General features: G+C 49.6%; 1 protein-coding gene and 1 long non-coding RNA gene across 8 annotated transcripts; both read right to left on the reverse strand.

Annotated features, from left to right (window-relative positions):
* Window positions 1–5,106: 5,106 nt before the first annotated feature.
* LOC142905913 (U3 small nucleolar ribonucleoprotein IMP4-like) lies at window positions 5,107–15,055 on the reverse strand. 6 transcript variants are annotated; one of them, XR_012929926.1, is made up of 8 exons: window positions 14,831–15,055; window positions 13,522–13,708; window positions 11,957–12,058; window positions 11,573–11,653; window positions 10,554–10,663; window positions 8,542–9,296; window positions 7,635–7,705; window positions 5,107–7,201 (listed from the first exon to the last, which is right to left on the reverse strand). XR_012929926.1 is itself a non-coding variant. In XM_076053153.1 (7 exons), exons 4-5 carry the CDS (start codon window positions 10,602–10,604, stop codon window positions 9,123–9,125), a joined length of 225 nt encoding a protein of 74 aa, XP_075909268.1. In that variant the 5' UTR covers window positions 10,605–10,663; window positions 11,388–11,510; window positions 11,957–12,058; window positions 13,522–14,822; the 3' UTR covers window positions 5,107–7,201; window positions 7,635–7,705; window positions 8,542–9,122. The 6 variants fall into 6 exon arrangements, 4 of the variants coding, with proteins under 4 accessions (XP_075909268.1, XP_075909267.1, XP_075909266.1 ...); XR_012929925.1 differs by lacking the exon at window positions 14,831–15,055 and having other exon boundaries at window positions 9,173–9,296; window positions 13,522–14,788; XM_076053153.1 differs by lacking the exons at window positions 11,573–11,653; window positions 14,831–15,055 and adding an exon at window positions 11,388–11,510 and having other exon boundaries at window positions 13,522–14,822.
* Window positions 15,056–36,815: 21,760 nt separating this feature from the next.
* LOC142905914 (uncharacterized) lies at window positions 36,816–46,596 on the reverse strand. 2 transcript variants are annotated; one of them, XR_012929928.1, is made up of 7 exons: window positions 45,245–46,596; window positions 43,672–43,773; window positions 43,097–43,369; window positions 42,261–42,370; window positions 40,882–41,005; window positions 39,344–39,414; window positions 36,816–38,910 (listed from the first exon to the last, which is right to left on the reverse strand). It is a non-coding gene; the product is annotated as an uncharacterized LOC142905914 (long non-coding RNA). The 2 variants fall into 2 exon arrangements; XR_012929927.1 differs by having other exon boundaries at window positions 40,250–41,005.
* Window positions 46,597–71,522: the final 24,926 nt, after the last annotated feature.

Consider the following 71,522-nt stretch of genomic DNA (forward strand, 5'->3'; position numbering starts at 1 on the left):
TTCTCGGTTGAAGTTTTGTCTATACCCTGGAGTCTACAAACTGAGTTGTAACTTCGGCCGCAGTTTCGTTGGAGAAAGAAAACGACACGTCTCGGACCGTGTTCGCGAACACAAGGCGGATCTGAAACATAGCAAACCAATACCTCTGCCGTAGTGGCCATTGTTATAACGCTGTGGGCTCGCATGATATTGTTATTTTCGGAGGCCAAGGACAAAACTTCAATCGAGAAGATGGATACAAATTAAACAATCACTGGAAGGATGTTATCAACCAGGTAATGCCTTAACTTGTGTTGTTGTTTCCATCATTACCTGCCGATTACTGCTAGCCCCGCCCACGTCCCCCCACCCCAGCCTCACGTCATCTTCTCCTAGCGCTCACGCGGCCCCCCTTCCTCTCCCTACCCCACACCCTCCCCTCTCTCTCTCCCCCCTTGCCTCCTCCCCCATCTCATACCTGTATAACCTCTTGCCACGGCAGCTCTCCCGCCGACTTCAGCATTTTCTTGCTGTGGTTGTCCCACCTGAAAATATCACTTATGTTGCGATCGAAACGTCGTGATTTGTTTAATTTTATTTAATTTATACCTACGTGACTTTACTGAAAGAACCAAAGAGTATGGATTCCTGCAGTCACGAAAGCTTCAAATAAAGATTAAAATAGTTTAGTTTAATTTGTTTATTTTTGAACAGTTTGTCTTTCCTGTCATTTTTTGTATTTTTTAGTTATGTTCTGACCTGCCCGATTGGACAGCTGTGAAAACAGATTTTTGTAGCTCATCGATTTCATCCAGTGTAAATAAATATTCAGATTTTAATTTTATTGACCTCTGTGCGATTCTATGGATTTCTGAGTTTGTGGGCCTCTGTGAGTGTATGGGTCTCTGTCTGAGTCTATGGATCCCTGTGTCAGTATATAGGGTCGCCGTATGAGTCTGAGTGTCTGAAGGAATGTATGGGTCTCTGTTGGAGTCTATGGGTTTCTGGTTCTGGGTCTGAGTGGGAATCTATGGTTCTCTGAGTATGGTTGTTTGTGCGAGTCTTAAGTGCACAAACTGAACTTAAAAAGGGCATTGAGGGGTGCGGAATCCAAGTTGACTATTAAGCTCCCCGCAGTGCAAGCCAGCTCTCTAGTCGTGTCATCATACAGCTCCTGTAATTCTTTATAATAATAATTAGACTTACTCCAGGAAAGCCACGCTGAGTCATAGTAAGGTCCTGAATTTGGTTTTTATTGTAAGATCTTTTCAATCAATGAATAACGAATGCTTACACAAGTGGGGGGAAACCGGAGCACCCGGAGAAAACAAACGTATGTGAAGGGGCAGCAGGCAGCATTTTAAACCGTACAGGTGACGATGGCGATGATCCCACTTGCTATAATGCCTTCTCCTGGCCAGTCAGATGCTTTCTCCTGGCCAGCCAGGAGAAGGCACCTCAATGTCCACGGGAAGGGGGTTTCACAATATTTACTGTGTGATCCACCAACCCTTGCTGCCTTCTACAGTGCTGGATCGCAGGCTTGCGTCACCACCTTCTGGCGAGTATTTGTAGTTATTATTTAAAGCTATATAGCACTCACAAGAACGACTCAAGAGGCGCGAGGAGCCACAGACATGCAGGAAGGAAGCCACGTGGTGAGCCAGCACCAACGATTGTCCAGGCTCTACGGTACTCTATGTATGGAGGCATTATTGGCTAATTAATAACGAGTGTTTGTACAAGTGGGGGAAATCGGAGCACCCAGAGAAAAGCCACGTGTGTGAAGGGGCAGCATTTTAAACCGTACAGGTGACGATGACGATGAGTCCACTTGCTGTACTGCCTTCTCCTGGCGAGGCAGGTTATGCACCTCGACTTCCACGGGAAGAGGATTTCACAACATCATTGTGCGGTGATTTACGAACCCTCGCTGCCTTCCCCAGTGCTGGATTTCAGACGTGCACCACTAACATCAGGCGAATGATAACAACAACAATAACTATACTTATTACTTGGTAGCAACAGGCGAAAGAAAACAACAGGCAAATTATAACAGGCCAATTAAAACAGGCGAATGATAACAGGCAAATGAAAACAGGCGAATGATAATAGGCGAATGATAACAACAGGCGTATGTTTAGAACAGGCGAGTAATAACAACAACAATTATTATTTACACTTAGAACTTGATAACAACAATATTTATACTTATAACGTGATCAAGCAGGCCTCAGAGGTGCGAGGAACCACAGACAATCAGGAAGGAAGCCACTTGGTAAGCTGGCACCAACGATTGCCCAAGCTCTGTGACCCTATTGATACGTTTTTATCGACCAGATAGGGAGCGTTACGTGTGGGGGGGAAACCGCCCCCTTCGGTGCCTCCATGGTCCAATAGCTGGTCTTCTTGGCGCCACGGTCCCGAGCCCCCTAAAAGTTCCTCATGGAGCAAATCAACGGGTGGGCCATTGCCTTGTCAGGGCTCATTCATTGCTCCGGATCCCACCTGAAAATGCCAGGCGCAGATCCCCACATCATTAAAGCCACGGGTGCATTTATCCCAGATATAAACAATTGCAAACTATTTGACTATTTTTTTTTACTTTAACCAGGCAAGGCCCACTGAGCTATACAGCTCTCTTTCAGAAGCGGCCACACAATTACAGCTCAACAAATTGGCTTATTACGTGGACATTAGTAGCCAAATACTCTAAACATGTGCTAATAAATGTGGAGGGAAAACCCGGAGGATCCGGAGAAAAATACACGCGACCACGGGGAGATAGCATACAAACTCCAAATACAAAGGTGTCAGGGTAAGGATTTAATACACGACCTCCTGTATACCCTACAAAATAGTTAACATCTCGCCACCGTGGCGCCCAATTCTGATCACATGACATAGCAAAACGAACGTCGCGGTGCATAGCAATAATTCAATTGGGCAATTACTGAGCGTTCATAAACGTGAGGGGATACAGGAGTACCCAGAGAAAACCCACTCGTGCAAGGGGGCAACCCTCTATCCCATGCAGACAGAGATGGTGCTTATCCCACTTGCTGTACTGCCTTCTCCTGGCCAGCCAGGATATGCCACCTCAACACCCACTACACCATGAACTTTGTGAACCGAGTTTAAATTTCTGGCCACGGCGAACATCAGTGGCTATCTCCCTCTTCCTCTCTCGTCCCTGCTATTATCTCCCTCTTCTTCCCGCGTCCCTCCCACTATCTACCTCTCCAATCCGTCCCACCATCTCCCTCTTCCTCCCTCGTCCCTCCCACCATCTCCCACTTCCTCCCCAGTACCTTCCACTATCTCCCTCTTCCTCCCACTTGGCTCTACTAGTAATCTCCCTCTTCTCCCGTCCCTCGCACTATCTCCCTTTTCTTCCCCCATCCTTCCCACTATCTCCCTCTGCATCTCCAATCCCTCGCACTCTCTCCCTCTTCCTTCCTCTTCCTTCCCACTATCACCTTCTTACTCTAACCGATCTGCCTAATCCTCCCAAATAACTCCCAGTATCTCCCTCTACTTCCCCAGTCGCTCCAACTATCTCCCTCTTCATTCCCCTTTCCTGCCACTATCTCCCTCTTCCGCCCCCTTCCCTCCCACCATCTCCCTCTTCCTCTCCCGTCCCCCCCGCTATCTCCTTCTTTCTCTCACATCCCTCCCACCTCCTTACTCCCCCGTCCCTCCCACTATCTTCTCATCCTCCCCCATCCATCCCACGATCTTCCTCATCCTCTCCCGTACCTTCCGCACCTTCCTTATTTAACACCATCAGGTTCACAGACTCGCCCTCGCTTCTCCCAGTCAAATAGCCTAGCTTAGACACAACCCCCACCATGTTACACTGACGGCATCGACCGAGACAGCCAACAACTATCCGGCCGCCCAATTATCTAGTGAAGACGGCAGCGACCAAGTCGGCAAAGACGACAGTGCCGACGAGACGACTCCACTTCCCAGAACGTGCAACCACGAGCTCTCGCTCTCCGCTGCTTTTATCCGACTCGGCCGCGCCTCCCTTCTCCAACCCACGAGCGGGTTCCAGTGTCTTCCAGGGAGGGTCTCTGTGATCCTTGCCCCAGTGCCTCCGCCCTGCTGACAAACCCGCATGAGGCTCACTGGCGTGTGTACTCCCCGTCCACCGCAGTTGCCGCTGCTGGACAACAACTATTACTCTACAGTTGTACTGCCCCTCTGTACCGTGCCCCCGAGCCATCAACACGGACTCACAGCATCAACACAGACGCACATGATCAACACAGACTCACAGCATCAACAGACTCACACGATCAACAGACTGACAGCATCAATACGGACTCACCATCAACACGGAAACAGGGTCAGTGAGCAAGATGGCGGATGAGTGCATACATGATGTGAGTGGTGGTGAGTTCAAGTTAAGCACCCAGTTTTAAATCTCATTTACTCCCACCATCACCACCACCACCACCCTACATACAACAGTCGGAAGTAAATGCCTACACACCCTACATACAATCGTCAGTAGTAGTGGGGAGAAGAGGGCATCAGTGGGGGCGAGGCATGAAGCGTTGAGAAGCCCTCAGATACTCCATAAAACCCCGAGTTTCATGGAGTATAATTTTCAGCATTACAGTTCCATTTTTTTTACGTTAACATATGTCTCGCCATATATTACACCGTATAGGTAACTAGATTGGGCGAGGGATGGTCTTTTTTGTTGAACAATCAATAAAGCTACGGTGTTGTACTGTGCCCGTATCCGTGTACGGTACTGTGCACTAAAGGAAGAAAAATGGAGCGGCTGAACCTCACTGCCTCCTTACCGGAGGCTGTAAACATCAAGTGACCTGAAAACTGCGATGGGACGTGAAAGACAACATGGAGAGACAAGAGGGCGCCACGTGTGTTCTTCCATGGCAGCAGCAGCATCATCGCAGGCAATGAGGTTCAAATGGGCACAGGAACTTTGAGGTGGACCCACGAGTGTTTGAGCCACAGCGGCGTGCAATCGGCGACCTCTATACGCTTGGCGCAATCCGCACCGTCATTTCACGGAGCCCTTGTCCACTCGACGAGTGCGACGACGCCGTCCCACCGTCATTCGGCGCCTCGTGGTGACATCACAACAGCAAAGCGACAGGTGTTGTTTATTCATTTCTTGAGGCAATTCGAGGGCCCGGTTACATCGCGTTGTGATACACGCACACACCGTCAACATATACTACACCGGTTATAAAAAAAAAGCAGGGGATAGAAAGGTGGGGGAGCGGACCCGACCACAGGTATTGTTTAAAAGACGTCAAGCGGACCGGGGGTTTTAAATGCAAGTCCATGCGGACACCAACATCCGAACGATTGTACCAATAAATCCTGAACCTTCTGGAAGATTTCAGCTCCCGCTGGTTTGGATCAGGGTGATGTTGGGGCAAATTCCATTAATTGGGAAAGGTGGCAATCTTGTGGGAATGTCCTCGCCAGAGAAGAAACTTGTCGCTTCCATGTTTTATTTTCATCCGACGTCCCATTAGCGAGATCCAGAGCGTGACGGACTCATATGGAGTCGGCCTCCTGTAATTTTTCTGGTCTTTCTCACCACAGGTGAAGGCAGAGCCACACATCAACGTGCCAATGGGGCCACGGTTGAAGTGGTGGGGCCACGGTTGAAGTGGCGGTGGCCACGGGTCATGTGGCCTCTATGTATTTTCCATGTTGAAGGCCGATTGCCCCAAACATTGCCCGTCATATGCAGTGTCACTGAATAATGTGTGAAACATACTGTAGCATATACAAAATTGTATTTTCTTCATACATTAAATACAAAAAACACAATAAACATGAAATGCGTATAGGACATTTATAACTCTCTCAATGACCAAACTTGTATTTTATGAACACACTTATACGAGCAAAATATGACAAAAGTGTTCCAGATTTCAGTTTCAATTGAGACTGAAATCCGGAATCATTACCCCCTACTGACAGACTAATAATACCCGCTCGCAGGCCAAGTGCTGATTCACCTTGGGGCCTCGCCTGGTATAGAGGTCGTGGGTTAAATCCCGACGCCTGTATATCTGGAGTTTGCATGTTCTCCCCGTGACCGCGTGGATTTTTCTCTGGGTCCTTCGGTTTTTCCCTCCACATTTAGAAACATGCGTTTAAAAGTATTTGGCTGCTATATATTTCTGCGTGACAAGCCACTTTATAGCGCTTTCATTTGTGGCCCGGTCGTTCCTGAAAGAGAGCTATACAGCTGAGTGGGCCTTACCTGGTAAAATAAAAAGAGATTAGTTTTGTTAGTTTATTTTGTGCCACAGGGGGACAGCTACAGGGGGGGGGTGCCCATTAAAATGGTCGAGATGAGATGCAACTTAAGGCGCTTGTGACTTCCCAAAAATATTATTTATGGCAGGTTTTCACATCTAAACATCCCGGGTGGCATTGAAGCCAAGAGCTCCCACCCTAGGTGAGTAGCTACGAGAGCGGTGCTGTGCACGGCGACACGCCACTTTCTCCATCTGCCTGACTTGGTATTTTCTTTTTTGTTACTTAAATAAATGTTAATGTTTCGTTTTGTGTACGCGTGTATGTACACCGTTTGGGGAGCGGTGGTGCAGCAGTTAGCGCACTACGAACTCAGCCATCTGAGTACGTGGTGTGGGGTGTGTATAACATCGCAAAACTGGGGAGGACAAAGGCAGCCAGACGTGGGGCTGGCCACACAACCACTTCTGTGCCATGCCGGCCATCATAGGTGCTACCCGTTAACAGCACTTGCCCCAGCAATCTGTTAACGGCAATACGGAGTACCTTTGTCTTTTTGTGCAATTGTGTGCTTCTGTGTGCGACGCATGCGACGATGTGCATGTTTGTGTTTGATAAATGTACATCCGCAATGTGTGTGTGACGCGTATGATGCACGTGTGTGACGACGGTTGGAACAGCGATTCACGCACTGCCCTATCCACGCGGCGACCTCTCCTCAACGTCTCGAGCCTCGGCGGAGAGCGCCGCGAGGTTCGACTCCAACTCCGGCTTTCCAGGGACAAACCCCCCCCCCCAATGCCCCTCCCCCCAGGCCCATGGGGGGGGGGGGAAGTCGCTCCCCTCCCTCACTCCACGCTCAGGAACTTCCTCTTCTTCGCCGTGTTCATGTACGGTCGCCAAGGCCACTCCACCTCGGCGGTGGCCGCGTTGTCCAGCGTGCCCAGTTTAATCTCATAGACTGCGCGACACACAAAAGCAAAGATCCCCCCCATGCAGCCTTTAACAGACGGCGTGGGAAAAGCGCTGTTCGTGTGTTAGCATGTAGGAAAGCCAGCACGGCACACCAAGGGGTGGGTGTGGGTGGCCAGCATTACGTCCGATCATCTTTGAATTTACACATCGCATCCGGGGTGGGGGAATGCGAGTCGGGTCACGGTACAGCGAATGCGACCAGAGCAGCGACCCCACCGACTCAAGTTCCGATCCGCTCTACAAGTCACCCGCGGGCCACCTAGCCCGAGGCTAGACTCTTACATTCAGCCCATCATCCTCTCAGGGGTCGATAAAATTTACAACTACTTCGTAGGGAAGTCCACAAGGAATGTGGAATTTCCACCGCCTCTGCAGGGGTGTAAAGTGGAGACGAGTAACAATGTGTCAGGCAGACTTACGCTCCATCTCGAATCACGGTCCCACCTCCTTCAACTCGATGTCCTTGCCGTCGCGCTTGTAGACGTTGTGCCTGTTGGGAGGGGGGAAGGGGGGCACAGAAGTCACGGGAGGGGTCGCGGCAAGTCACACGGACGGCGCTGGACTCTCATTACGTGTCCTCGCAGACGTTTGCCAGTTAGAGGCCAGCGGCCACCCTGTTTAAAACTGCGGATGCATTAGCAAATGAACAACATTACGCGCCTTCAGCTTCAGAGATGGCGTTAAATAAAAACTCTGTGCTGTTGCTCGAAAACTAAAGTAAAACGAAACTATTTTTATTTTACCACTGAGCTATGTAGCTCTTTTTCACATGAAAATGTATAGCAGCAAAATACTCGAAATTCAAGTTTCTAAATGTGTAGGGAAAAACCCGGAGGACCCGGAGAAAAATCAAAGTGACCAGGAGGAGAACATGCAAACTCCGAATATACAGGCGGACACACAGCACCTGGCCCAAAAGTCTGCTCACTCTTTCCCATTCCGAGACATCTGCAAGTTGCTGGGTGGTAGGTGTCACGTTCACCGCTGAATCTCGGTACGCGCGAGCGGCTCGGCGTTAATTTTATTTATAGAGGCGTAGCGCTGCTGTTTTTAAAAGGCGTTGCCCTCACCGCAGAGAACCGTAGTGACACGACCAGCACTCTATGGAACATAACTGTGCCACACGCCCTCCCGCATAGTCTTATGGGAGCAAAAGGTATGTCTTCAGGTCAGAAGACGTACTTGAGTTTTTCTTACGGTTCCGTTTCGACGACGTATATGTACATCATGGAAATGAGAAAGGGTTATAGCCTATACGAGGGATCTTTGTGCTTTGGGGATGGGGGAGGAAGATGTGGGTGAGACTGGCACGGTGCCCGCACGCACCCTCTTTCCGAGTCGCGACGTGAAGTTGTGCATCACGAGGTGTTGGAATGCCTCGGACATCATGTCCACGTCCGGATGTCGTGCCGCATCACCACGCTCGAGAGTGTCAAGTACACCGTGGCATCGTACCACGTGTCACATGAACAGCATGCCGGAAAGTTAGACACACCACAGGTGTCACACAGACTGTACTGGAGAGTTAAACAGACTGCCCTTCCATCTGCGGCATCATACCACATCACACCACATACACAGTTAAAACACCACAATTCCATGTCTGCAGCGTCATACTACACACCGCACATCGTACGCACAGCTAAATACACCTCCATCCCCGTCTGTTGCACCGCATCACACACGTCACACCATGCATCACACCGGGGAGCGGGAGCGGAGTGGCTATCTCATTACACTACAAATCCGGTGACCTGACTTCGATTTCCGGTGTGTCCAAGCATCGACAGTGGGGAGACAAAAGGGGCCAGATGCGGTAATGACCACACCACCCACCCCGCCGTGTGCCCTGCCGGCCTTCGTAGGTCGCTCGACAAACAGCATTTGCCCTGACAGCCTGTTAAAGGCTACACGGGGGAGCTTTGTCGACTGCGGTGCGTGCGCGTGCCTGGCATACCGCGGTGCTCATGCAGGACGATGAAGTCGTTGACGGCGTTGGCGCAGCACGCCCACACCAGCGCCTGCAGCTTGTGGCCTCCGTGGTTCATCGGCTGAGCGTTCGGCAGGATCAGCTTCATCTCCTGCGGTGGTGGTGGGAGGGTGGTGGTGGTGTGGTAACATGACAGCAAGCGGTCACACGCCGAATCCGCTCTTCCCACCGGCGTCTGTCCCGGCCACGCTGCTTTCGCCCCCCCCACTTCCCCGCCCCCCCACTGTATCCGACTCGGGTTGTGTTGTTTGTTTTTTCCATTGCGGAAGCCGAGCCGAGCCGTGCCGGTATACGGGGTCGCCAAACCCCGTGTTGGCACAACTGGGATGCACCATTGGAAAAACTTTACTATTTTTATTTTACCAGGTAAGGCCCACTGAGCTATGCAGCTCTTTTCCAGAAGCGACCTGGCCACAAATCATAGCTCAACTAAGTGGCTTATCGCCATGTGGAAATTTATAGCAGCCAAATACTCTTAAACGGACGTTGATTCTAAATGCGGAGGGAAAAACCGGAGGACCTGGAGAGAAATCCACGCGACTCCTCGGAAAGAGGCACGCAACTCCAAATATACAGCAGGCATCAGGGTCAGGATTGAACCTGCGACCTCCTGGATACCAGGTGAGGGAGTTAACATCTCGCCACAGTGGCGCCCCCAATGGTACATCTTTCCGTGACCACCGACCGTGCGTAGTGCTACAGTAGATACATTTTCGATGAATGGAAGGGATCGGTCATCGCGAAAAGGCGGACTGAATCGCGAGGAATGAAGTTGACAAAAGCTGCATGCACCAAACCAAAGTGTCCAACGCTCCACCACTTACGACCCCCCCCCCCCCCACACAGCCTCCACCTTTCATCAACAACCAGATTTCTTCTGGTTAACTCAACGGATGCGAGTTGTCTCACACTGCACAAGCCCGATGATTGGTCGACACGACTCGTGTGAGGTGCAAGGAACTGATTCTAAAGCCGATAGAGAACACGTGTGTGTGTGCGGTAATTTAGCAGTTAGCATGCTGCCCCACAAACCTAGTGACCCGAGGTTTATTTCCGTTCATGGCCAACACCAGTGGCGATTATCTGAACTGGTCCTGGGCCTCCCCTAGATCAACTCAGCCTCAAACGAGTACCTAGTGCGGTGTTTAAACATCATTACCAGAGAGATAAAGGTGGCCAGTTGTGGTGCTAGCCACCTACACCCTCGCAAACAGCACCTGTCCCAAAAACCTGTTAAGGCTATATGGGGGACCTCTGTCTTTGCGCGCTTGTACACATGCAATACACGAGGACCCACATTCCTCGTGTGACCCCAAACCCTGTAGCCCCTGTGACCCCGTGCCCGCACCTTGATGAACTGCTTGAGGAGGGAGCTGGGGTCGCGTGAGGTCGTCGCCATGATGTGTGGGTCCTTCACGCCGGCTCAGCGGTACTCGTCATCCATGTGGCTGCTCACTCCTACTGACACGGGGAGCGGGGTGGATAGAAAGAGGTGGTAGATGGGGCAGGGGGGACGGAGAGGGTAGGTTATCATTTGCCATACTTCACCGTGCAGGTGAGTGAAGGTGTGTGTGTGGGTGGATGGATGGAAGGAGCGACCAGGAATGGTTGAGAATATCACTCTGCAGTGATCGCGTTGATTTTGTGTAGCGAGCTGAGCAATAATGAGACCTGGATGAGTCCCAATTGCAAGAGTGGGTGGGTGATATGGCAGGTGAGTGGGTAAATTGAGTAAAATGATAAGTGAGTGAATGAGTGCGTCAGTGCATGTTAAACCTCTTTGTTACAGCACGTAGCCAACCGTGGTAATCGGAAGTGTGACAAACTAACCACAAAAAGTAGTTCTCAAGAAATGAGTTTGTCAATCTAGACGATGATTTAAAAGTGCAAAGCTCCAGTGGCTTCCTAATATTGTAAGGAAGACCGCTCCAGAAGGAAGACTGCTCCAGAAGCACACGTTATGTGGTGACCACGGCCTTCATTTGACATTCCACAAAAATTTACGCCAGCCATCACACACACACGGCCGACTCTTTTTCCACGTTCACGCCACGGGATTTTTCAAAGTCCACTTGGGAAGCAATCGCCGTGCAGTATTTACGGTCAACGCAACTGCGGCATTAAACCCATTAAACCGGTGGGGGGGGGGGGGTTGAGGGCCCGCCGTTCTCGAACCGCGAACCTCCGCGGCAAAACACGGTGCCACCGCTTGGCAGGAAGGACCGACGGCGAGCCGGGGATGCGCGCCGACTCGGCGTGTCTAGCGGGCGGAGACGCGCGACGCTTATCCCTCTGCCTCGGGAGTCTCGCGGGAAGGAAGAGAGAGAGAGATGCGAGGAGACGTGATGGTGAGGGATGTGAGATCACCCTCCCCTCCCTGGTCGAACTCCACGGCCTTCTGGAGTTCAAGCGCCTCCCACCGCAGGTCCGTAGGCAGCACCAGGTTTTCTTCGGTGACGACGTCAGGGGGACAGGGGGCAGTGGGTGGGGGGCGGGCAGGGGAGAATTAACAAGGAAGAAAAATCATGCGCACGCATGGATTCATTCGGAAACGCTTTCCAACGCGCGGTTGTCTTCTCGCCTGTATTGTCAGACCGTCTTGTCCCATCTTAGTCCGTCTTGCGTGTCTCATTGTCTCTAGATCCGTCTCTAGTCTGTCTTGCGTGTCTCAACGTCTCTAGTCTGTCTCGCTGTCTCTCGTCTGTCTTGTCGTCGCGAGCCCATCTCTAGATCCGTCTCGCCGCCCGTTACCATCGAGCGCCCTCTTGAGCTGCGCCTTCTCCTCTACGAGGACCTTCTTGGCCTCCTGCGCCTTGCGGTAGAGGTACTCGCCGTGCAGTTGCGCCTCCTCAGCTGCACCACCAAACAAAGACAAAGATCCCCCATGTAGCCTTCGACAGGACTGTCGGGTGCAAGTGCTGTTAACGAGCAGCACCTTTGATACACGAAGGGGGGTAGGTGGCCAGCACCACATCCGGCCGCCTTAATTTCCCCAGTGGCGATGTTTACACAACGCACCAGGTACTCATTTGAGGCTGAGTTGACCAAGGGGAGGCCCAGGAACGGAATCGTCAACAGTGTTGGCCGTGAGCGGGAATTGAACTCGGGTCGCTGGGTTAGTAGTGCAGCGTAGTGCTAATCGCGAGACGACCATAAACAACAACCGCCATTCGCCACGAAGTGGTGGAGATGTCACCACGGCGCTTGTGCCAGGCTACGTGCAGGTTAAGGCCACATGAAGCGTCGAACGCCCGCTGGCAGCAGGAGGTCACAGACAGACAGACCCAGGTTGCCATTGGTTGCTTGACTGAGATGACTGGCCGATGCACCACCTGTGCCCCCTACTGTGCTACACTACCGCTCCAACCTACACAAACTCTCTTGGGCTATACTCTTTGGTTCTTTCGGTAAAGTCACATAGGCATAAAATATAAAATAAATTAAATCACGACGTTTCGGGCACAACACAAGCGTCCATCATCAGGTGGGACAAACCACAGCAAGAAACAATTGCCGACGTGGGCAAAAGAGCTGCTGTAAACAAGAGACTATATAGGTAAGAGAAGGGGGGAGGATCAGGGAGGAGAGATAGAGAGGGGGGGTATGAGGGGAGTGCTGAAGAGAGCGGGGCTGGGAGTGGGAAGCTTAAGAAATTAGAGATGCAGAAAGTTAAGGCAACACCATAAAGCAGTTAAGGTTTTACCTGGTTAATAACATTCTTCCAATGATTACTCAATTTGTATCCATCTTCTCGGTTGAAGTTATGTCTGTGTTTATATATCTGGATGGCTTGATGAACAAACCTTTGATAGTAGCCCGAAGGTTTGCAGAGCGGCACCACGATACTCCTAGCGACGTCGTTGATTAATGTCTGTAATTAATATCGATGGTGAATCTCTGTAATTAATATCGATGATTCGATTTCACGAGAACAGATTCCACAAGAATCGATTCCACAACTATTTTAGTAAAGCGAAGTACGCGATTCGATTCAAACGTGTTCGTTCCGGTCTCATCAGAATCGGTATTGATTCTGTGCTGGAGGAATCCAATGAGCTATAAAGCTCTTTGATCAAAGATGTGCCAGTAGGGGGCACGGGGTCATAACGTCACAACAAACAATACAAAAACGATAGGAGTGCAAAGGGAATGGTAGCAAACCACTAAAAATAGATGAAATAAACCATATAAGTTCATACTCTTTGGTTCTTTCGGTAAGAAGTCTCGCTCTCCGTTCCACCCACTACAACTGGCGTCAGAAGTAGCCAAATAGTAAGATGAATCGCTATAATGGAGACGCGAAGAAAAACTCGTACCAGGGCTCCAGTGGAAGAGGAGGACGACTCAACACCACTGGGGTTGGCAGCCCCGGAAGGGGGAGGAGAAGCGACGACGGCCGAGCTGCTCACTGCCCGGCCGCCCGGCGGCTCACCACCGTCGGAGAGGGCGCTTCAGGTGGCTCACTCCCGCCTCGCCCAACTCCTGCACGCGGCGGCATCCATCCTCGACGAAATACATCGCGGGTTATAACCACAACAAATATAATCACAATCACTGCGACCATAATCGCCGTAACCACAAATATAATCATAACCACCAGCTACATAACCACAAGTATAAACACTACTGCCACAAATATAACCATAACCACCACAACCATAACAACCAACATAACCACCACAACAACCACAATGATGCTGATACACTCTCACACCATGTGGGTCCCCTTGTCTCCTTGTGTCTCCCTGTGGGTGAGTGGATGGGTTGGCGAGAGAGTCGGTGGTTTGGCAAGAGAGTCGGTGGGTTGGTGAGAGAGTGGGTGGGTGGCAGAGTGAGTGACCGGTGGCAGAGTGAGTGACCGGTGGCAGTGGGTGACCGGTGACTAAGTGGGTGGATGGCAGTGGGTGACCGGTGACCAAGTGGGTGGGTGGCAGTGGGTGACCGGTGACGAAGTGGGTGAGAGAGTGGGTGGCTGAGTGGGTGGCCGAGTGGGTGGCTGAGTGAATTGGTGAGTGGATGAGTGCCAGAGTGGGTGGGTGAATGGCTGAGTGGGTGGGTGAGAATCAGTATGTTTTTGCTGGAGGAATCCGATGAGCTATGAAGCTCTTTTTAATAGATGCCCAGAGAGTGGCTGAGTGGGTGGCTGAGTGAGTGTCGGTGGGTGTGAGTGGGAATGAAATCTAACCTGCACCTCTGCATTGCAAATCCAGCGAGCTAACGCCCTGCGTGTGGTGGGGTAAAGTGTGGGCATGGCCACTTTGCTCCAACACGTCCGGACCAGCGTGGAAGAGTAGACCAAATACCTCTATATAGCGGCCTCTAGTGGATGCCTTTTCCAGCAGCAGGCGATTCGCATCCACAACAAACCCGTCCCTCCAGGGATAAAAACACACGGCAGTCTGGGAGTGCCTCTCATCAGCTATGGCTCAACACGAGGGCCACTCTGGAGCCGGTTTCCACCGTCAGCGCCTCATCAGCAGCAGCAGGGCCGGGCTCTGCTTGAAGCAGCGCCGTGAACTCAGCAGGCGTCTAGGACGTGACGGCTGTGGGCCAGGCGCCTCCTCCTCTGTCTCCCCCCACCACCGCCGCCACTGCTGATGTGTGCACACCGCGCGAGGTTCTCACCTTCAGGCTGAGTCGACGTAGAGGAGGCCCAGCGAGCCGCCGCTTCAGAAGCTTTCGCGAGCCACTGACGGTGGCCGTGAGCGGGAAACCAAATCAGCCGCTCGCCACCCACAATCCACAGCGCGCGCCGCCTCCACTCGCCCCCTGCCTGACTGTAAGTAGCAGCGGGGGGAGGGGGGTGGGCAATGGGGGCGTGAGGGGGGGGGGTTTGAGGGGGAGCATGGGCGGGGGTTGCCAGGGGGGGCAAGGGGGGTCGCGAGGGGGGGGATGCTTGGGGGGGGGGTTGTGAAGGGGGAGGGGCAGGGGGGGAAAGAGGGAGCATGGGGGAGGAGCTTAGGTGAGGGGGAGGAGCTAATGGCTATTACACCACGCCGCGTCTCGCGCCACGTGCTTCCCCTGGCAGTTTGGCCGTTAGGCGTGGAACCGAGCTGTGGGTGAGTGGTGGCGGTGGTGGTGTGAGTCTTTCTATGTGAGTCTGTGTGTGAGTCTCTCTAAGTGAGTCTGTGTGTGAGTCTCTCTGTGTGAGTCTGTGTACGTGTGTCTGGGTCAGTGTGAGTCTGTGTGTAGCAGTGACCCGGTCTCAAATGAGTACCTGGTGCGATGCGTAAACATCGCCACTGGGGAGACAAAGGCGGTCGGGCGTGGTGCTAACCACCCACCCCTTCGTTTACCGTGCCGGCCTTCATACGTACTGCTTGCTAACAGCACTTGCCCCTACAGCCTGTTAAGGCTCTATGAGGATCGTTGTCTTTGGTGTCCTGTATTAGCAGGAGGAGGAGTGGTGGTGTTAATGTTGGTGGTATTAGTGGTGGTGGTGTTAGTGATGGTGGTGTTAGTGGTGGTGTTTGTGGTCTTAATAATGGTGGTGTTGGTGTTAGTGATGGTGGTGTTAGTGGTGGTGGTTGTTCGAGGTATTGTTGCTGGTGTTAGTGATGGTGGTGTTGGTGGTATTAGTGGTGGTCGTGTTAGTGATGGTGGTATTATTGGTGTTATTATTGGTGGTAGTGTTAGTGGTGGTGGTGGTAGTGGTGTTGGTGGTGGTGGAGTTGATGTTGGTGGTGGTGTTTTTAGGGTTCGTAGTGTTAGTGGTGGTGTTAGGAGTGGTGTTAGTGCTGGTGTTAGTTGTGGTGTTAGTTGAGGGGAGCGGTAGTGTAGCGGTTAACGTGCTGCGCTACAAACCTGGCGACCCGGGTTCAATTTCCGCTCACGGCCAACACCAGCAACGATTATCTGAACCGGTCCTGGGCCTCCCCTAGGTAGACTCAGCCTCAAATGAATACCTGGTACGATGTGTAAACATCGCCGCTAGGGAGACAAAGGCGGCCAGGCGTGGTGTTAGCCACCCACCCCCTCGTGTGCCATGCCGACCTTTATAGGTGCTCGCTAGCAGAAATTGCCCCTACAGTATATTCAGGCTATACGGGGGATCTGTCTTTGTTAGTGGTGGTGGTGTTAGTAGTGGTGTTAGTGGTGGTGCTAGTGGTGGTGTTTGTCGCGGTGTTGCTGGTGTCCGAACAAAGGAGCGACGCTCACAACAACGACCTTTGACCTGGGCGGCTGAAATGTAGCACGTTGGCACAGTCATCTCAGTCAGTCAACTCTTGGCACCTGGGTCTGACCTGTGACCTGTCAGTGAGCCTTCAGCATTTCACGTGGTCTCAAAGTGCACCTGGCCTGGCATTTGCTGCTGCTTAGTGGCAAATGGTGGTCTTTGTTGTTTTTGTTGTGTTTCGTGTTGTGGGTGAGTGGTGAGGTTGTGAGTCTGTGATGATGATGTGAGTCCGTGTTGATGATGAGAGTCCGCATTGTGACATGACGCGTGTTTAGACATGAGTATTGTCGCACACCATCGGTTTTTTGTGACCCTCACCTGCGTCTCCTGCTCTCCACGCAGAGACCCGGACCGTGCGAGAAACGCAGTGAGCTCTGAGCATCCTACTCTGCAAGTTGCTGCCATGGAGGTACGTGTGGCTCTTCAACTCGTGTGGTAAAATATGGGTGGACGTGTGTTTTCCCCTCGACTTGTGCCTACCTGTCACCTACCTGTATACCTGGATGTGCTTCTCCTTGTCCGCCTGAGTATGTGTATGTCTATCAGAGTGTGTCTCCGAGATCCTGTTGGTGTGCCTGCCTGTCTACGCGTGAGCATTTACAGCACTATTATCTATCCACTGATGAATGAGAATGCCTTCCTCCCTGAGACCTTGCTACCCCTCAAATGCTGTGATGGAATAATCCGCCAAGCGCCGATTTTGTCGCACCATCTCTCTGGTGGCTCTCCTCTCCGATGTGTTTCCTTCCTTGGCTGCCGCTCCGTTATTATTCTTCACTATCAGCCATTGTTGTCCCTCCTTGCCATGGCTCGTCATGCCCGATCCCCAATCACTCTTTAACAATTTGAACAATCCCTGCGTGTGACCTCAAAATCCACGCATCTTTCATTGTTAATCCAAGCATGGCATCTGATATTGGCCAAATATTCCAATGCTGAGAAACGACAACATCTCGGCAGGACCCTCCTGATTGTGGAGCCCAGGATCTCAGAGATGCTGGCTCAGTGCTCGCCTTCTGCACTTGCTCCAACATCTTAATCAAGCCTATGTGGTGGACCTTTGTCTTTGTGTGTGTGTAGATGAGCCGAGCTGGAGAGGCTCGGAGTAACGACACGTCTTGCACCACGTGGAGTGCGCTGTCCTCAGACGGCACCGGCTCCATCTGTAGCAAATCGCCGAAAGGTAAGAACAGTAATGAGGGACGTCACAGTGGCCACGGTAAATAGTGGGACATCATGATGGCCATGTTGCATGGGGGACGTCACAGTGCCTTTGGTGTATGAGAGATTTTATGGTGATTGTATGGGTGATATCAAGATAGCAATGCTACATGGGGGACTTAATGGTAATCATGTTTTGATTTAAAGCTTTCGTGGCTGCAGGGATTCATATTCTTGGTTCTTTCGGTAAAATCACGTAGAAGGGCAACAATAAAATTATAAAAATATAAAACAATAAAAATCTCACGACGTTTCGACTGCAACACAAGTAATCATCATCAGGTGTGAAAACCACAGCAAGAACCACAGCAAGAAAAATTGAAATTTTCTTGCTGTGGTTTTCACACCTGATGATGATTGCTTGTGTTGCAGTCGAAACGTCGTGAGAATTGTATTATTTTATTATTTTATTGTTTCCCTTCTACGTGACTTTACCGAAAGAACCAAGAATATGGTAATCATGTTGCATTAGAGACTGCATCATGGTTGCCATGTTATATGGGGGACTTCATGGTGGCCATGTTGCATGGGGATAATTATCTGTGCTCTGGCCTCAGTACTGAAACAACATCAAACGCTTTCAGAATTGCTTCTGCGGCCATCTTGAATGCTCTTCCAATATTAGGAAACCACTGAAGCTATCCGCGTTTAAATCATCAAGTTTGACAACTAATATCTATACTCATTCGCTCTTTCGGTAATGTCAACTAGGTAGAAATAAAATAAAACAAATCACGACGTTTCTATCGCAACACAATCAATCTTCATCAGGTGGAACAACCACAGCAATAATAAAATGCTGAAGTAGGTGAGAGAGCTGCTGTGGCAAGAGGTTATCGGTAAGAAAGGGGGGAGGAGCAAGCGGGGGAGAGAGAGGGGAGCTGCGTGAGCGCTAGGGGGAGAAGAAGTGAGGCTGGGGGGGGATGTAGGCGGAGGTAGAAGTGGTAAGCTGAGTATGGGACATGGTGGGAAAGTAAATCTGAAAAATCTACTAGTACCTGGCGCGTGTGATGGAAACAACCACAACCAGTTAAGGCTTTACCTAGTTAAAAACATCCATCGAATGATTGCTCAATTTGTATCCATCTTCTCGGTTGAAGTTATGTCTATGTTTGTATATCTGGATGGCTTCATGAAAAAACCTTTGATAGTTACCTGAAGGTTTGCAGAGTACCTTGGTCTCGGAAAAAAACAATATCACGCGAGCCCACAGCGTTATAACAATGGTCAGACACGGCAGAGGTATTGGTTCTGCGATGTTTCAGATCTGCCTTGTGTTCGCTAACACGGTCCGCGACATGTCAATTCGTTTTCCCAATGTAACTGCTACCGCAGGTACAACTCAGTTTGTCGACTCCAGGATATTGCATGTCAGGATGGGATTAGATCACGGATTTTGTGTACTGTATTGAATCGGACTTGGATCTTGTGTTTGTTTAAGATTTTGGAAATATTTTTGGTAACACCTGCTATGTATGGTAAAGTGATGGTCTTGATAGGCGTCTCAGTGGATTGTTTCTACATGGTTGGAGAAACAGCTTTGCGAATAATGCTGTCCCAGTACCCATTCATCTTAAGAGTCTGGTGTACGTGTTCCAGTTCACTGGCTTGGTGGTGTTGGTTGCAAATGCAGTGGCCCTATGGTGTAGTGGTTTGATGAGGGAATTCTTCTGCGCTGGATGGTGGTGGGAATTAGGTTTTAGATAGGTCTCTTCTCAAACAAAACATCCAGGAATTAGTAGCTTACCATCATTCTCCACTTCCATGGTGAATTTGATGGATGGGTGTATGGAATTTATGTTGTTGAGAAATTGATTCAATGTTGGCAGGCCATGTGGCCAAATGACGAAAGTGTGATCTACGTATCTCTTCCACAAGGAAGGACGTTGGGTGCATGTCTGGATGACATCAGTTTCAAATTTCTCCATGAAAACATTCGCTATCACTGGTGATAAGGGGGGACCCATGTGGGTACCTTCATTTTGTTTGTAGAAAGTACCATTCCTGGTGAAGTAAGTGCTGGTTCAGCGTTTCTACTGCTGCATGCATTTTTTTTCCGCCTGAGGACGACCGCTTGTGTTGCGATCGAAACGTCGTCATTTATTTTATTTTATCCATATGTGACTTTACCGAAAAAAACAAAGAGGAAGTGTTAGTAAGGCAGTTCCTAACCAAAGTTGGTACATCAGCATTCAGTCCATGTTGGACCAAGTCTTCAATTATTGCTAAGGTGTCAGGTACAGGAACCTTGGTGAACAGAAAGACTACATCAAAGCTGACGAGCAAATCATCTGGGGACAGTGAAATGCCTTTGATTAGAGAGATAAAGTGAGCTGAGTTTCATACTGCTGAGGTAGTCTTGCCCGTGAATGGAAGCAAGGTCTCAGACAGAAATTGGGCCAGTTTGTAGGGAGGTGAGTTGATAGTGGAAACGATGGGTCGAAGTGGAGTATCTTCTTTATGGATTTTTGGAAGACCATATAATCTGGGTGGTCTATTAGCAGAAGGTTTTAGGGAGAACTGCTTGAATGGTTCGATTAGAGAAGTCGAATTGGTAATGATATTGTTTGTTTTTAAAGCCAGGCAGTTGGTCGGATCTTTGTTGATTTTGGTGTAATTGCTATCATTAAGAAGGTCCTGGATTATGTTGCTGAATGTGGTTTTATCCATGACGACAGTAGCATTGCCCTTGTTGGCTGAGAGGATGACTTTGTCCTCTCTATTTTTTAATTTGGTGAGTTCAGAGCGCTCGTCCTTGCTGATGTTATTAATAGGATTCTTAGCATTTTTAAAGATGGTGGCAATTTTAAATCTTGCCACGTCTGTCGGGATGTGTCCCAAGCCTTTGAGGGCTACATCTACCTGGGTTTTTATATCATCCACTGGGATGTGTTTGAGGGTGACAGCAAAATTCAGCCCTCTAGCTAGTACCGATTTTAGGCTATCGGAGATTGTGCTGTTACTCTGATTAATAGCAGTCTTTTTTATGTGTGGATCTGGTTTCTTTTTTGACAAGTTATTGAATTTAGCAATAAGGTTAACCTTGCATTTGGAAGACATTGTTGTGGCAGAAGAAGCAGTCATGTTATCTACAAGGTTCCAATCAGATGCGGACATTTTATCTGTTAATGTTAAGTGTGATTGTAGGAGACATTTGTCTAAATTATCAAGTTCAAGCCGGAGTAGTCTTATCCTCTCTGAGATTAGAGAAAGGCTAGCTCTGAATAAGATCCGTTTAGAGTTGGGTTAAGTGACAGAAGCAGATGTGAGTTTAAATGTGGTCGGTATTATCTTGTTGTTGCGGCATCTCTTCAGAAAGGTGAGTGACTCGATCATGTGAGCCTTCTTGTCTCGCAGTCTGTTAATGGTTCTAACAGATGTGTGGAACCTATTTGCGTGGTTAGTTTATTAACCTTCCCCCACACTGTTGATTAGCACCATTGGCTACATGCGGTGCAAAAGAATTTCAACATACATAGCTGGGATTGGCAAAAACATCCCAATCCTGAAATATTTACTCTATAAATTGCTCAAAAGTTTGGTTCACACACCTGTTGTTGTTATTCTCCTCGTGCCTACAGAAATCCTGGCTCACTTTGGCCCTCACTTGACCGACCGCGAAAAGCTGGAGCTCGCAGCCATGCAAGAAGTGTGGTACTTTGCCCTCGACAACAAACCCAAGGGATGCAACAGGCATGGATATGATGACGACGAACGTAATTACATTCTGGTGAGGCTCACCACAAAACTACAGCCTTGGGGGCGGTCACAGGGCCCAGAGGTAGCGGGGTTTGTGGCTTCTTATTATTGCACCTGAATTACCAACCAGGGCACACACCAACGCGCTTCAAAATCAGAATGTTTAATCCCGAGTAAAGCCCTTTTAGATAAGAAGCAATTTTTCAAGGGAATCTTCGCCAGCAGACAGTATCAAAGCATTCGACAATTACACCCACTCACACACTTACTCACCCACCCCCAGACGCACTCACTTGCTGACTCACTCACTCATTCACCCACTCAATCACTCACCGACCCACTCGCCCACTCACCAATGCACTCACCCGCACACATCTGAATCAGAAGTTTATTTCCCGAGTAAAGCCCATTGAGCTCAGAAGCTCTTTTTAAGGGTGACTCAGCCAGCAGACATCTGAGCATTCCAAATTATGGTTAAAAATAACTTCATAATTCCAAGCAATTTTTTTTGTTAAAATTACATTCGCACTTCTTAAATGTTGTGATTTTAACAATAGTCAGTTTAAATGATTGTACCTTTTGTTCAGTTCCGACATGATCACCTCCACTACCGCTATGAGGTGCTCAAGATGATTGGGGAAGGAGGTCAAGGCCAGGTGGTCCAGTGCCTTGACCACAAGAGGAACACCCTGGTAGCTGTAAAGATCCTGGTGTCACCGTCGAGGTAAGACTTCAGAGACGTGCCATCACGAGGCCGACGTTGTTAAGTCCATTGCCGTGCAATGCGGTGGTGACACTCATGCTTCACAGCGAGAAGGGGGGCCTTGGTTCGGCTCCTGACTCGGGCACCATCGTGTGTGGAGTGTGTACCTTCTACCCCTGTTCTGCATCGGTTCCTTCTAGGTACTCTGGTTTTTCGTCTCTAAAGCTTAAAATACATACACACACAGTGTGAACTGGTATCGGCCAAAACATCCCATTGCTACAAGATTACCTCCACATTACAGTAAGTCATCATTTAATGCTGTAGATACATTCATGAAAAGTTCCGCGTTAAGCGAAAAAGCATTGAGCGAAAAGAATCTCTCCATAAATAATGTAACAATAAAGTTTGGCGAGATGCAATGTATGCATACACTGTGAGATGATGAGACCAATAACTGAGGCTATGCTATAGTAATAGGTTTTACCCTTTTAACTGGCACAAAAACTGACACCTTCTTTGGTTCTTTCGGTAATGTCACGTAGAATGAGAATAAAATAATAAAATAATACACTAAAATTCTCATGACGTTTCGGCCACAATGCAAGCGGCCGTCTTCAGGTGAAAGTTACAGACCTGTCGGGACAACAGAGCTCAACACACTCGAGACGGCTTTTCTTAGAGCTTAGTCTCCACTGGTGTTGGACCAGAAGAGTGGAGACTAGGCTCTAAGAAAAGCCGTCTCGGGTGTGGACCAATCAAATTCAAGGACAGTGCATATTATTATCAGAGTTGTCTCTTTTGTTTGCATTTTGACTGCTTGTGTTGTGGTTATTGCAAACATGATGCCTTGAATAAAGGTGTCAGTTTTTGTGCCAGTTAAAAGGGTAAAACCTATTACTATATCTTGTTACTGGCAAAGGAGGTCTCATAATGAGGCTATGCTGTCACGTTACTTTTATCATTCCGAGTACTGTATCATACCGCTCAACAGTGCAGCTCAAAAAAGTATTTTGTTGTCGACTACTCACAAACCACGTTATGATGGGCGTATTCCGTGTTATAATGGGTGCGTATCTTGTTAGAATGTGCGTGTTCCATGTTGTAATGGTCGCGTTTCTTGTTACAACGGACACATTCTGCATTGTGTAAAAAGTGTTGAAGAACCACGTTATAACGAAAATGCGTTGTTTTAACGGGCGTTTGCATTTAGTTTTCCCGAATGACCAATCCGATTTGAATGGCTCTTCACCTTCAAATCCTATTGGGTACCCTACGCCAGCTCCTGCGCCCCGTATGGTACCAATGAGAGTCGAGAACGCTACTCTAGCTCACAATGCCGTTAGACCTGGTGAAAGTATAATTAATTATTAATTCTGAATAGCATTTGCCTCTGGGTGTCCCTTAAGCAAGTGTAAGTTATTAATTTGTGGACTTCCTCTGCGCAGCTCCAAGGAAGAAACATTGCAGAGGATGGAGCTCCAGATAGCTCTGGAACTTCAGAGTGAGGACAGCAATGAAGATTACAACGTCATCAAAGTCCTAAACAGCTTTGATTTCAGGGGACACCACTGCCTTGTCCTGGAGCTGTTGAAGTATGTACCGCGTGTTCCATCTCCCCCTCCCTCCGCTAATAGCGTGGTTAACTGATTAACTAAACAAACTTTTTTGTTTTCGTGGGAAAGTCCACTGACCTATTAGTTATTTTTTTGTAAGCGACCTGCCCACAAATGATAGCTTAACAAAGTAACTTATCACGTGGAAATGTATAGCAGCCAAATACTATGAATGCATGTCGATTCGAAATGTGGAGGGGAAAACCAGAGGACCTACAGAATAATCCACATGATCACAGGGAGAACATGCAAACTCCAAATGTACATGCGTCAGGTTCGGGATCAAACCCCACGACCTTACCAGGCGGAGTTGTTATCTTCTCCCCATGGATAACCCTCTACCACCTGGCAAAAATGCCAATGAAATCAAGTTGTCAAGTGGGCAAATGAGCCAACTAATTTGGTTCATCGACAAACCAACGACCTGAACCTACACTGAACTATGACTCTGAATATTGGTCGTGAACATGCACGAACAATATTAAGATTGTTGTTAGCAGAATCAGCACAGCATTTAAGGAGATGACACTGACACTGTGTTGGTGTTGTTTCTGCTTTTGTCTCTCTCACAGGGAGAGCCTTTATGATGTGATGAGAGAATCGGGGTTCCGGTTGGACATGGAAATGGTGAAAAGTTATACCAGGGGAATCCTCATGTTCCTGTCCCACATCTCTTCCAGGAACATAGTTCACGCGGACATCAAGCCAGTGAGTGAACACAGCATTCAGTATGATTTTGTTGCAGAGGCGTATTGTTAGTAGGGAATCGTTCCAAGGAGAAAACCGGCCACATTAGTCACAAGGTCTATGCGTTCGCTGTTTCCATCTAACTGGAAGGAGGCAGGGTCATTGTACCCCTGGTGAAGATAATGCGGTATGAATTAAACTGTAGTGTAGAGTCGTGTCGGTATTGGGGACTCACCATAGACAAAACCGGCAACGTTGATCACAGCGTTGCCCCAGTCCTTCGGAGACAGAAACTGGAGCAGATAAAGACTATTTCCTAAGTGTGCCAAACGTGTATTTTGACCTGACAGCTGCCCGCTGTCGGCTTCCACACTGCGAATGGAAAACTTCCGAAGACAAACGCGCGGTGGATAGCATCATGGAATACGCGAGCTCTCATGTGTAGCTTTTGGTCCGTAACCCGTTAAAGGGCACTATTGCAGCTGTGAGCTCAATGCACTCTCCTGTCAGAGGAACCATGATCAGTTGTCAATAGAGCTGCCCTCCTTTACTTCGATGGTCCCTTAGAGTGCTTTGAACATGAGCCTCAAATCAAATCTCTTTTCTAGATGCAATTGAAAGGGGCAACCCCCAGTAATAGCTGTCAACAAACATCAAATGTTGCACTTGACTGACGCTCGTTGACGGCACTACGCCTCGTCTAGTTCCCCTGTTTAGCGTAGGTGGTGGTACGTGATCGTTCCACTGCTGGCTGAATGTTATCGGCATAACCTCTGCATTTGAATTCATTCTGCCCCTTCTCCTGCAGGAAAATGTTCTCATCAAGGACACCGTGACCGGCACTGTGAGGGTCACGGACTTTGGCACGAGCTTTTTTGTGGAAAGTCAACGTGAGTGACCTCTCCTGGGTGTGTGAGCGTCTGCGTGTGGGTGTTTGTCTGATTGTGTATATGTGTGAGTATCTGCGTGTCTGTACATGTGACTGTTCATGTGTGTGATGAAGATGCTGTTTAAGAAACAGTGAGTACACAAACACATATATGTGTTGTTCTTGTGATTGGTGTGCAGCTATGAATGTTGGTGGGACTCTGGAATACTCGGCTCCGGAGCTGCACTTGGGCTACAGCTTGACCTGTGGCGTAGACATGTGGGCGCTGGGTTGCACGGTGGCGGAGTTGGCGACGGGCGGGCAATTATTTCAGTCCGACAGTGACAAAGATTACCTCCCGCGCTGCATTGAGGTATTTCCCACTGGGCGTCCATCCGCTCGTGATGCCCCTCTCTTTCCTTGGAGTCGTGGGTTTTGGGGGTGGCAGGAGGGGAGGTGGCCACTTAGTGATCTGGCGAATAGCGGCCGTCGTATGTTGTGTATGAGTGTACACGTGTCCATCTTGTACGTGTGAGGGGAGCAGTAGTGTAGCGGTTAGCATGCGGCGCTCATGGCCCACACTAGTGATGATTATCTGAACCGGTCCTGGGCCTCCCTTAGGTAGACTCAGCCTTAAATGAGTACCTAGTGCAGTGTGTAAAATACCTGGGTCAATGTGGCCCACCACCCCCTGTCTCTGTGTGCCATAATGCTTGCCCTCAACAAGCGCTGCTGCTGTTGTTACGCTATACTAACATCACTTGCCCCTACAGTCAGCCGAGGATACACGGGTGACCTTTCTCTTTGTCTCAACCATGTGCAGATTCTGGGAATGCCTCCACGATACATGGTGAATTCAGCTCCCGGCAGAAGGCAGTTTTTTGGTGAGTTAAAGGGTGGTGCGAGTGACGGACCGGATTCAGTTTTAAGAAGAGGCCTGCGGCTGTTGTTATTTTTTTGGTGGGAGGAGGGGGGGAATGGCCTCTTTTTATTTTAAATTCCTTTGGTGAGTGGGTGGGTAAGTCGGTGTGTGGGCAAATAGGTTGTAGGGTAAGTGGGCGAATTGGTCAGTGGGTAAGCGGGTGGGCGGGTGAGTGGGGGGGGTGGTTCGGTGATTGGGTAGGTGGGTAGGTGAGTGAGTGATTGTGTAGGTGGAAGAGTGGGTGGGTGGGTGAGTAGGTTGATGGATGGGTCGGTAAGTGGGTAAGTAGGTGACGTGGTGGTTGGTGACTGCATCTGTCCCGCTGTGCATGGCTCCCGCAGACCGTCAAGGGAAGATGTTGTGCCCAGGCAAGAAAAGGGTACCGGGGAGCTTCCCACTTGAAAGTGTGCTCAAAAGCCACGACCCGGCGTTTGTGGAATTCGTCAGCTTCTGTCTGCGGTAAGACACACCCACCACCCCCTCCCAATGAGGATCCCCCCCCCTCCAATTGATCGGCGATCACTCTCCACCGATCGCCAGGAAAATGTGGAGCTGAGTGGGACTGCCGATGTGCAGTACCACCGGTGTCAAGATCGCCCTCTGTGGAGGATGGGGAGGTCCGTGCAAGATGCTGCTGGCCAATGCGATGCTCGGGGCATTTTTAGTCTACTGGGCATCAGAGGATTGCCACTGTTCCTGCTGCTTCCGCTGCTGCCGTGCATTCCTGACCTTGTAGGAGAAGGGAAGCAACTTCAATGCTCTCACCACGCTTCTCTCAATACGTGTGGCGCGTGTGTCTCCCACGCGTCTCTCAACAGATGGGTTCCGGATTCTCGTATGACGCCAGCGCAGGCGCTGGATCACAGCTGGCTCCGGACCGCGGCCACCAGCACCACTAGCAATGCCACCACCACTGCTACTCCTGGCCGTGTCCAGCGCTTTGGAGCTGCTGAACGACGGTAACCCACATTCTGCTGACCAATTTTCAAGGCAGTCCATAGAGAGGTGTGGGGCCCAGGGCAAGTCACAACTCCCACATGGAGAAAGTGGCCCAAGTATGGGCATCAAACCCAGGTCCCTCTTTGGCTGTGAGTTCCAGCCCTGCCGCCCACAAACTAACACACGGAGAGTTCAAATCTCACCTGTACATTCGGTTATATACGGATGTATTTTTATAATTGCTTTCTGGGTGAGGACAAATAATGAAGTGGCCATATCTTTGCCATGTAGGTAACCCTTCATCCACTGTGACATCGCCAGCTCCCCCCCTCCCCCCCGATGGTGGGGGAGGGGATGGCTGCGATCCCTGCTGTAGCAGTAAGTTGGAACAATGTCGTGCGCATATCTTCACAGAGCGGAGCCGGCGCTGCCCCCATTCTCTTTGCTCGCCTGGGCCTCTGATTGGAGGCTGAAGGTTGTGGAGGAAGAGGAAACCCAGGTGGAGGAGCTGGTGTTGCAGGAGGAAGAGACCCTGGTGGAGGAGCTGGTGGTGCAAGAGGAGGAGACTCTGGTGGAAGAGCTGGTGGTGCAGGAGGAGGAGACCTTGGTTGAGGAGCTGGTTTTGCAGGAGGAGGAGGCCTTGGTGGAGGAGCTGGTGGTGCAGGAGGAGGAGACTCTGGTGGAGGAGCTGGTGGTGCAGGAGGAGGAGACCTTGGTGGAGGAGCTGGTGGTGCAGGAGGAGGACACCCTGGTGGAGGAGATCGTTGTGGAAGAGATGGTGGTGGAGGAGAAGGAGAAAACAAGGAAAGAGGATCAAGTGATGGTGATGCAGGAGAAGAGGAAGCCAGGGGGCCTGGCCCGCATGGGGAGAGTCATCCGCTCACTCCTCCGACGCGTGCTGCTGTGTGGTGGCCGGTCCACCGCACAGTAGAGATGGTGGTGGTCGTTGATCGGTCTGATCCATGACCACTATCACCACACCTACCACACACACCCTGTACCCACCCACCCCGTGACACCCACCACACTCCACACACACCCTGCACCCACCCACCCCGTGACACCCACCATCCACCACACTCCACACACACACCCTGCACCCACCCACCCCGTGACACCCGCCACCCACCACACTCCACACACACACCCTTCACCCACCCACCCCGTGGCACCAACCACCCATCACACACCACACACACCCTGCACCCATCCACCCCGTGACACCCACCATCCACCACATTCCACACACACCCTGCACCCACCCACCCCGTGACACCCATCACCCACCACACACCCTGCACCCACCCACCCCGTGACACCCTCCACACACCCTGCACCCACCCACGCCGTGACACCCACCACACACCACACTCCACACACCCTGCACCCACCCACCCCGTGACACCCACCACACTCCACACACCACACACACTGCACCCACCCACCCCGTGACACCCGCCACCCACCACACTCCACACACACACCCTGCACCCACCCACCCCGTGGCACCAACCACCCATCACACACCACTCACACCCTGCACCCATCCACCCCGTGACACCCACCATCCACCACATTCCACACACACCCTGCACCCACCCACCCCGTGACACCCATCACCCACCACACACCCTGCACCCACCCACGCCGTGACACCCACCACACACCACACTCCAAACACCCTGCACCCACCCACCCCGTGACACCCACCACACTCCACACACCACACACCCTGCAACCACCCACCCCGTGACACCCACCACACACCACACACCCTGCACCCACCCACCCCCTTGACACCCACCACCCACCACAATCCACTCACACCCTGCACCCACCCACCCTGTGACACCCAACACACTCCACACACCCTGCACTCACCCACCCCATGACACCCACCACTCACCACACACCCTGCAACCACCCACCCCGTGGCACCCATCACCCACCACACACCCTGTACCCACCCACCCCATGACACCCACCACCCACCACACTCCACACACACCCTGCACCCACCCACCCCGTGACACCCATCACCCACCACATACCCTGCACCCACCCACCCCGTGACACGCACCACCCACCACACTCCACACACCCTGCTCCCACTCACCCTGTGACACCAACCACACTCCACACACACCCTGCACCCACCCCGTGACACCCACCAGCCACCACACTCCACACACCCCCTGCACCCACCCACTCCGTGACACCCACCACCCACCACACTCCACACACACCCTGCACCCACCTACCCCGTGACAACCACCACACACCACACTCCACACAAAGGGTTAAGGGTTTTGAGGGTTACGTGTTTAAAGGATTAGGGGTGGAGAGATCTAGGGGTTTATAGAATTATGGTTTTAACAGTAAAGGGGTATAGAGTGTTAGGGGGTTTGGGATTTTTTGTTGTATTTGGGTTATGGTTTCAAAAGGTTAGGAGTTTAGATGGATAGGGTTTTATGGGTAAATCGGTTTAAAGGGTTAGGGATTTAGAGGATTATAAGTTAAGGGTTTAGAGGTTTACAGGGTGATGGGTTTAGGGGTTTAGAGGGTTAGGTATTTAGAGGGTGTGTGGTTTAGAGGTTTAGGGGTTTAGAGGCTGAGGGTTTTAAGGGTAAAATGTTTTAGAGGTTTAGCGGTTTAGAGGGTGATTATCTTAGAGGGTTAGGGTTTTAGAGGGGTACAGTTTAGAAGGTTATGGGTTTATAGGGTTATAATTGTAAGGAGTTTGGTGTCCTGAGGTTTAGACGGTTTATGGGTTTCGATTGTTAAAGGGTTAGTGGTTTAGAGGGCTTGGAGTTTATAAGGTTACGTGATAAGGGTTTAGAGGTTTTGGGGTTTTTTAGGGGATAAGCGTCTTCGATGTTTTGGGGGTTTCTAGGGTTATGGTGTTTAGGGGTTGAGCGTTTTAGGGGTTGAGGATTTTAAGGGTTAGGGGTTTAGAGGGTTGGTGTTTAGAGGGTTAGGGGTGCAGAGATCTAGGGCTTTTGAGAATTCGGATTTTAACGGTAAAGGGGTTTAGAGTGTTAGGGGGTTTGGGGTTTCAGGGTGTTTGGGTTCTGGTTTCAAAGGGTGAGGAGTTTAGAAAGGATTTGATTTAATGGGTAAAGGCGTTTAGAGGGTTTGGGATTTAGAGGATTATAAGTTGAGCCGTTTAGAGGTTTACAGGGTTATGGGTTTAGGGGTTTAGAGGTTTAGGGGGTTAGAGGGTGAAGGTTTTAAGGATAAAGGGGTTTAGAGTGTTATGGGTTTCGAGAAGTAGCTGTTTAATGGTTTTATGGGTTTCGATTGTTATAGGTTAAGTGGTTTAGAGGGTTAGGAGCTTAGAAGTTTCGGGGTGTTTCGGGGATAAGGGGTTTCGTGGTTTATAGACTTCGAGGGTTTAGGGGTTGAGAGTGTTAGCGCTTGAGGGGATTCAAGGGTTAGGGGTTTAGAGGGTTAGGGTTTTAAGGTTAAAGGGCTTTATAGTGTTAGGTGTTTAGAGGATTGGGCTATTAGTGGTGTAGGAGTTTAGAGGGTGAGGGGTTTAGCAGGTTAGGTGCCGAGAGGGTTACGGTTTTAGGGGTTGCGGAGTTTAGAGGGTTTGGTGTTTAGACAGTTAGAGTTTTGGGGGTTTATGGGTGGGGTTTTCGAGGGAGAGGTTTTTAGACAGTTAGGGTTTTAAGGGTAAGGTCGTTGAGAGGATTAGGTGTTTAGAATGTTAGAGTTTAGAAGATTTTGGGGTTAGAGGGTTGGGGGTTTAGAGAGTTAGGTGTTTAGAGATGTATGGGTTTCGATTGTTAGAGGTTGAATGGTTTAGATGGTTAGGAGATTAGGAGGTTATAATTGTATGTGTTTAGGGGTTTAGAGGTATGGGGGTTTTGAGGGTTAGGGGTTTATAGGGTAATGGGGTTTAGCGGTTTAGAGGGTTATGGGTTTTGGGATTTGGGAGTTTAGAGGGTTTAACACCAAGACTTTGACAACTAATATTATCCATACTAAAGGTGTTTTTGATTTCTCTCCAACATTTAATGGCACTTTTTTATTGTCATGACAAACTTTACTAATTGGCTGTGTCGGGTGGTGTCTGGTTTAACGACACATTTATATTTACACGATCTAACCCGAAAATATATTTATTATGGGTTTAGAGGGTTAGGGGCTTAGAGTGTTATGTGTTTAGAGGGTTAGCGTTTTAGGGGTATAGGTGTTTTAAGGGTTAGGTGTCTTGAGGGTTAGTTCTTTAGAGGGTATGGGTGTTAAATGTAGATTTGAAGTTTTCGTGACTGCAGGGATCCATACTCTTTGGTTCTTTCGGTAAAGTCACATAGGTAGAAATAAAATAAAACAAATCGCGACGTTTTGATCGCAACACAAGCGATCTTCATCAGGTGGGACAACCACAGCAAGAAATGCTAAAGTCGGCGGGAGAGCTGCCATGGCAAGAGGTTATATAGTTAAGAGTGGGGGGAAGAGGCAAGGGGACAGAGAGAAAAGGGGGGGGGGTGTGGGGTAGGAAAAGGGGGGGGGCACGTAAGCGCTAGGGGAAGAGGACGTTAGGCTGGTGGGGGGACATGGGCGGGGCAGCAGTAAAACCGGCAGGTAATGATGGAAACAACAACACAAGTTAAGGCATTACCTGGTTGATAACATCCTTCCAGTGATTGTTTAATTTGTATCCATCTTCTCGGTTGAAGTTTTGTCTATACCCTGGAGTCTACAAACTGAGTTGTAACTTCGGCCGCAGTTACGTTGGAGAAATAAAACGACACGTCTCGGACCGTGTTCGCGAACACAAGGCTGATCTGAAACATGGCAGAACCAATACCTCTGCCGTAGTGGCCATTGTTATAACGCTGTGGGCTCGCATGATATTGTTATTTTCGGAGGCCAAGGACAAAACTTCAATCGAGAAGATGGATACAAATTAAACAATCACTGGAAGGATGTTATCAACCAGGTAATGCCTTAACTTGTGTTGTTGTTTCCATCATTACCTGCCGATTACTGCTAGTCCCGCCCACGTCCCCCCACCCCAGCCTCACGTCCTCTTCTCCTAGCGCTCACGCGGCCCCCCTTCCTCTCCCTACCCCACACCCTCCCCTCTCTCTCTCCCCCCTTGCCTCCTCCCCCATCTCATACCTGTATAACCTCTTGCCATGGCAGCTCTCCCGCCGACTTCAGCATTTTCTTGCTGTGGTTGTCCCACCTGAAAATATCACTTATGTTGCGATCGAAACGTCGTGATTTGTTTAATTTTATTTAATTTATACCTACGTGACTTTACTGAAAGAACCAAAGAGTATGGATTCCTGCAGTCACGAAAGCTTCAAATAAAGATTAAAATAGTTTAGTTTAATTTGTTTATTTTTGAACAGTTTGTCTTTCCTGTCATTTTTTGTATTTTTTTAGTTATGTTCTGACCTGCCCGATTGGACAGCTGTGAAAACAGATCTTTGTAGCTCATCGATTTCATCCAGTGTAAATAAATATTCAGATTTAAATTTTATTGACCTCTGTGCGAGTCTATGGATTTCTGAGTTTGTGGGCCTCTGTGAGTGTATGGGTCTCTGTCTGAGTCTATGGATCCCTGTGTCAGTATATAGGGTCGCCGTATGAGTCTGAGTGTCTGAAGGAATGTATGGGTCTCTGTTGGAGTCTATGGGTTTCTGGTTCTGGGTCTGAGTGGGAATTTATGGTTCTCTGAGTATGGTTGTTTGTGCGAGTCTTAAGTGCACAAACTGAACTTAAAAATGGCATTGAGGGGTGCGGAATCCAAGTTGACTATTAAGCTCCCCGCAGTGCAAGCCAGCTCTCTAGTCGTGTCATCATACAGCCCCTGTAATTCTTTATAATAATAATTAGACTTACTCCAGGAAAGCCACGCTGAGTCATAGTAAGGTCCTGAATTTGGTTTTTATTGTAAGATCTTTTCAATCAATGAATAACGAATGCTTACACAAGTGGGGGGAAACCGGAGCACCCGGAGAAAACAAACGTATGTGAAGGGGCAGCAGGCAGCATTTTAAACCGTACAGGTGACGATGGCGATGATCCCACTTGCTATAATGCCTTCTCCTGGCCAGTCAGATGCTTTCTCCTGGCCAGCCAGGAGAAGGCACCTCAATGTCCACGGGAAGGGGGTTTCACAATATTTACTGTGTGATCCACCAACCCTTGCTGCCTTCTACAGTGCTGGATCGCAGGCTTGCGTCACCACCTTCTGGCGAGTATTTGTAGTTATTATTTAAAGCTATATAGCACTCACAAGAACGACTCAAGAGGCGCGAGGAGCCACAGACATGCAGGAAGGAAGCCACGTGGTGAGCCAGCACCAACGATTGTCCAGGCTCTACGGTACTCTATGTATGGAGGCATTATTGGCTAATTAATAACGAGTGTTTGTACAAGTGGGGGAAATCGGAGCACCCAGAGAAAAGCCACGTGTGTGAAGGGGCAGCATTTTAAACCGTACAGGTGACGATGGCGATGAGTCCACTTGCTGTACTGCCTTCTCCTGGCGAGGCAGGTTATGCACCTCGACTTCCACGGGAAGAGGATTTCACAACATCATTGTGCGGTGATTTACGAACCCTCGCTGCCTTCCCCAGTGCTGGATTTGAGACGTGCACCACTAACATCAGGCGAATGATAACAACAACAACAATAACTATACTTATTACTTGGTAGCAACAGGCGAAAGAAAACAACAGGCAAATTATAACAGGCCAATTAAAACAGGCGAATGATAACAGGCAAATGAAAACAGGCGAATGATAACAGGCGAATGATAACAACAGGCGTATGTTTAGAACAGGCGAGTAATAACAACAACAATTATTATTTACACTTAGAACTTGATAACAACAATATTTATACTTATAACGTGATCAAGCAGGCCTCAGAGGTGCGAGGAACCACAGACAATCAGGAAGGAAGCCACTTGGTAAGCTGGCACCAACGATTGCCCAAGCTCTGTGACCCTATTGATACGTTTTTATCGACCAGATAGGGAGCGTTACGTGTGGGGGGGAAACCGCCCCCTTCGGTGCCTCCATGGTCCAATAGCTGGTCTTCTTGGCGCCACGGTCCCGAGCCCCCTAAAAGTTCCTCATGGAGCAAATCAACGGGTGGGCCATTGCCTTGTCAGGGCTCATTCATTGCTCCGGATCCCACCTGAAAATGCCAGGCGCAGATCCCCACATCATTAAAGCCACGGGTGCATTTATCCCAGATATAAACAATTGCAAACTATTTGACTTTTTTTTTTTACTTTAACCAGGCAAGGCCCACTGAGCTATACAGCTCTCTTTCAGAAGCGGCCACACAATTACAGCTCAACAAATTGGCTTATTACGTGGACATTAGTAGCCAAATACTCTAAACATGTGCTAATAAATGTGGAGGGAAAACCCGGAGGATCCGGAGAAAAATACACGCGACCACGGGGAGATAGCATACAAACTCCAAATACAAAGGTGTCAGGGTAAGGATTTAATACACGACCTCCTGTATACCCTACAAAATAGTTAACATCTCGCCACCGTGGCGCCCAATTCTGATCACATGACATAGCAAAACGAACGTCGCGGTGCATAGCAATAATTCAATTGGGCAATTACTGAGCGTTCATAAACGTGAGGGGATACAGGAGTACCCAGAGAAAACCCACTCGTGCAAGGGGGCAACCCTCTATCCCATGCAGACAGAGATGGTGCTTATCCCACTTGCTGTACTGCCTTCTCCTGGCCAGCCAGGATATGCCACCTCAACACCCACTACACCATGAACTTTGTGAACCGAGTTTAAATTTCTGGCCACGGCGAACATCAGTGGCTATCTCCCTCTTCCTCTCTCGTCCCTGCTATTATCTCCCTCTTCTTCCCGCGTCCCTCCCACTATCTACCTCTCCAATCCGTCCCACCATCTCCCTCTTCCTCCCTCGTCCCTCCCACCATCTCCCACTTCCTCCCCAGTACCTTCCACTATCTCCCTCTTCCTCCCACTTGGCTCTACTAGTAATCTCCCTCTTCTCCCGTCCCTCGCACTATCTCCCTTTTCTTCCCCCATCCTTCCCACTATCTCCCTCTGCATCTCCAATCCCTCGCACTCTCTCCCTCTTCCTTCCCACTATCACCTTCTTACTCTAACCGATCTGCCTAATCCTCCCAAATAACTCCCACTATCTCCCTCTACTTCCCCAGTCGCTCCAACTATCTCCCTCTTCATTCCCCTTTCCTGCCACTATCTCCCTCTTCCGCCCCCTTCCCTCCCACCATCTCCCTGTTCCTCTCCCGTCCCCCCCGCTATCTCCTTCTTTCTCTCACATCCCTCCCACCTCCTTCCTCCCCCGTCCCTCCCACTATCTTCTCATCCTCCCCCATCCATCCCACGATCTTCCTCATCCTCTCCCGTACCTTCCGCACCTTCCTTATTTAACACCATCAGGTTCACAGACTCGCCCTCGCTTCTCCCAGTCAAATAGCCTAGCTTAGACACAACCCCCACCATGTTACACTGACGGCATCGACCGAGACAGCCAACAACTATCCGGCCGCCCAATTATCTAGTGAAGACGGCAGCGACCAAGTCGGCAAAGACGACAGTGCCGACGAGACGACTCCACTTCCCAGAACGTGCAACCACGAGCTCTCGCTCTCCGCTGCTTTTATCCGACTCGGCCGCGCCTCCCTTCTCCAACCCACGAGCGGGTTCCAGTGTCTTCCAGGGAGGGTCTCTGTGATCCTTGCCCCAGTGCCTCCGCCCTGCTGACAAACCCGCATGAGGCTCACTGGCGTGTGTACTCCCCGTCCACCGCAGTTGCCGCTGCTGGACAACAACTATTACTCTACAGTTGTACTGCCCCTCTGTACCGTGCCCCCGAGCCATCAACACGGACTCACAGCATCAACACAGACGCACATGATCAACACAGACTCACAGCATCAACAGACTCACACGATCAACAGACTCACAGCATCAATACGGACTCACACCATCAACACGGAAACAGGGTCAGTGAGCAAGATGGCGGATGAGTGCATACATGATGTGAGTGGTGGTGAGTTCAAGTTAAGCACCCAGTTTTAAATCTCATTTACTCCCACCATCACCACCACCACCACCCTACATACAACAGTCGGAAGTAAATGCCTACACACCCTACATACAATCGTCAGTAGTAGTGGGGAGAAGAGGGCATCAGTGGGGGCGAGGCATGAAGCGTTGAGAAGCCCTCAGATACTCCATAAAACCCCGAGTTTCATGGAGTATAATTTTCAGCATTATAGTTCCATTTTTTTTACGTTAACAAATGTCTCGCCATATATTACACCGTATAGGTAACTAGATTGGGCGAGGGATGGTCTTTTTTGTTGAACAATCAATAAAGCTACGGTGTTGTACTGTGCCCGTATCCGTGTACGGTACTGTGCACTAAAGGAAGAAAAATGGAGCGGCTGAACCTCACTGCCTCCTTACCGGAGGCTGTAAACATCAAGTGACCTGAAAACTGCGATGGGACGTGAAAGACAACATGGAGAGACAAGAGGGCGCCACGTGTGTTCTTCCATGGCAGCAGCAGCATCATCGCAGGCAATGAGGTTCAAATGGGCACAGGAACTTTGAGGTGGACCCACGAGTGTTTGAGCCACAGCGGCGTGCAATCGGCGACCTCTATACGCTTGGCGCAATCCGCACCGTCATTTCACGGAGCCCTTGTCCACTCGACGAGTGCGACGACGCCGTCCCACCGTCATTCGGCGCCTCGTGGTGACATCACAACAGCAAAGCGACAGGTGTTGTTTATTCATTTCTTGAGGCAATTCGAGGGCCCGGTTACATCGCGTTGTGATACACGCACACACCGTCAACATATACTACACCGGTTATAAAAAAAAAAAGCAGGGGATAGAAAGGTGGGGGAGCGGACCCGACCACAGGTATTGTTTAAAAGACGTCAAGCGGACCGGGGGTTTTAAATGCAAGTCCATGCGGACACCAACATCCGAACGATTGTACCAATAAATCCTGAACCTTCTGGAAGATTTCAGCTCCCGCTGGTTTGGATCAGGGTGATGTTGGGGCAAATTCCATTAATTGGGAAAGGTGGCAATCTTGTGGGAATGTCCTCGCCAGAGAAGAAACTTGTCGCTTCCATGTTTTATTTTCATCCGACGTCCCATTAGCGAGATCCAGAGCGTGACGGAATCATATGGAGTCGGCCTCCTGTAATTTTTCTGGTCTCATTCTCACCACAGGTGAAGGCAGAGCCACACATCAACGTGCCAATGGGGCCACGGTTGAAGTGGTGGGGCCACGGTTGAAGTGGCGGTGGCCACGGGTCATGTGGCCTCTATGTATTTTCCATGTTGAAGGCCGATTGCCCCAAACATTGCCCGTCATATGCAGTGTCACTGAATAACGTGTGAAACATACTGTAGCATATACAAAATTGTATTTTCTTCATACATTAAATACAATAAACACAATAAACATGAAATGCGTATAGGACATTTATAACTCTCTCAATGACCAAACTTGTATTTTATGAACACACTTATACGAGCAAAATATGACAAAAGTGTTCCAGATTTCAGTTTCAATTGAGACTGAAATCCGGAATCATTACCCCCTACTGACAGACTAATAATACCCGCTCGCAGGCCAAGTGCTGATTCACCTTGGGGCCTCGCCTGGTATAGAGGTCGTGGGTTAAATCCCGACGCCTGTATATCTGGAGTTTGCATGTTCTCCCCGTGACCGCGTGGATTTTTCTCTGGGTCCTTCGGTTTTTCCCTCCACATTTAGAAACATGCGTTTAAAAGTATTTGGCTGCTATATATTTCTGCGTGACAAGCCACTTTATAGCGCTTTCATTTGTGGCCCGGTCGTTCCTGAAAGAGAGCTATACAGCTGAGTGGGCCTTACCTGGTAAAATAAAAATAGATTAGTTTTGTTAGTTTATTTTGTGCCACAGGGGGACAGCTACAGGGGGGGGGTGCCCATTAAAATGGTCGAGATGAGATGCAACTTAAGGCGCTTGTGACTTCCCAAAAATATTATTTATGGCAGGTTTTCACATCTAAACATCCCGGGTGGCATTGAAGCCAAGAGCTCCCACCCTAGGTGAGTAGCTACGAGAGCGGTGCTGTGCACGGCGACACGCGACTTTCTCCATCTGCCTGACTTGGTATTTTCTTTTTTGTTACTTAAATAAATGTTAATGTTTCGTTTTGTGTACGCGTGTATGTACACCGTTTGGGGAGCGGTGGTGCAGCAGTTAGCGCACTACGAACTCAGACATCTGAGTACATCGTGTGGTGTGTATAACATCGCAAAACTGGGGAGGACAAAGGCAGCCAGACGTGGGGCTGGCCACACAACCACTTCTGTGCCATGCCGGCCATCATAGGTGCTACCCGTTAACAGCACTTGCCCCAGCAATCTGTTAACGGCGATACGGAGTACCTTTGTCTTTTTGTGCAATTGTGTGCTTCTGTGTGCGACGCATGCGACGATGTGCATGTTTGTGTTTGATAAATGTACATCCGCAATGTGTGTGTGACGCGTATGATGCACGTGTGTGACGACGGTTGGAACAGCGATTCACGCACTGCCCTATCCACGCGGCGACCTCTCCTCAACGTCTCGAGCCTCGGCGGAGAGCGCCGCGAGGTTCGACTCCAACTCCGGCTTTCCAGGGACAAACCCCCCCCCCAATGCCCCACCCCCCTGGCCCATGGGGGGGGGGGAAGTCGCTCCCCTCCCTCACTCCACGCTCAGGAACTTCCTCTTCTTCGCCGTGTTCATGTACGGTCGCCAAGGCCACTCCACCTCGGCGGTGGCCACGTTGTCCAGCGTGCCCAGTTTAATCTCATAGACTGCGCGACACACAAAAGCAAAGATCCCCCCCATGCAGCCTTTAACAGACGGCGTGGGAAAAGCGCTGTTCGTGTGTTAGCATGTAGGAAAGCCAGCACGGCACACCAAGGGGTGGGTGTGGGTGGCCAGCATTACGTCCGATCATCTTTGAATTTACACATCGCATCTGGGGTGGGGGAATGCGAGTCAGGTCACGGTACAGCGAATGCGACCAGAGCAGCGACCCCACCGACTCAAGTTCCGATCCGCTCTACAAGTCACCCGCGGGCCACCTAGCCCGAGGCTAGACTCTTACATTCAGCCCATCATCCTCTCAGGGGTCGATAAAATTTACAACCACTTCGTAGGGAAGTCCACAAGGAATGTGGAATTTCCACCGCCTCTGCTGGGGTGTAAAGTGGAGACGAGTAACAATGTGTCAGGCAGACTTACGCTCCATCTCGAATCACGGTCCCACCTCCTTCAACTCGATGTCCTTGCCGTCGCGCTTGTAGACGTTGTGCCTGTTGGGAGGGGGGAAGGGGGGCACAGAAGTCACGGGAGGGGTCGCGGCAAGTCACACGGACGGCGCTGGACTCTCATTACGCGTCCTCGCAGACGTTTGCCAGTTAGAGGCCAGCGGCCACCCTGTTTAAAACTGCGGATGCATTAACAAATGAACAACATTACGCGCCTTCAGCTTCAGAGATGGCGTTAAATAAAAACTCTGTACTGTTGCTCGAAAACTAAAGTAAAACGAAACTATTTTTATTTTACCACTGAGCTATGTAGCTCTTTTTCACATAAAAATGTATAGCAGCAAAATACTCGAAATTCAAGTTTCTAAATGTGTAGGGAAAAACCCGGAGGACCCGGAGAAAAATCAAAGTGACCAGGAGGAGAACATGCAAACTCCAAATATACAGGCGGACACACAGCACCTGGCCCAAAAGTCTGCTCACTCTTTCCCATTCCGAGACATCTGCAAGTTGCCGGGTGGTAGGTGTCACGTCCACCGCTGAAGCTCGGTACACGCGAGCGGCTCGGCGTTAATTTTATTTATAGAGGCGTAGCGCTGCTGTTTTTAAAAGGCGTTGCCCTCACCGCAGAGAACCGTAGTGACACGACCGGCACTCTATGGAACAAAACTGTGCCACACGCCCTCCCGCATGGTCTTATGGGAGCCTCGGTATGTCTTCAGGTCAGAAGACGTACTTGAGTTTTTCTTACGGTTCCGTTTCGACGACGTATATGTACATCATGAAAATGAGAAAGGGTTATAGCCTATACGAGGGATCTTTGTGCTTTGGGGATGGGGGAGGAAGATGTGGGTGAGACTGGCACGGTGCCCGCACGCACCCTCTTTCCGAGTCGCGACGTGAAGTTGTGCATCACGAGGTGTGGGAATGCCTCGGACATCATGTCCACGTCCGGATGTCGTGCCGCATCACCACGCTCGAGAGTGTCAAGTACACCGTGGCATCGTACCACGTGTCACATGAACAGCATGCCGGAAAGTTAGACACACCACAGGTGTCACACAGACTGTACTGGAGAGTTAAACACACTGCCCTTCCATCAGCGGCATCATACCATATCACACCACATACACAGTTAAGACACCACAATTCCCCGTCTGCAGCGTCATACTACACACCGCACATCGTACGCACAGCTAAATACACCTCCATCCCCCGTCTGTTGCACCGCATCACACACGTCACATCATGCATCACACCGGGGAGCGGGAGCGGAGTGGCTATCTCATTACACTACAAATCCGGTGACCTGACTTCGACTTCCGGTGTGTCCAAGCATCGACAGTGGGGAGACAAAAGGGGCCAGATGCGGTAATGACCACACCACCCACCCCGCCGTGTGCCCTGCCGGCCTTCGTAGGTCGCTCGACAAACAGCACTTGCCCTGACAGCCTGTTAAAGGCTACACGGGGGAGCTTTGTCGACTGCGGTGCGTGCGCGTGCCTGGCATACCGCAGTGCTCATGCAGGACGATGAAGTCGTTGACGGCGTTGGCGCAGCACGCCCACACCAGCGCCTGCAGCTTGTGGCCTCCGTGGTTCATCGGCTGAGCGTTCGGCAGGATCAGCTTCATCTCCTGCGGTGGTGGTGGGATGGTGGTGGTGGTGTGGTAACATGACAGCAACCGGTCACACGCCAAGTCCGCTCTTCCCACCGGCGTCCGTCCCGGCCACGCTGCGTTCGCCCCCCCACCTCCCCGCCCCCCCACTGTATCCGACTCGGGTTGTGTTGTTTGTTTTTTCCATTGCGGAAGCCGAGCCGAGCCGTACCGGTATACGGGGTCGCCAAACCCCGTGTTGGCACAACTGGGATGCACCATTGGAAAAACTTTACTATTTTTATTTTACCAGGTAAGGCCCACTGAGCTATGCAGCTCTTTTCCAGAAGCAACCTGGCCACAAATCATAGCTCAACTAAGTGGCTTATCGTCATGTGGAAATTTATAGCAGCCAAATACTCTTAAACGGACGTCGATTCTAAATGCGGAGGCAAAAACCGGAGGACCTGGAGAGAAATCCACGCGACTCCTCGGAAAGAGGCACGCAACTCCAAATATACAGCAGGCATCAGGGTCAGGATTGAACCTGCGACCTCCTGGATACCAGGTGAGGGAGTTAACATCTCGCCACAGTGGCGCCCCCAATGGTACATCTTTCCGTGACCACCGACCGTGCGTAGTGCTACAGTAGATACATTTTCGATGAATGGAAGGGATCGGTCATCGGGAAAAGGCGGACTGAATCGCGAGGAATGAAGTTGGCAAAAGCTGCATGCACCAAACCAAAGTGTCCAACGCTCCACCACTTACGACCCCCCCCCCCCCACACAGCCTCCACCTTTCATCAACAACCAGATTTCTTCTGGTTAACTCAACGGATGCGAGTTGTCTCACACCGCACAAGCCCGATGATTGGTCGACACGGCTCGTGTGAGGTGCAAGGAACTGATTCTAAAGCCGATAGAGAACACGTGTGTGTGTGCGGTAATTTAGCAGTTAGCATGCTGCCCCACAAACCTAGTGACCCGAGGTTGATTTCCGTTCATGGCCAACACCAGTGGCGATTATCTGAACTGGTCCTGGGCCTCCCCTAGATCAACTCAGCCTCAAATGAGTACCTAGTGCGGTGTGTAAACATCATTACCAGAGAGATAAAGGTGGCCAGTTGTGGTGCTAGCCACCTACACCCTCGCAAACAGCACCTGTCCCAAAAGCCTGTTAAGGCTATATGGGGGACCTCTGTCTTTGCGCGCTTGTACACATGCAATACACGAGGACCCACATTCCTCGTGTGACCCCAAACCCTGTAGCCCCTGTGACCCCGTGCCCGCACCTTGATGAACTGCTTGAGGAGGGAGCTGGGGTCGCGTGAGGTCGTCGCCATGATGTGTGGGTCCTTCACGCCGGCTCAGCGGTACTCGTCATCCATGTGGCTGCTCACTCCTACTGACACGGGGGGGGGGGGGGGTGGATAGAAAGAGGTGGTAGATGGGGCAGGGGGGACGGAGAGGGTAGGTTATCATTTGCCATACTTCCCCGTGCAGGTGAGTGAAGGTGTGTGTGTGGGTGGATGGAAGGAGCGACCAGGAATGGTTTAGAATATCACTCTGCAGTGATCGCGTTGATTTTGTGTAGCGAGCTGAGCACTAATGAGACCTGGATGAGTCCCAATTGCAAGAGTGGGTGGGTGATATGGCAGGTGAGTGGGTAAATTGAGTAAAATGATGAGTGAGTGAATGAGTGGGTCAGTGCATGTTAAACCTCTTTGTTACAGCACGTAGCCAACCGTGGTAATCGGAAGTGTGACAAACTAACCACAAAAAGTAGTTCTCAAGAAATGAGTTTGTCAATCTAGACGATGATTTAAAAGTGCAAAGCTCCAGTGGCTTCCTAATATTGTAAGGAAGACCGCTCCAGAAGGAAGACTGCTCCAGAAGCACACGTTATGTGGTGACCACGGCCTTCATTTGACATTCCACCAAAATTTACGCCAGCCATCACACACACACGGCCGACTCTTTTTCCACGTTCACGCCACAAGATTTTTCAAAGTCCACTTGGGAAGCAATCGCCGTGCAGTATTTACGGTCAACGCAACTGCGGCATTAAACCCATTAAACCGGTGGGGGGGGGGGGGGGGGGGGGGTTGAGGGCCCGCCGTTCTCGAACCGCGAACCTCCGCGGCAAAACACGGTGCCACCGCTTGGCAGGAAGGACCGACGGCGAGCCGGGGATGCGCGCCGACTCGGCGTGTCTAGCGGGCGGAGACGCGCGACGCTTATCCCCCTGCCTCGAGAGTCTCGCGGGAAGGAAGAGAGAGAGAGATGCGAGGAGACGTGATGGTGAGGGATGTGAGATCACCCTCCCCTCCCTGGTCGAACTCCATGGCCTTCTGGAGTTCAAGCGCCTCCCACCGCAGGTCCGTAGGCAGCACCAGGTTTTCTTCGGTGACGACGTCAGGGGGACAGGGGGCAGTGGGTGGGGGGCGGGCAGGGGAGAATTAACAAGGAAGAAAAATCATGCGCACGCATGGATTCATTCGGAAACGCTTTCCACGCGCGGTTGTCTTCTCGCCTGTATTGTCAGACCGTCTTGTCCCATCTTAGTCCGTCTTGCGTGTCTCATTGTCTCTAGATCCGTCTCTAGTCTGTCTTGCGTGTCTCAACGTCTCTAGTCTGTCTCGCTGTCTCTCGTCCGTCTTGTCGTCGCTACCCCATCTCTAGATCCGTCTCACCGCCCGTTACCATCGAGCGCCCTCTTGAGCCGCGCCTTCTTCTCTACGAGGACCTTCTTGGCCTCCTGCGCCTTGCGGTAGAGGTACTCGCCGTGCAGTTGCGCCTCCTCAGCTGCACCACCAAAGACAAAGATCCCCAATGTAGCCTTCGACAGGACTGTCGGGTGCAAGTGCTGTTAACGAGCAGCACCTTTGATACACGAAGGGGGGTAGGTGGCCAGCACTACATCCGGCCGCCTTAATTTCCCCAGTGGCGATGTTTACACAACGCATCAGGTACTCATTTGAGGCTGAGTTGACCAAGGGGAGGCCCAGGAACGGAATCGTCACCAGTGTTGGCCGTGAGCGGGAATTGAACTCGGGTCGCTGGGTTAGTAGTGCAGCGTAGTGCTAATCGCGAGACGACCATAAACAACAACCGCCATTCGCCACGAAGTGGTGGAGATGTCACCACGGCGCTCGTGCCAGGCTACGTGCAGGTTAAGGCCACATGAAGCGTCGAACGCCCGCTGGCAGCAGGAGGTCACAGACAGACAGACCCAGGTTGCCATTGGTTGCTTGACTGAGATGACTGGCCGATGCACCACCTGTGCCCCCTACTGTGCTACACTACCGCTCCAACCTACACAAACTCTCTTGGGCTATACTCTTTGGTTCTTTCGGTAAAGTCACATAGGCATAAAATATAAAATAAATTAAATCACGACGTTTCGGGCACAACACAAGCGTCCATCATCAGGTGGGACAAACCACAGCAAGAAACAATTGCCGACGTGGGCAAAAGAGCTGCTGTAAACAAGAGATTATATAGGTAAGAGAAGGGGGGAGGATCAGGGAGGAGAGCTAGAGGGGGGGGGGGGGGGGTATGAGGAGGGGAGTGCTGAAGAGAGCGGGGCTGGGAGTGGGAAGCTTAAGAAATTAGAGATGCGGAAAGTTAAGGCAACACCATAAAGCAGTTAAGGTTTTACCTGGTTAATAACATTCTTCCAATGATTACTCAATTTGTATCCATCTTCTCGGTTGAAGTTATGTCTGTGTTTATATATCTGGATGGCTTGATGAACAAACCTTTGATAGTAGCCCGAAGGTTTGCAGAGCGGCACCACGATACTCCTAGCGACGTCGTTGATTAATGTCTGTAGTTAATATCGATGGTGAATCTCTGCAATTAATATCGATGATTCGATTCCACGAGAACAGATTCCACAAGAATCGATTCCACAACTATTTTAGTAAAGCGAAGTACGCGATTCGATTCAAACGTGTTCGTTCCGGTCTCATCAGAATCGGTATTGATTCTGTGCTGGAGGAATCCAATGAGCTATAAAGCTCTTTGATCACAGATGTGCCAGTAGGGGGCACGGGGTCAAACGTCACAACAACAAACAATACAAAAACGATAGGAGTGCAAAGGGAATGGTAGCAAACCACTAAAAATAGGTTAAATAAACCATAGAAGTTCATACTCTTTGGTTCTTTCGGTAAGAAGTCTCGCTCTCCGTTCCACCCACTACAACTGGCGTCAGAAGTAGCCAAATAGTAAGATGAATCGCTATAATGGAGACGCGAAGAAAAACTCGTACCAGGGCTCCAGTGGAAGAGGAGGACGACTCAACACCACCGGGGTTGGCAGCCCCGGAAGGGGGAGAAGCGACGCCGGCCGAGCTGCTCACTGCCCGGCCGCCCGGCGGCTCACCACCGTCGGAGAGGGCGCTTCCGGTGGCTCACTCCCGCCTCGCCCAACTCCTGCACGCGGCGGCATCCATCCTCGACGAAATACATCGCGGGTTATAACCACAACAAATATAATCACAATCACTGCGACCATAATCGCCATAACCACAAATATAACCATAACCACCAGCTACATAACCACAAGTATAAACACTACTGCCACAAATATAACCATAACCACCACAACAACCACAATGATGCTGATACACTCTCACACCATGTGGGTCCCCTTCTCTCCTTGTGTCTCCCTGTGGGTGAGTGGATGGGTTGGCGAGAGAGTCGGTGGGTTGGCAAGAGAATCAGTGGGTTGGTGAGAGAGTGGGTGGGTGGCAGAGTGAGTGACCGGTGACAGAGTGAGTGACCGGTGGCAGTGGGTGACCGATGACTAAGTGGGTGGGTGGCAGTGGGCGACCGGTGACGAAGTGGGTGCGAGAGTGGGTGGCTGAGTGGGTGGCCGAGTGGGTGGCTGAGTGAATTGGTGAGTGGATGAGTGCCAGAGTGGGTGGGTGAATGGCTGAGTGGGTGGGTGAGAATCAGTATGTTTTTGCTGGAGGAATCCGATGAGCTATGAAGCTCTTTTTCATAGATGCCCAGAGAGTGGCTGAGTAGGTGGCTGAGTGAGTGTCGGTGGGTGTGTGAGTGGGAATGAAATCTAACCTGCACCTCTGCATTGCAAGTCCAGCGAGCTAACGCCCTGCGTGTGGTGGGGTAAAGTGTGGGCATGGCCACTTTGCTCCAACACGTCCGGACCAGCGTGGAAGAGTAGACCAAATACCTCTATATAGCGGCCTCTAGTGGATGCCTTTTCCAGCAGCAGGCGATTCGCCTCCACAACAAACCCGTCCCTCCAGGGATAAAAACACACGGCAGTCTGGGAGTGCCTCTCATCAGCTATGGCTCAACACGAGGGCCACTCTGGGGCCGGTTTCCACCGTCAGCGCCTCATCAGCAGCAGCAGCAGGGCCGGGCTCTGCTTGAAGCAGCGCCGTGAACTCAGCAGGCGTCTAGGACGTGACGGCTGTGGCCCAGGCGCCTCCTCCTCTGTCTCCCCCCACCACCGCCGCCACTGCTGATGTGTGCACACCGCGCGAGGTTCTCACCTTCAGGCTGAGTCGACGTAGAGGAGGCCCAGCGAGCCGCAGCTTCAGAAGATTTCGCGACCCACTGACGGTGGCCGTGAGCGGGAATCCAAATCAGCCGCTCGCCACCCACAATCCACAGCGCGCGCCGCCTCCACTCGCCCCCTGCCTGACCGGAAGTAGCAGCGGGGGAGGGGGGCGGGGCATGGGGGGTGAGGGGGCGGGTCACGAGGGGGAGGGCAGGGAGGGCAAGGGGGGGGGGTGAGGGGGAGCATAGAGGGGGTTCGTTAGGTGGAGAAAAAGGGGGGGCATGGGGGGTTGTGAGGGGGCATGGGGGTTGTGAGGGGGCATGGGGGGTTGTGAGGGGGCATGGGGGGTTGCGAATGTGGAGGGGCGGGGGGGGAAGGGGGGTCACGAGGAGGGGCAGGGGGGGCAGGGGGGTAGCGAGGGGGAGAGAAATGGCGGACCATGGGGCGTGGTCGCGAGGGGGGGCAGGGGGGGAGGAGCTCAGGTGTGAGGGGGAGGAGCTCATGGCTCTGACGTCACGGGGGGCGTGGTTACCTTGGACCACCCCTGCCTCTCGCGCCACGTGCTTCCGACTGGCAGTTTGGCCGTTAGAGAGACGCGCAACGACCCCAGAGCAGGAGTGGAACCGAGCTGTGGGTGAGTGGTGGCGGTGGTGGTGTGAGTCTCTCTGTGCAAGTCTGTGTGTGTGTGAGGCTTTCTATATGAGTCTGTGTGTGTGTGACTCTCTGTGTGTGTGTGAGTCTCTCTGTGTGAGTCTGTGTGTGTGTGAGTCTCTCTGTGTGAGTCTGTGTGTGAGGCTCTGTGTGTGTGACTCTCTGTATGTGTGTGAGTCTCTGTGTGAGTCTGTGTGTGTGTGTGAGACTCTCTGTGTGTGACTCTCTGTGTGAGTCTCTGTGTGTGTGACTCTCTGTGTGACTCTCTGTATGTGTGAGTCTGTGTGTGTGACTCTTTGTATGTGTGAGTCTCTCTGTGTGTGTGTGTGAGTCTCTGTGTCTGTGTGTGTGTGAGTCTCTGTGTGTGTGTGTGAGTCTCTGTGTGAGTCTCTGTGTGTGTGAGTCTCTGTGTGAGTCTGTGTGTGTGTGTGAGTCTGTGTGAGTCTCTGTGTGTGTGAGTCTGTATGTGTGCGAGTCTCTGTGTGAGTCTGTGTGTGTGTGGAACGGTCGTGGAGCTGACAGCGCGCCGCGCTATGAACCCGGCGACCCCGAGTTGGATTCCCTCTAAAGGCCAACAGCAGTAACGATTATCTGAACCGGTGCTGGGCCTCCCCTAGGTTGACTCAACCTCGAATGAGTACCTGGTGTGGTGTGTAAAGATCGCCACTGGGGAGACAAAGGCGGCCGGGCGTGGTGCTGGCAATCCAACCCCCTCGTGTGTCGTGCCGGCCTTCATACGTACTGCTGGCTAACAGCACTTGCCCCTACAGCCTGTTAAGTCTCTACGGGGATCTTTGTCTTTGGTGTCCCATACTGGCAGGGGGAGGAGTGGTGGTGTTAATGTTGGTGGTATTAGTGGTGGGGGTGCTCGTGATGGTGGTGGTGTTAGTTGTGTTAGTGATGGTGGTGTTAGTGATTGTGGTTGTTAGTAGTGGTGATAGTGGTGGTCTTACTGGTGTTAGTGATGGTGGTGTTGGTGGTATTAGTGATGGTGGTGTAAGTGAGGTGATTGGATGCCATGGTGGTCCCCATCTTTAAGAAGGGAGACCGCACAGACTGTAACAACTACAGGGGCATCTCACTCCTCAGTGTGCCGGGAAAGGTCCTGGCAAGGATTATTCAACACTGCCTTACCAGGCATGCTGAGGAGAGGCTTGCGGAGCCCCACTGTGGTTTCAGGAAAGGGTGGTCCTGCACAGATGCCATATTTTCTGTCCGTTTGCTAAAGCAGAGGTGTAGGGAATTCCAACAAGACCTACATCTCTGCTTTATTGACCTGGTAAAGGCCTATGACACCATCAGTAGGCCTGGGCTCTGGGTTCTTCGTGCTTTCGGAGTCCCTGACCCGCTGCTCACGATCTTTATGGACCTTCATTATGGTGAGCGGACCCGGGTAAAACTACATTGCCGGGAGTCGGAGCCATTCCCTGTTCACCTTGGGGTGCGACAGGGATGTCCTCTGGCTCCAACATTATTTAACATCTATTTCGACCACGTAGTTCGTGAGGCCTTCAGTAGCTGTACCGGAGGAATTTCCATCTGGTACAGATACAGTGGGAGGCTGATTAATGCCCGGATGCCGTCAAGGGATGGCTCCCTATTGGTCAACCACGTTATGTATGCCGATGATGTGATAATTGCGGCTCACTCAGAGGAGGAGTTGGAGGCGCTGCTGCTAAAACTGGAGTGTGCCACTAAGAGGTGGGGCCTTACCATCAGCCCCACCAAAACGAAGCACCTGCCTGGGTATATTGTACCATCGGGCACTCCACCTCCACAACTCCCAATCGGTGATGGGGCAGTTGTGGAGAGAGTGGAAAGTTTCCCATACCTGGGCAGTGTGCTCATGACCGTCTCCGGTTTAACAGCAGAGGTCTCACTCCGAATCAGTCGAGCGGCATTATCTTTTCACCAGTTGCGTAACGCTGTGTGGAAGCTACCTGGTCTGTCGCTCCACACGAAGCTTCGGGTCTTCTCAGCCACAGTCATTCCCTCCCTTCCCTACGCTTGTGAAACGTGGACCCCCCTAATGGAACATCTTTGCCGGTTAGAAACGTTGAGGCTGGCCTGCCTCTGATCAATCCTGGGTTTAACCAGGCTGGATTGTGTGAGGAACTCACAAATCCTCGAAAGATCTGGACAAAGCCTCATCAGTGAGCTCCTCCGGCAGGCAAGGCTGCGTTGGCTGGGCCATGTAGCCCGCATGCCCAATCACCGCATGCCCAAGCAGCTTTTATTTGGCCGGATCGAGGGGGCTGAAGGGACGCAGCACGGGCTAGAGAAGAGATAGAATGATGTGGTACAGCAGGATGTGGAGCTGAGTGGACTTGCCGATAACTGGTACCAGCTGTGTCAAGATCGGCCTCTGTGGAAGAGGCTCGTGAAGGACGCTACTGGGCAGTTGGAGGCAGTCGCCCTCCAACAACAACAGAGAGCGCAGGAACGACGCTCACAACAACGAGCAGAGCGCCGGATGGCTAAAGCACAGCAAGTTGGCACAGTAAGGGGCACAGGTGGTGCATCAGCCAGTCATCTCAGTCAGTCGACCTGTGGCACCTGGGTCTGCCCCGTGACCTCCTGCCAGCGGGCGGGCGTTCGACACTTCACGTGGCCTCAAGGTGCACATGGCCTGGCACAAGCGTCGTGGTGACATCACCGCCACTTAGTGGCGAATGGCGATTGTTGTTGTTGGTGTTAGTGATGGTGGAATTTTTGTTGCTGGTGTTAGTCGTGGTGGTGTTAGTGATGGTGGTATTATTGGTGCTGGTAGTGGTGTTCGTGGTGGTCTTAGTGGTGGTGTTAGTGTTGGTGGTATTATTGGTGGTGGTGTTAGTAGTGGTGTTAGTGATGGTGTTAGTGGGGTAGTGTAGCAGTTAGCGCGCTGCGCTAAGAACCTGGCGACCTGGGTTTGATTCCCGCTCACAGTCAACATTGGTGACGATTATCTGAACTGGTCCTGGGCCTCACCCTAGATTGACTCAGCCTTAAATGAGTATCTGGTGCGAGGTGCAAACATTGCCACTGGGGAGACAAAGGCGGCCGGGCGTGGTGTTGGCTACCCACCCCCTCGTGTGCCGTGGCGGCCTTCATAGGTGCTCGCGGACAGCACTTGCCCCAACAGTCTGTTAAGGCTATACGGGGGATCTTTGTCTTTGTTCGTGGTGTTAATTGTGGTGTTAGTAGTGGTGTTCGTAGTAGTGGTGTTCGTAGTGGTGGTGTTCGTAGTGGTGGTGTTCGTAGTGGTGGTGTTGGTGGTGTTAGGAGTAGTGTTAGTAGTGGTGTCCGAACAGAGGAGCAACGCTCACGACAACAACCTTTGAGCCGGGCATCTAAAATGCAGCAAGTTGGCACAGTCATCTCAGTCAGACAACTCATGGCACCTGGGTCTGACCTGTGACCGCCTGTCAGTGAGCCTTCGGCACTTCACGTGGTCTCAAAGTGCACCTGGCCTGGCACAGGCGCCGTGGTCACATCACCGCTACTTAGTGGCGAATGGCAGTTGTTGTTTTTTGTATTTTTCGTATTGTGTGACTGGTGAGGATGTGAGTCCGTGTTGATGAGAGTCCGCATTGTGACGTGACGTGGGTTTAGACATGGGTGTGTCATGCCCCTTCAACTCTGCGTGTCCCTTGCCTCTGTCTGCCGCTCTCCACACAGAGACCCGGACCGCGCGAGAGACACCGTGAGCTCTGAGCACCCTCGTCTGCAAGTTGCTACCATGGAGGTACATGTGGCTCCTCGACTCGTGTGGTGAAGTATGGGTGGACGTGTGTTCTCCCCTCTGCGTGTGCCTACCTGTCACCTGTATACCTGGGTGTGCTTCTCCTTGCCCGCCTAAGTGTGTGCGGGTCTATCAGAGTGTCTCTCCGAGATTCTGTTGGTGTACGTGCCCGTCTACGCGTGAGCATCTACAGCGCTGTTATCTATCCACTGATGGATGAACGCCTCCCTCCCTGAGACCCTACTACCCCTCACATCCTGTGATGGAATAATCCGCCAAGCGCCGATTTCGTCGCACCATCTCTCTGGCGGCTCTCCTCTCTGATGTGTTCTGTTCCTTGGTTGTCGCTCCGTTATTATTCTTGACCGTGAGCCATTGTTGTCCCTCCTAGCCATGGCTCGTCCGGCCCGAGTCCCACTCACTCCTCTTAACAGTTTGAACGATCCCATTGACCTGCGTGTGACCTCGAAATCCACACGTCTTTCATTGTAAATCCAAGCATGGCAACTGATATTGGCCAAATATCCCAACGCTGAGAACTGGCAACATCTCGGCAGGACCCTCCTGAATGTGGAGCCCAGGATGTCAGAGATGCTGGCTCAGTGCTCGCCCACTGCACTTGCTCCAACATCTTAATCAAGCCCATGTGGTGGACCTTTGTCTTTGTGTGTGTAGATCAGCCGAGCTGGAGAGGCTCGGAGTAACGGCGAGTCTTGCACCACGTGGAGTGCGCTGTCCTCAGCGCGCACCGGCTCCATCCGCAGCAAATCGCCACAAGGTAAGAATAGAAATGAGTGACGTCAAGATGGCCACGCTGAATGGTGGGACATCACGACGGTCATGTTTCAAGGGGGACGTCACAGTGACCATGATGCATGGGGGACTTCATGGTGGCCATGTTGCATGGGTGATGTACCGTTCGACTTTTGCCGTTCTCTGGTCTAACACCGACGAGACAAGGTCATAAAGAAGGCTGTCTCTGGTGCGGGCCAGTCAGTTTCAAAGACAATGCCCATATATTATCGGAGCATGTTTGTTTGCATATTTTTCAACAAGTACGTGTGGTAAATGCAGACTTGATGCCTTGCAAAAGGTATCTATTTGGTGTTTGAACATATTAACACCTGTTTTTGTGCCAGAAAGGGTAAAAGCTATTCTTATTTCATAAAATCCTTCTTGGCATACCTGTGTTATATTTATCTAATTCGTTAACCCCGTTTTCAAACCCAAGCAACCTAAGATGTCCTCAGAGCTGCATATAGCTGGACATCGAACAAAGATGATCACTGCATGGCACGCTTTCAGATGTGCTTCTGCAGTCATCTGGAATGCTCTTCCGACATTAGGCAGCCACTGGAGCGATGCACTTTTAAATCAATAATTTTTGCGAACTTGTTAGTTTGTTGCCTTTCCCCCTCACTTCTGATTAGCAGGGCTGCCGAAGCACGGTTTAACATACGGACATAACTGGTATTGGCCAAAACATCCAAATCCCCTGCAAATTCCTCAAATTGGGATCACACAGCAGACGTAATGACAGCAGCGTCGCCCCCATTCTCTGTAAAGCATCTGCAGGAACCTCCTGAAAAGGAATCTTGAGACTTTTTGAGGCTGTGCTGCTTAAATGAAAGATCACCGACAGCTGTTGTTATTCTCTTGCCTGCAGCAATCCTGGCTCTCTTTGGCCCACAAATGACCCACCGGGAGAAGCTGGAGCTTGTCGCCATACAGGAAGTATGGTACTTTGCGCTCCGTAACAGATCCCGGGGACACAACAACGATGGATACGACGACCACGAACATCATTACATTCCGGTGAGACTCGCCACAAAGCCCGCGCCGTGGGGGCGGTCACAGGGCGCAGCGGTCGCGGGGTTCGTGGCTTCTTGTCATTGCAATTTAAGCAGCAACCAACCAGAGAAAGCACACGTGCACTCTCCCACACACTTCACAATCAGAAGTTTATTTCCCAAGTTAAGCCCATTGAGCTAAAGAGCTTTTTTTAGGGTGACTCGGCCAGCAGACATCAGAGCATTCCACAATTACAGATTTAAGAAAACCAAATACTTAATAAAAGCAATTATTCCGTAAAATAATGCTCACATGTTGTGATTTTCAAAATATAGTCAGTCTAAATTTGTGTAATTTTGTGCAGGTCCACCATGAGCACCTTCACTACCGCTATGAGGTGCTGAAGAAGATTGGGGATGGAGCTCAAGGCCAGGTGATCCGGTGCCTTGACCACAAGATGAACACCCTGGTGGCAGTGAAGATCTTGAGATCACCATTGAGGTAAGAATTCAGAGTGGTGTCGTCACAAGGACGACGTTGTTGTTACGTCAAGTGCTGTGGGCGGCCGTGTGATGAGGTGGTGACAAGTCGTGCCTCACGTAGAGGGTCCCCGGTTCGACTCCTGACTCGGGTGTCCTCCTGTGTGGAGTTTGTATGTTCTCCCCCTGTTCTGGATCAGTTCACTCTTACATTACATTAAGTCTTCATTTAACCCGGTAGATGCATTCCTGAAAAGTGCCGCATTAAGGGAAAGCACATTAAGCAAACATAATATCCCCATATATAATGTAACGATAAAGTTTTGCAAGATAAAATACACGCACACAGTGATGTAAAGAGATCAATAACGGAGGGCATGCTGTCACGTCACGTGATCATTCCGCATTCCGCCTACTGTGTCATACCGCTCAGCCTTGCAATTTTATAGCGGGCACATTCCACGTTATAATGGGCGCTTTCCTGCATTAGAACAGAAGCATTCCGGATTATAATGGGTGCGGTCCGTGTTATAACAGGAGCCTTCCATGTTATCATGGGCACGTTCCACGCTATAAAAGTCGTGTTCCACGCTGTAATGGGGTTGTCCCATGTCATAACGGGCGTGTTCCGTGTTATAACGTGTGCGTTCTGCGTTATAGCAGCTACATCATGGGACCTCCTTTGCCAATACCAAAATATACTCCCAAAGAAGGTCCATGATGTAGCCGTTCACCCTGAGCTCTCATTACTCTGATAACGCTTGTCTTTGTGCTGTACGCCTTTTGGCGTCCTCTGGTCTAACATCGTTTTTGAGACGAGGCTCAAAAGAAAGCTGTCTCTGGTGTGGACCAATCAGTTTCAAAGACAATGCATATATTATCAGAGTATGTTTTTTGTTTGCATTCTGACCACAAGTATTATGGTTAATGCAGACATGATTCCTTGTAAAAGGTTTCAGTTTGGTGTTTTAACATCTTAACACCTGTTTTGTTGCCAGAAAAAAATGGAAAATCTATTCTGATATTTTGGTACTGGCAAAGGAGGTCCCATGATATTCCACGTTATAATGCCTTGCTCTGTGAGAGCCACATTCAGTCACGACTCAGCTGTGGCTCTGTCTCTAAAACTCAGGCTCAGCTCTCGCTCAGCCGTGGTTTGGCTCAGGCTTGAGCCGCTCAGCTGCTGTTAAAGATACATGAGTGGCTCAGCCGTGGCTTGGCTCAGCTTCTGGGAATCCTGAGTGTGGCTGGGGCCATGCTCGGAGTCGGCTCAATTCACACATTAGGGAATCACTACGTTCAGGCAACACCCCAAACCCCCTTCTATCCCTTGCTTATTTGATCCTCTTCCCGATCCTTTCTGGAACCTTCCATGAGCGCGCTATCGGAACTCACAATGCCATTACACTTGGGGAACGCATATTTATTTATTTAATTCGGAATAGAATTTGTTTCTGGTCATTCCTTTAGCAAGTCTAAGTCATGATTCATTTGTGGATTTTCTCTGCACAGCTCCAAGGATGATACATTTCAGAGAAAGGAGCTCCAGATGGCTCTGGAACTTCAGGGCGAGGGCAGTGATGAGGAGTACAACGTCATCAAAGTCCTGAACCATTTTGACTTCAGAGGACACCACTGCATTGTCCTGGAGCTGTTGAAGTACGTACCATGTGTTCCCACCGCCCCCCCACCCCCCATAGCGTGGTTAACTACATTAGCTAAACTAAAACTTTTATTTAACAGGTAAAGCCCACTGCCCTATCAGTTATTTTTCACAAGCGGCCTGGTTACAAATTATAGCTAAAAAAAGTGGCTTATGTGGAAATGTATAGCAGCCAAATACTCTAAACACAAGTTTCTAAATGTGGAGGGACAAACCAGAGAACCCGGAGAAAAATCCACGTGACCAGGGGTAGAACATGCAAACTCAAAATATACATGCGTCACGGTCGGGATCAAAGCCCCGATCTCTTCCACACCAGGGGAGGGTGGTAACGTCACACCACCGGGGCTAGATGTTACTTTTGGGATTCCTGTGCCACCCACGCATTGCGGTACTGTGGAGCTGTCATGTGTCCCGGGTGCACGAGGCCACTCCTCTTTTCTCAATCAGCCCTGCCCACTTTTATATAGCCACGCCTCCACTCGATCAGCAGGTTGGCTGCAGCGCAGTGGTGACGCTTGTGCCCCTCGGTGAAAATCCCTGAGTTCGATTCTCAACTCGGACGCCTTTCTGCGTGGAGTTTGTATCTCCTAATGGATAATTCCACCACCCGGAAACAGAGCCAATGAAAGCAAGTGGACAGATGTGCTAACTGATTTGGTTCATCAGCAAACCGATGACCTAAACCCACACTGAGCTATGAATCATATTAGTCGTGAATGTGCAAATATAATATTAATATTGTCGTTATCAGAATCCACGCAGTATTGCAGGGTATGACACTGACGCTGCTTCGTTGTTGTCATTGTTGTTGCTGCTGCTGCCTCTTTCACAGGGAGAGCCTCTATGATGTGATTACGGAAGCGGGGTTCCGGAAATTGCACATGGGGATGGTGAAAACTTACACCAGGGGCATCCTCAAGTTCCTTTGCCACACCAAGGCCAGGAGCATCATCCATGCGGACATCAAGCCAGTGAGTGGACACAGCATTCAGCGTGACTTTGTTCCGGAGTTGTGTCATTATTGGGGACTCGGTCCATAGAGAAAACTAACCACGTTGGTCACAGGGTCGATGTGTTAGCTCTGTCCGTCTATCTGGAAGGAAGCAGGGTCACGTTACCTCTGGTGATGATCTGGTATGAATTAAACTGTCGTGTAGAGTCGTGTCACTATTGGGGGACTCACCACAGATAAAACTAGCAATGTAGATCACAGCGTTGCCCCAAACTTTGGGAAACACAAACCGGAGCTGAAAAGAATGATTTTCAAAACGTGCCAAACACGCGTTTGAACTGACAGCTGCCCGTTGTCAGCTTCCATGCTGTGAATGGAAAACTTCCCAAGACAAACGCGCGGTGGAAGGCGTCACGAAATCCATGCGCCCTCGAGCGTGGTTTTTGGTCCGTAACTCGTTATCGGGCAGCTGAGCAACTAGGATAAGTTGTCTATAGAGCCTCGACTAACATCGCTCATCTTGACGCATTTGAAAGGGGCACCCCCAGTGGCAGCTGTCAGAAAACAGCGAATGTTGCACTGGACTCAAGGTTGATGACGGCGCTACGCCTCACCTAGTTCCCCTGTTTAGCTTGTACCGTGGTACGTGATTGATCCACTGCTGGCTGAATGCTATCGGCGTAACCTCCGAGTGTGAATTCCTTCTGCCTTTCTTCCTTTAGGAAAATGTTCTACTCAAGGATCCCGTAACCGGCACCGTCAGGGTCACGGACTTTGGCACCAGCTTTTTTGTGAAAAGGCAACGTGAGTAACCTCACCTGGGTGTGAGTTTCTGCCTGTGGGTGTGTCTGTGTTCCAGTGTGTGTGTGTGCAAGTCTCTTAGTGTCTGTACATGTGACAGTGTGTGATAACGATGCTGTTCATGACACAGTGAGTATACACACACACCTACATATATATTTGTTGTTGTTGTGCAGCTCTGCATGTGGGTGGGACCCTGCAATACCTCTCTCCGGAGGTATTGCTGGGCTACAGATTAACGTGTGCAGTGGACATGTGGGCACTGGGCTGCACAGTGGCGAAGTTGGCGACCGGCAGGAATTTATTCCAGTCGGACAGCTGCGACGACCACCTCCCGTGCTGCATGGAGGTATTTCCAACTGGGCGTTCACCCGCTCGTGATTCCCCCCTCATTTCTTGAAGTTGTAGGCTATGGGGGGGAGCCAGGAGAGGGGGGGCGATTGGCTACTTGGTGATCTGGCGAATGGCAGCCATCGTATGTTTTATGTGTGTACACGTGTGTGTCTTGTACGTGTGGGGGGAGCAGTGGTGTAGCGGTTAGCGTGCTCAGCTACAAACCTGCTAATGCGAGTTTGATTCCAATTCACGGCCAACATCAGTGAGGATTATCTGAACCGGTACTGGGCATCCCCTAGTACAAATCAGCCTCAAATGAGTACCTGGTGCCGTGTGTACCTGCTTCAATATGGCCAACCATCCCCTCTCTGTGTGTGCCACAGTCCTAGCCCTCAACAGGTGCCGCTACTGTTGCTGCTGCTGTTTCTACTCACTACTAAAAACACTTGCCCCTACAGTCTGCTGCGGCTACATGGGTGACTTTTGCCTTTATCTCAACCATGTGCAGATCCTCGGGTTGCCTCCAAAATGCATGATGGATGCAGCTCCTGACGGAATGCACTACTTTGGTGAGTTGAAGGGTGGGGCGAGCATCCGACCGGATTCAGTGTTAGGGTGTGGCCTGGAGCTGTTGTAGTTTTTTTGGGGGGGTGGCCATGGGGGGGGGGGGGTCTCTTTGTATTTTCAATTCCTTGGGTGAGTGGGTGGGTAAATAGGGGCGTGGGCGAGTGGGTAGGTGGGCAAAGTGGTGGTTGGTGACTGTGTGTTTCTCCTGCTGTGCATGTCTCCTGCAGATCGTTTGGGCATGATGTTCTGCCCAGTCAAGAGAAGGGTGCCAGGGAGCTTGTCACTTCAGAGGGCACTCAGAAGCCACGACCCGGAGTTTGTTGACTTTGTCAGCTCCTGCCTGCGGTAAGAATCATCCCCCACTCCCTCCCCCCTCCCCATGAGGATTTCCCCCACCAAGGTGATCAACGATCGCTCTCCACCGATAACCAGGAAGATGTGGAGCTGAGTTAACCTGCCGATGACCAGTACCACCGGTGTTAAGATCGCCCTCTTTGGAGGTCCGTTAAAGATGCTCCTCGGCAGTGTGAGGCTCAGGGCATTTTTAGAGTACTGCGTATTGAAGGATTGACGCTGCTACCAAGACTACCGCTGCTGCCGTGCATTCCTGGACCTCGTGGGAGAAGGGAAGGAACGTCAATCCTCTCACCACGCCTCTCTCACCATGTGCGCTGCGTGTGACCCCCGTGCGTCTCTCAACAGATGGGATCCGGATTGTCGTATGACGCCAGCGCAGGCGCTGGGTCACAGCTGGCTCCGGACCATGGCCACCAGCACCACCAGCAACGCCACCGCCACCACCATTGCTGCTCCTGGCAGGGTACAGTGTTTTGGAGCTGCTGAGCGACGGTAAGCCACGAGCTGCTTGTCCAATGTTCAAGGCAGTCCATAGGGAGGTGTGGGGCCCGGGGCAAGTCACAATTAAATCGGAAGTATTAGCAACAATACAGGGGTTTTTTTCGGTTAGATCGCATAGATATACATGTGTTGTTAAACTCACCACCACCCAACACAGCCAATTAGTAAGGTGTATCATGTAAACAAAATGTGCCAATTAGTTACTAGATCAGCACACCAGTGTTGGAAAGTAAACCCACCACATTTACTATTCGATTTCGACATTTTGCCGGGGATTGCAACCAGCCTCATAAGGTGACGGCCAGAATTGTGGAGAAATACTCCTGTTTCGGTCGTAAATAGTGATAAATGTGAATGTGATGTCATCATTTGTGAGCCAATCTGGTGCGAAAGCCTACGTGTTAAAAAGACATTTGACGTCTGACACCGTGACATCGAAGCACAGGGCCGCCAAAAGCACGGTGCCTGGGGCGGTTTCCCCAGTACACCGTACCCGGGGGACGGCTCTGCTCCTGTTAATGTATTTATATTTATTACTACTACCCTTATTTAGCCAGCATGAGCCTCACTCAGTCTCAAGACTTTTTTTCAGTACAGTCCTGCCAAGTTGTTTGCAGTACAGAACAAATTTGCTTTTGCTACTGCTGCTATGCGATCCCGATTGAATGATTTGGAGGTTCAATTTCTAACACTGGCGAGGATGTCCATCCAACACTGGTTGCGTGGCGTGTGTCAGGGTTCAGTTACGTGGAGGAAAATGCCAAACCCAAAGGAATGAAAGTTACATTTTAATGTACAATTTTATTGAGGGACTGTGTGTTGTCTTGGAGGGGTCTGGGGCTGTTTTTGTTGATGTTTTGCTGCCTTGCCCAAGTTTACATTTAGTGTTGAAAATCTGGCAGGATTTTATGTACTTTGTGCTTATGTGCTCAATTTTTTGTGACTTGCTTACATTTTTACACGTTGCACTCCTTTTGTTTGTTGTTGTAACTTGCTGACCGTGTGCCTCGACTGCATATCTGTGAAAGAAGAGCTTCATAGCTTATCGGATTCCTCTTCATCCAGTCTAAATAATGTATTCTGATTTTGGAAACCAATGCAGGACAAAACGGGGGGGGGGGGAGGGGGTAGAACACACTCCACATTCCACACGGAGAAAGTGGCCCAAGTATGGGAATCAAACCCAGGTCCCTCTTTGAATGAGTTCCAGCCCTGCCGCCTGCAAACGAACACATGTACAGTTCAAACCCCACGTATACATTCGGTTATATACGGATGTATTTTTATAATTGGTTCCTGGGTGAGGACAAATAATGAGACAGCCATATCTTTGCCATGTAGCCCTTCATCCTTTGTGATATCGTAAGACTAATGCCCATTCTGTAACCAGACCCACGATGGGCAAAGGTATGCTGCATTATTGCAGCATCGTTATTAGCCTGGTTAATCTATCTCTGCACACAGTTAGTCCGTACGCGGACGATGGTGGGGGGGCTGTGATCTCTGCTGTAGCAGGAAGTTGGAACGGTGTCGTGCGCATCTCTTTACAGAGCGGAGCCGGCGCTGCCCCCATCCTCCGCGCTTGCCCTGGCCTCTAAATGGATGCTGACGTTTGTGGTGGAAGAGGAGACCCTGGTGGAGGAGCTGGTGGTGCAGGAGGAGGAGGAGACCCTAGTGGAGGAGCTGGTGGTGCAGGAGGAGGAGACCCTTGTGGAGGAGCTGGTGGTGCAGGAGGAGGAGACCCTTGTGGAGGAGCTGGTGGTGCAGGAGGAGGAGACCGTTGTGGAGGAGCTGGTGGTGCAGGAGGAGGAGGACACCCTGGTGGAGGAGCTGGTGGTGCAGGAGGAGACACTGGTGGAGGAGCTGGTGGTGCAGGAGGGGGAGGAGACCCTGGTGGAGGAGCTGGTGGTGCAGGAGGAGAGTCTGGTGGAGGAGCTGGTGGTGCAGGAGGAGGAGACCTTGATGGAGGAGCTGGTGGTGCAGGACGAAGAGGAGATGGAGGGGGAGACAGAGGAGGTGGAGATGAAGAAGGAGCAGGAGGAGGAGATGGTGGTGCAGGAGATAGTGGTGGAGGAGAAGGAGATGACAAGGAAAGAGGATCAGGCGATGGTGATGCAGGAGGAGAAGAGGAAGCGAGGGGGCCTGGCCCGCATAGGGAGAACCATCCGTTCACTCCTCCGACGCGCGCTGCTGTGTGGTGGCCGGTCCACCACACAGTAGAGGTAGTGGTCATGGATCGTTGTGAACCACGACCACTATCACCACACCCACCACATGCACACTCCACACATACACCCCCCTGTGATACCCACCACCCACCACACACACCCTGCACCCACCAACCCCATGACACCCACCACACACTACACAAAGGGCTAGGGGTTTAGAGGGTTAGGGGTTTATAAAGTTATGGGTTTAGAGGTTTTGGGGTATTTTGGGGATAAGGGGTTTATATGTTTAGGTATTTCGAGGGTTATAGGGTTTAGGGGTTGAGAGTGTTAGGGGTTTAGGGGATTCTAGAGTTAGGAGTTTAGAGGGTTAGGGTTTTAAGGGTAAAGGGGTTTAAAGGGTTAGGTGTTTAGAGGATTAGGCTATTAGGGGTATAGGGGTTTAAAGAGTTAGGGGTTTAGGGGTTCAGAGGGTTATGGTTTTAAGGGTAGAGGGGTTAAGAGGGTTAGGATTTAGAGGGTTTTGGGTTTAAAGATTTTGTGTTTAAGGGTTTAGGTTAGGGGTTCAGTAGGTTAGAGGTTTGGGGGTTTATGGGTTAGGATTTTAGTGCGTGATGGGTTTAGACCGTTATGGTTTTAAGGGTAAAGAGGTTTTGAGGGTTGAGTTTTAGAGGGTTACAGTTTAGAAGGTTATGGTTTTAAAGGGTTCTCGGTTTAGAGAATTAGGTGTTTAGAGGGTTTATGGGGTTTGATTGTTAAAGGGTTAGTGGTTTAGAGGGTTAGGAGTTTATAAGGTTATGGGCTTAGGGGTTTAGAGGTTTTGGGGTTGTTAGGGGGTAAGCAGTTTAGAGGTTTGGGGGGTTTTAAGGGTTATGATGTTTAGGGTTTGAGCGTATTAGGGGTTTTGAGGGTTAGGGTTTTAGTGGGTTAAGGGTGTAGAGGGTTAGGGGATTAGAGGGTGAGGGGTTTAGAGGGTTGGGGTTTTTGGGGTATTTGGGTTAGGATTTCAAAGGGTGAGGAGTTTAGACAGATAGGGTTTTAAGGGTGAAGGGGTTGAGGTCTTTATTTGGTAGAGTTTAGAAGGTTATGGGTTTAGAGGGTTAAGGGTTTAGAGTTACTGTCGGTGTTTAGAGGTTTATGGGGTTTATGGGTTTTGATTGCTCGGTGTTTTGGTTTACAAGGTTACGAGTTTGAGAAGGTTATGGGTTTAGAGGTTTCGGTGTTTCCGGGATTAGAGGCTTATAAGGTGAGGGGTTTAAAGGGTTATGGTTTTACAGGTTTATGGGTTTAGACAATTTGGGGTGTAAGGGTTTAGAACAGGGGTGGGCAAATTTTTTGACTCGCGGGCCACAATGGGTTCTAAAATTTGACAGAGGGGCCGGGCCAGGAACAGATGGATGGAGTGTTTGTGTGAACTAATATAAATGTCATGTAAAAATAATAACATGAAAGGATTTGGCCTTTAACAGGTAGCAAAGCATTTATTTGCAAGGCAATTTAACAAATTGCACCAACATGAACAATACAAAAACATGTCGTAACTCCCGGTCAAAGTGCACCATCTAATGGGGAAATGGGGGCATTACAGGAGAAAGGTAAAATTTAATTTAATAATAATATTTGTACACGTTCGGCGGGCCGGATTAAAAAGCCCAACGGGCCGTACTTTGCCCATGTCTGGTTTAGAAGGTTAAGGGTTTAGACAGTTAAGAGTTTTTGGGGTTTATGGGTTAGGGTTCTAAAGGGTGAGGTGTTTAGACGGTTGGAGTCTTCAGGGTAAAGTCCTTTAGAGAATTTGGTGTTTAGAGCGTTAGAGTTTAGAACGTTTTGAGTTTAGAGGGTTTAGAGAGTTACGTGTTTAGAGGTTTATGGGTTTCGATTGTTAGAGGTTGAATGGTTTAGATGGTTAGGAGTTGAGGAGGTTATAAGGGTATGTGTTTAGGGATTTAGAGGTATAGGGGTTTCAAGGGTTAGGGATTTAGAGTGTTAGGGGTTTAGTGGTTTGAGAGTTGAGGGTTTAACACCTAGACTTTCACAACTAATATTGGGTTAGTCTCCAACACTAAATGGCACTTTTTGTTGATGTGACAAATTTTCCTAATTGGCTGTGTCGGGTGGTGGCTGGTTTAACGACACATTTATAGTTACACAAGCTAACCCCCAAAAAACATTTATGGGTTTAGAGGGTTAGGGGTTTAGTGGGTTATGTGTTTAGAGGGTTAGCATTTTAGGGGTATAGGTGTTTTAAGGGTTAGGCATCTAGAGGGTTAGTTCTTTAGAGGGTTGGGGTTTAAATGTGTTGGGATTAGAGTAGGGATTTAGGGTTTTAGAACGTTAGGGTTTTGAGGGTTAGGGTTTTAGAAGTTGAGGATTTAGAAGGTTGTGAGTTCAGAGGGTTAGGGGTCTAGAGGGTTAGTTCATTAGAGGGTTGTGGTTTAGATTGGTTGGTATTTTGAATATTAGGGATTTAGGGTTTTAGAAGGATAGAGTTTCAAGGTTTAGAGGGTTAGGGATTCAGAGGGTTGAGGGTTTGGTTTTTAATGGCTTTGAAGGTTAGGGTTAAAAGACTAAGGGGTTTGGAGAGTGAGGGGTTTTTGGAGGGTTAGGGTTAAGGGTAAAGGGTTTGAGAGGATTAGCGGTTTAGATGGTTATGGGTTTAAATGGTTAGGGATTTAGATAGTTACGGGGTTTAGAGGTTTAGAGGGTTTTATTTGTTCGAGGTTTAGTGGTTAAGGTCTCTGTGCGAGTCCAACAGGTTTATTTTAGTCTATGGTAAGATAAAAACAGTTCAGTTTAATTTGTATATATTTAAACAATTTGTTTACCTTTCCTGTCGTGTTTTTGTATTGTATTTTTGTTATGTTCTGACCCGCCCGATTGGACGTCTGTGAAAACAGATCGTTATAGCTCATCAGATTCATCCAGTATAAATAAATATTCAGATTAAAATTCTATTGACCTCTGTGCGAATCTATGGATTTCTGTGTGAGTTTTTGGGTCTCTTGAGTGTATGGATCTCTGTGTGAGGCTATTGGTCTCTGTGCATGTCAAAATGACTCTGTGTGAGTCTATGGGGTTGCCGTGTGAGTCTGAGTGTCTGTAGGAATGTGTGGGTCTCTGTTGGAGTCTATGGGTTTCTGGGTATGGTTGTTTGTGCGAGTTTTACATGCACAAATGGAACTTAAAAAGGCCATTGAGGGTTGCAGAATCCAAGTTGAATATTAAGTTCTCCGCATTGCAAGCCAGCTCCCTAGTCGTGTCATCAAACAGCCCCTGTAATTCTTTATAATAAAAGAATTACTCCAAGAAATCCACACTGAGTCACAGTAGGGTCCTGAATTGGGGTTTTATTTTATAATCTTTGGTTTTATTCTGTTAACACACGTAGGTAAAAAATAAATTAAAATTAAATAAAAAAATTAAACACGACGTTTCGAAGGCAACACAAGCTTCCGTCTTCAGGTGGAAACAGTCACAGCAAAAAATCGCTGCACCAAGTGGCGAGGCTCTGGAAACCTCTGGCTTAAATAAAGGTTAAGGGAGGGGGGGGAGGAGCCATGTAGGGGGACCTTGGTGGGGTGCGGGGCTGAGTTAATCCGTCTTTTGTTGTGTAGAGGGTGCGGGGGATGGGTCACTGTGTGTGTGCAATAGAAACGGAAAAAAAATAGAAAAATTTAAGATCGGCAAGAATGTGCTGTCAGGGGGAAGTAGAAAAAAGGGAAATTGAAAGTTCAGAAGGAATATGCTTGGTACACCACTACTTGAAATTGCTGTTAGAAATTAGTTGACGTTTGGTATGATTTTAAACGTCCTTCCAGTGGTTGCTTAATTTGAAACTATCCTCTCGGTTGAAGGTATGCCTGTATTTGTATATCTGAATGGCTTGGTGAACACATCTCTGGTGATAACCTAGAGGTTTACAGAGAACCTTGGTATCGGAGAAGACAATCTCATGATCACCCATAGCGTTGTAACAATGATCTGCCACAGCAGATGAATTCGTTCTGCCGTGTTTCAGATCCGATTTGTGCTCGCGAATTCGGTCAGAGATATGTCGTTTCGCCTCCCCGATATAGCAATCACCGCAGGTACAACTCGATTTGTAAACTCCGGGGTACTGTAAGTCAGGGATGACATCCTTTACAGATGGGATCAGATCACGAATTTTGTGTACTGTATTGAACCCGACTTGGATCTTGTGTTTGTTTAGAATTTTGGAAATCTTTTTGTAACGCCTGCTATGTATGGTAGTGTGATGGTTTTGATCAGAGTATCAAGTGGTTGTTTCTGTGTGGTAGGAGAAACAGCTTGGCGGATGGTACGGTCAGAGTATCCGTTCCTCTTGAGGGCCAGCCGTACCAATTTTAATTCACTGGTCAAGTGGTGTTGGTCCGAGATGCAATGAGCCCTATGGTGTAACGTTTTGATGAGAGCATTCTTTTGAGCCGGGTGGTGGTGGTGGGAATCCGGTTTCAAGTAGGAATCTGTGTGGGTGGGCTTTCTGTAAACAGAATGTCCCAACGAGCCATCAAACCTCCTCTCAAACAGAACATCCAAGAATGGCAGTTTGCCATTTTTCTCTACTTCCATGGTGAATTTGATGGAAGGGTGTCTGGAATTGATGTGGTCCAGGAAAAGGTTCAAAGATGGGAGGCCATGTTGCCAAATGACGAAAGTGTCATCCACATATCTCTTCCACAGGGAAGGACTGAGGGTGGATGTCTGGATGGCGTCCGATTCAAATTTCTCCATGAAAACATTGGCTATCACTTGTGACAAGGGGGGGCCCATGGGAGTACCCTCATTTTGCTTGTATAAGGTACCATTCCAAGTAAAGTAGGTGTTGGTGAGGCAGTGCCTAACCAACGTGGGTACCTCGGGGTTTAGTCCGTGTTGGACCAGATCCACAATTATTTTAATGGTGTCAGGTATTGGGACCTTGATGAACAGAGAAACCACATCAAAGCTGACGAGGATATCGTCAGGGGCCAGTGCAATGTCTTTGACCATAGAGACCAATTGGGATGAGTTAAGTACTGCTGAGGAGGTCTTGCCAGTAAAAGGAAGCAGAGTATCTGACAGAAAACGGGCCAGTTTGTGGGTAGGGCAGTTGATCGTGGACACGATGGGTCATAGTGGGGTACCTTCTTTATGGATCTTGGGAAGACCATAGAATCTAGGAGGTCTCGCAGCGGAGGGTTTTAGGGAGGGAATTTTGGTTGATTCAATTAGGGAGGTCGAATTTGTGATGATCTTGTTGGTTTTAATCGGTAGGCTGTTAGTAGGGACATTTTTAATTTTTGAATAACTCCCATCATTGAGTAGGTCCTGAATTTTATTGTTGTATGAGTCTTCATCCATAATTACAGTGGCATTGCCCTTATCGGCTGAGAGGATGACTATATCATCTCTCTCTTTTAATTTAGCGAGTTCAGAGCGTTCATGTTTGCTGATGTTGCTAACGGGTTTCTTAGCACTCTTAAGAATAGTGGCTATTTCAGCTCTCGTGACGTCTGCTTGGATGTGTCCTATACCTTTGAGAGCTACATCGACCTGACAAATGATATCATCTATTGGTATATATTTTGGGGTGACAGCAAAATTTAGCCCTTTAGCCAATACAGTTTTCAGATTGTCCGAAATCGGGGTGCAACTCTAATTGATAACAATTTTGTTCACGTCTAGTTTTGTGATCTGTGGAACTGGGTTTTTCTTTGATAGGTGGTTGAATTTAGCAATTAGGTTAGCCTTGCATTTGACTGATAGTGAATCAGCAGAAGAAACAGTCATATTATCAAAGTGGTTCCAATGATAAAGTGTTATTTTTTGTGTTAGCATTAAATGAGATTGTAGGAAAGTCCTGTCTAAACTACCGAGTTCAAATCAGAGTAACCTAATCCATTGGTTCTATTCGGTAACATCACGTAGGTAAAAAATAAAACAACAAAAATCACGACGTTTCGGCCACAACACAAGCGGCCTTCATCAGGTGAAGGAACCAGGCTGTCTCGAGGACAGCGCTGGAGTGAAACACAGCCACGCTCAGACCCCCACCTTTAAGCTGTGTGCGAGGAAACAAGGTGCCTTGACAAAGGAAGTAGCATAAAAATTAGCATTTGATTGGCCGACTTAGCATGATGAACGGTGTAGAGGTGGTGTACATGCGGGTGCACATGCCGGTTGGCGCGGGGGGGGGGGGAGTTTACCTATTGATGGTGTGAAAAGGGAATTTTTAAGAGCTGCGAAAGTTGGGGTACCACTACTTTAAAAATATTCTATACCATTGAAAATTTGTTTAATGTTTGGTTCGATTTAGAACATCTTTCCAATGGTTGCTTAATTTGAAACCATCTTCTCGGTTGAAATTGTGTCTGTGTTTGTAGATCTGAATTGCCTCGTGAACAAATCTCTGATAAAAACCCGTGGGTTTGCAAAGAACTTTGGTATCGGAGAAAATTATATCGTGATCACCCAGAGCGTTGTAACAGTGATCAGCTACGGCAGAATAATTCGTTCTGCCGTGTTTCAAATCTGATTTGTGCTCGCGAATTCGGCCAGAGACATGTCGCTTTGTCTCCCCGATATAGCAATCACCGCAGGTACAACTCTATTTGTAAACCCCGGGGTACTGTAAGTCAGGAATGACATAAGATCACGAATTTTGTGTACTGTATTGAACCGGACCTAGATCTTGTGTTTGTTTAGAATATTGGAAATCTTTTTAGTAACGCCTGCTATATATGGTAGTGTGATGGTTTTGACCGGAGTATCAAGTGGTTGTTTCTGTATGGAGGGAGAAACAGCTTGGCGGATGGTACGGTCAGAGAATCCATTCCTTTTGAGGGCCAGGTGTACATGTTTTAATTCACTGGTCAGGTGATGTTGGTCCGAAGTGCAATGAACCCTATGGTATAAAGTTATGATGAGAGAATTCTTTTGGGCTGGGTGGTGGTGGGAATCAGGTTTCAAGTAGGAATCTGTGTGGGTGCGTTTTCTGTAGACAGAATGCCCCAATGAGCCATCAGGTCTCCTCTCAAACAGAACATCTAAGAATGGTAGCTTGCCATCTTTCTCCACTTCCATGGTGAATTTGATGGCGGGATGTCTGGAATTTATGTGGTGTAGAAAAAGGTTCAGAGGTGGGAGGCCATGTGGCCAAATGACGAAAGTGTCATCCACATATCTCTTCCACAGGGAAGGTCTGAGGGTGGAAGTCTGGATGGCGTCTCATTCAAATTTCTCCATGAAAATATTGGCTATCACTGGTGACAAGGGGGATCGCATGGGGGTACCCTCATATCTTTTGTAGAAGGAGCCATTCCAAGTAAAGTAGGTATTGTTGAGGCAGTGCCTAACCGGTACAGGTGTATCGGCGTCTAGTCCATGTTGGACCAAATTTTCAATTGTTTCAATGGTATCAGGTACTGGGACCTTGGTGAACAAAGAGACCACATCGAAGCTGACAAGGATATCGTCAGGGGACAGTACAACGTCTTTGACCATAGAGACCAATTGGGCTGAGTTAAGTACTGCTGAGGCGGTCTTGCCAGTGAAAGGCAGCAAGGTATCTGACAGAAAACGGGCTAGTCTATAGGTAGGGGAGTTGATCGTGGATACGATGGGTCGTAGTGGGGTGCCTTCTTTATGAATCTTGGAAAGACCATAGAATCTAGGAGTTCTTGCAGCAGAAGGATTTAGGGAGGGACGTTTAGTTGGGTCGATTAGGGAGGTCGAACTTGTGATGATCTTGTTGGTTTTCATCGCTAGGCTATTGGTAGGGTCATTTTTAATTTTTGAGTAACTTCCATCGTTGAGCAGATTCTGGATTTTGTTGTTGTATGAATCTTTATCCATAATAACAGTAGCGTTGCCTTTATCGGCTGAGAGGATGACTATATCACTTTTGTTTTTTTTTAATTCGCGAGTGCAGAGCGTTCATTTTTGCTGATGTTACTAATGGGTTTCTTAGCATTCTTAAGAATAGTGGCTATTTCAGCTCTCGCAACGTCTGCTTGGATGTGTCCCACGCCTTTGAAGGCTACATCGACCTGAGAGATGATATCATCTACTGGTATGTTTTTTGGGGTGACAGCAAAATTCAGTCCCCTAGCCAGTACTTTTTCAGATTGTCCGAAATCGGGGTGCTACTCTGATTAATGACGATTTTGTTGATGTCGAGTTTTGTTATATGTGGAACTGGGTTCTTCTTTGATAGGTGGTTGAATTTGGAAATCAAGTTAGCTTTACATTTGACTGACAGTGAATCAGCAGAAGAAGCAGTCATGTTGTCTATGTGATTCCAATCAGAAGGTGACATTTTTTGTGTTAACATTAAATGAGCTTGTAGGAGAGTCCTGTCTAAAGTATCGAGTTCAAATCGGAGTAGCCTTATCCTCTCTGAGATTAAAGATAGGCTGGCCTTAAACAGAATCTGTTTAGAATTCGGAGAAGATACAGCAGAAGAAATGAGTGTGAAAGCGATAGGTATTACCTTGTGATTGCGGCATCTTTTGAGGAAGGTCAGCGTCTCGATGAGCTGTGACTTCTTGTCCCGTAGTCTGTTAAAAGCTCTAACAGATAGGTGAAAGCCCTCCCCGTAGAGGTTATCAATTCTAGATTTAAAGCTTTCGTGACTGCAAGGATCCATACTCTTTGGTTCTATTCGGTAAAGTCACGTAGGTAAATAATAAAACAACAAAAATCACGACGTTTCGGCCACAACACAAGCGGCCTTCATCAGGTGAAGGAACCAGGCTGTCTCGAAGACAGCGCTGGAGTGAAACACAGCCAAGCTCAGACCGCGACCTTTAAGCTATGTGCGAGGAAACAAGGTGCCTTGACAAAGGAATTAGCATAAAAAATAGCATTTGATTGGCCGACTTAGCATGATGAACGGTGTAGAGGTGGTGTACATGCCTGTGCACATGCCGGTTGGTGCGGATTGGAATCACGTAGACAACATGACTGCTTCTTCTGCTGATTCACTATCAGTCAAATGTAAAGCTAACCTGATTTCTAAATTCAACCACCTATCAAAGAAGAACCCAGTTCCACATATAACAAAACTAGACGTCAACAAAATCGTCATTAATCAGAGTAGCACCCCAATTTCGGATAATCTGGAAACAGTACTGGCTAGAAGACTGAATTTTGCTGTCACCTCAAAACACATACCAGTAGATGATATCATCTCTCAGGTCGATGTAGCCCTCAAAGGCGTAGGACACATCCAAGCAGACGTTGCGAGAGCTGAAATAGCCACTTTTCTTAAGAATGCTAAGAAACCCATTAGTAACATCAGCAAAACTGAATGTCATGAACTTGCGAATTTAAAAAACAGAAGTGATATAGTCATCCTCTCAGCCTATAAAGGCAACGCTACTGTAATTATGGATAAAGATTCATACAACAACAAAATTCAGAATCTGCTCAACGATGGAAGTTACTCAATAATAAAAAAATGACCCTACCAATAGCCTAGCGATGAAAACCAACAAGATCATCACAAGTTCGACCTCCCTAATCGACCCAACTAAATGTCCCTCCCTAAAACCTTCTACTGCAAGAACTCCTAGATTCTATGGTCTTCCCAAGATTCATAAAGAAGGCACCCCACTACGACCCATCGTATCCACGATCAACTGCCCTACCTATAGACTAGCCCATTTTCTGTCAGATACCTTGCTGCCTTTCACTGGCAAGACCGCCTCAGCAGTACTTAACTCAGCCCAATTGGTCTCTATGGTCAAAGACGTTGTACTGTCTCCTGATGATATTCTTGTCAGCTTCGATGTGGTCTCTTTGTTCACCAAGGTCCCAGTACCTGATACCATTGAAATAATTGAAAATTTGGTCCAACATGGACTAGACCCCGATACACCTGCACTGGTTAGGCACTGCCTCACCAATACCTACTTTACTTGGAATGGCTCCTTCTACAAACAAAATAAGGGTACCCCCATGGGATCCCCCTTGTCACCAGTGATAGCCAATATTTTCATGGAGAAATTTGAATCAGATGCCATCCAGACTTCCACCCTCAGACCTTCCATTTTGGAAGAGATATGTGGATGACACTTTCGTCATTTGGCCACATGGCCTCCCAGCTCTGAACCTTTTCCTACACCACATCAATTCCAGACATCCCGTCATCAAATTCACCATGGAAGTGGAGAAAGATGGCAAGCTACCATTCTTAGATGTTCTGTTTGAGAGGAGACCTGATGGCTCATTGGGGCATTTTGTCTACAGGAAACCCACCCACACAGATTCCTACTTGAAACCTGATTCCCACCACCACCCAGCCCAAAAGAATTATCTCAACAAAACTTTATACTATAGGGTTCATTGCATTTCGGACCAACACCACCTGACCAGTGAATGAAAAACATGTACAACTGGCCCTCAAAAGGAATGGATACCCTGACCGTACCATCCGCCAAGCTGTTTCTCCCTCCATACAGAAACAACCACTTGATACTCCGGTCAAAACCATCACATTACCATATATAGCAGGCGTTACAAAAAGATTTCCAAAATTCTAAACAAACACAAGATCCAGGTCCGGTTCAATGCAGTAGACAAAATTCGTGATCTGATCACATCCATGAAGGATGTCATTCCTGACTTACAGTACCCCGGGGTTTACAAATTGAGTTGTACCTGCGGTGATTGCTATATCGGGGAGACAAAGCGACATGTCTCTGGCCGAATTCGCGAGCACAAATCAGATTTGAAACACGGCAGAACGAATTCTTCTGCCGTAGCTGATCACTGTTACAACGCTGTGATTGATCATGATATAATTTTCTCCGATACCAAGGTTCTTTGCAAACCCACGGGTTTTTATCAGAGATTTGTTCACGAGGCAATTCAGATCTACAAACACAGACACAATTTCAACCGAGAAGATGGTTTCAAATTAAGCAACCATTGGAAAGATGTTCTTAATCGAACCAAACATTAAACTAATTTTCAATGGTACAGTATATTTTTCAAGTAGTGGTACCCCAAACTTTCGCAGCTCTTA

The sequence above is a fragment of the Petromyzon marinus genome, chromosome 59 (genome assembly GCF_048934315.1).
Source record: "Petromyzon marinus isolate PM22_M1 ecotype Great Lakes invasive population chromosome 59, UKy_Petmar_22M1.pri1.0, whole genome shotgun sequence".
Lineage (NCBI taxonomy): Eukaryota > Metazoa > Chordata > Hyperoartia > Petromyzontiformes > Petromyzontidae > Petromyzon > Petromyzon marinus.

Coding starts and splice junctions, on each gene's coding strand:
- LOC142905913 (XM_076053153.1), bottom strand. CDS start 10,604: ATGGCGACGACCTCACGCGACCCCAGCTCCCTCCTCAAGCAGTTCATC. Junction 9,297..10,553: donor TCCTCAAGCAGTTCATCAAG/GTGCGGGCACGG, acceptor CCACCACCGCAG/GAGATGAAGCTGATCCTGCC.